The 68,326-nt window shown below is 40.5% G+C and overlaps 5 protein-coding genes across 5 annotated transcripts; all 5 read right to left on the bottom strand.

Annotated features, from left to right (window-relative positions):
• Positions 1-12,402: 12,402 nt before the first annotated feature.
• Positions 12,403-13,431, bottom strand: LOC129553995 (olfactory receptor 51I2-like). The gene has a single exon (XM_055422657.2). It carries the CDS (start codon positions 13,429-13,431, stop codon positions 12,403-12,405), a length of 1,029 nt encoding a protein of 342 aa, XP_055278632.2.
• Positions 13,432-25,674: 12,243 nt separating this feature from the next.
• Positions 25,675-26,637, bottom strand: LOC129553994 (olfactory receptor 51I2-like). The gene has a single exon (XM_055422656.2). The coding sequence runs from the start codon at positions 26,635-26,637 to the stop codon at positions 25,675-25,677; it is 963 nt and encodes a 320-aa protein (XP_055278631.2).
• A 9,061-nt stretch (positions 26,638-35,698) lies between these two features.
• LOC129553993 (olfactory receptor 51I2-like) lies at positions 35,699-41,884 on the bottom strand. Its single transcript, XM_055422655.2, has 2 exons — positions 41,794-41,884; positions 35,699-36,705 (listed from the first exon to the last, which is right to left on the bottom strand). The coding sequence occupies exons 1-2, from the start codon at positions 41,882-41,884 to the stop codon at positions 35,699-35,701; spliced, it is 1,098 nt and encodes a 365-aa protein (XP_055278630.2).
• Positions 41,885-51,687: 9,803 nt separating this feature from the next.
• Positions 51,688-53,074, bottom strand: LOC129553990 (olfactory receptor 51E2). Its single transcript, XM_055422653.2, has one exon. It carries the CDS (start codon positions 52,955-52,957, stop codon positions 51,995-51,997), a length of 963 nt encoding a protein of 320 aa, XP_055278628.1. The 5' UTR covers positions 52,958-53,074; the 3' UTR covers positions 51,688-51,994.
• Positions 53,075-59,954: 6,880 nt separating this feature from the next.
• On the bottom strand, positions 59,955-60,899 carry LOC129553992 (olfactory receptor OR51C1-like). Its single transcript, XM_055422654.2, has one exon. The coding sequence runs from the start codon at positions 60,897-60,899 to the stop codon at positions 59,955-59,957; it is 945 nt and encodes a 314-aa protein (XP_055278629.2).
• Between the last annotated feature and the right edge of the window lie 7,427 nt (positions 60,900-68,326).

The raw sequence follows: 68,326 nt of genomic DNA, 5'->3' as shown, positions 1-68,326 counted from the left end.
AGCCAGGCTTCAGCAATATGTGAACCGTGAACTTCCAGATGTTCAAGCAGGTTTTAGAAAAGGCAGAGGCACCAGAGATCAAATTGTCAACATCCGCTGGATAATGGAGAAAGCAAGAGAGTTCCAGAAAAACATCTATTTCTGCTTCATTGACTATGCCAGAGCCTTTGACTGTGTGGATCACTATGTAAAGCACTCTCTAAATGCTCATCATCGTCATCCCTTTGCCCTGATTATTATTGTTATTCCATTGATAGTGTATTTTGCATATGTGCTTTCACACAGCACATTATTTTTTATCTTGTTGATAGACAAGAGAAACATTTTCGCTAAGGTAAAAAGAAAGAAATTCTTAAGTCCATGAAAGGAGGAGAAAACTACAGCTTTCACCTGACTCAGCTATTAGAACTTGAGATCTTTTTGTATTTGGAGGGTCTGAGTACAATCCAGGACTTGATTGTCTTCTAATCAACACCCGGTAATGATAAATTCCTAGGCTGAATGTCATATTACTTACTCAGAAAGTTAAATGAAGAGATGCTTGATTCTCACCAGGTCAACTAAGAGCACTTTAGTTTTTGGGATCTATCTCTGCCTTGCCCAGAGAATATCCATTGCTTTACAGGAATCATTCCTTCACTGCATTCATTGAACATTCCCTACCACTGTTTCCACTTTTCCCCATCTATTTGCCATGAAGTGATGGGACCAGATGCCATGATCTTCATTTTTTTTTTTTTTAGAATCTAAAAAGCCACACAAATGAATTTATTTTACAAAACAGATAACAAACTCGCAGGCATAGAAAACAAATTATGGCTACCAAAGGGGAAAGGGGGAAGGAATAAATTAGGAGTATCATGTTAACAGATACTCAGCACTACACAAAAATAGATAAGGATTTACTCTATAGCTTAGGGAACAATATTCAACATGATAATCTATAATGGAAAAGAATCTGGAAAAAAAAATATACAACTGAATCTTCGTTTTTTGAATGTTGAGTTGTAAGCCAGCTTTTACACTCTCCTCTTTCACCTTCATCAAGAGGCTCATTAGTTCCTCTTAACTTTCTGCCATTAAAGTAGTATCATCTGCATATCTGAGGTTGTTGATATTTCTCCCAGCAATCTTGATTCCAGCTTGTGCTTGTGCTTCATAGAGCCTGACATTTCACATGATGTACTCTGCATATAAGTTAAATAAGCAGGGTGACAGTATACAGCCTTGATGTACACCTTTCCCAATGTTGATCCAGTCCATTGTTCCATGTCTAGTTCTAACTGTTGCTTCTTGACCTGCATGCAGGTTTCTCAGGAGGCAGGTAAGATGGTCTGGTATTCCCATCTTTTGAAGAATTTTCTACAGTTTGTTGTGATCCATACAGTTAAAGGCTTTAGTGTGGTCAATGAAGAAGAAGTGGATGTTTTTTTGGAATTCTCTTGCTTTTTCTATAATCCAATGGATGTTGGCAATTTGATCTCTGGTTCCTCTGCCTTTTCCAAAACCAGCTTGAACACCTGGAAGTTCACGGTTCATGTATTGTTGAAGCCTGACTTGGAGAATTTTGAGTATGACTTTACTAGCGTGTGAGATGAGTACAATTGTGCGGTAGTTTGAGCATTCTTTGGCATTGCTTTTCTTTGGGATTGGAATGAAAATGGACCTTTTCCAGTCCTGTGGCCATTGTTGAAGTTTCCAATTTTTTTGGCATATTGAGTGCAGCACTTTCACAGCATCATCTTTTTTTAAATGTATTTATTTTAATTGGAGGTTAATTACTTTACATTATTGTATTGGTTTTGCCATACATTGACAAGGATTTGAAATAGCTCAACTCAAATTCATAGTAACTTGATATTTTTATGGATTATACTCCATACAAAGTTATTGTAAAATAAGGCTATATTCCCTGTGCTGTACACCATACCCTTAAAACTTACTTTATACCTAGTAGTTTGTACCTCTTAATCCCCTTCACCTATTTTGCCCCTTTCCCCAGCTCTCTTCCCTCTTATAACTTTTAAGGAATTATAATAACAACAATAAGGCAATGTTTAAAAAAGAAGGGAGAGGCTTGGTGAGTTTCCCTAGGCTATGCTGGAAATGAGCCTAATTTTCAAATTCAAGCCTATTTGGCTTACACACTTTCAGGGGTCTTACACCACCTGTATTGACTATGGGCTGTGCTAGATATGGAACATTTTGTTAAGTGTGGGGCTGGCAGGATTAGATTATTAAGAAAACCTTGTTCTCTTCTGATATTCCATAGTGACAAGATTTGAGGTTCTGCAGTTGAAGCCCCTTCCTGTTTCTTTAAAAATCTTCTTTTTAATTCATTCTGTGACCCTTTGGCTCCTTCTTATAAAGAAATAAAATTTTCTGTTTATTGTGTTAATTATCTCTTGGCTACTGCTTTTCTTTTTCCTAATCCAAGACACATTTCCTCAAGAATCTCATTCATTCTCAGTGTTTTGATAATTTCACAAATTTCTGTTTTTTCCCCCAAGAGTAATCAATGAATGAACAACAAAATAATAATTGAATGAATACACCCTAAATTTTAAAATCCAATTCCCCTCCACTGTGGGGCTTCTCTGATAGCTCATTTGGGAAAGAATCTGCCTGCAATACAGGAAACCCCAGTTTGATTCCTGGGTTGGGAAGATCCCCTGGAGAAGGAACAGGCTACCCACTCCAGTATTCTGACCTGGAGAATTCCATGGTCTGTATAATCCATGGGGTCATAAAGAGTCGGACATGGCTGAGCAACTTTCACTTTCACTTTACCCTCCACTGCAACCCTTAACATAGCACCTCCTAGGTGCATATGTTCACAACTTAAAGTATAAATTTTGTATATATTAAAAACCAGTGGCACCTTCAGATTAATACAATTACTATTTATTATTTTCCAATTTTATTTAGGTTTACTTAGGATGAACCCAGGAAATACCCTCTGTCATTAGAACCATAAATAATGACATGATAACAGAAGGTGAATTCTGGGCTGTTCATTTAACTTGTGGGAATCTGAAGATTAATTTTACGTCAGATTAGTGTCTCCAATCTCTTTCTTCCATTCTGCATTAATTGATCTATTATTGAGTTATTCACAAATCCCTTATCTTAGAACTTGCCTTTGTCCACAGTTCATAGGTAGATCCCATGCAGTTGTGGGTATTGTGTGAGCTATTACTCTTAGCTGCAGTGGAAGGATCCAAATAGTAATTTAAGCTGAAATTTAGAGCACAGGGAGTAAAATGATAGGATACCAGTTAAGATTAGTTGCCAAACCCATGAGCAATTCCAATGCAATCACAAGAATTTCTCCCTTGCATCCAGATCATGACCTTTCTATCACCTTTTGTGAATATTACAGTGTCATGAGGAGCCTGATAGTAGAAAAGGATTCTCTGTAGTGAAACAAAAGAAAAGCTTTATTTTCTGTTCTTTTACTAAAATGCCTATTTTAGTAGCCAAGTTCTATCAACATGTTTCTTGCTTCCCATGAGGTTCGGAAGCGTTATAATAAATCACTTTAACCTGGAAACAGACCAGGTTTGTTCTTCTATTATTATCTCCAGGACCCTAAAGAGTCAAAGATATTATGAATCACAGTTTTCCTCCCGTAAGGAATTTAAGCACTTCCCCTTTAGCATTCTAGGTTTCTGTTATACACTTGTGACTGGGTATGTCTGGGAATGTCAAATTGTCTACAAAAAAAAGGCTGAATCCACCATACTTTCTTTCAGTTCAGTTCAGTTCAGTTCAGTCGCTCAGTTGTGTCCGACTCTTTGCGACCCCATGAATCACAGCATGCCAGGCCTCCCTGTCCATCACCACCTCCCGGAGTTCACTCAAACTCATGTCCACAGAGTCGGTGATGCCATCCAGCCATCTCATTCTCTGACATCCCCTTCTCCTCCCGCCCCCAACCTTTCCTAGCATCAGAGTCTTTTCCAGTGAGTCAACTCGTCACATGTGGTGGCCAAAGTATTGCAGTTTCAGCTTTAGCACCACTCCTTCCAATGAACACCCAGGATTGATCTCCTTTAGAATGGACTGGTTGGATCTCCTTGCAGTCCAAGGGACTCTCAAGAGTCTTCTCCAACACCACAGTTCAAAAGCATCAATTCTTCTGTGATCAGCTTTCTTCACAGTCCAACTCTCACATCCATACATGACCACGGGAAAAACCATAGCCTTGACTAGACGGACCTTGGTTGGCAAAGTAATGTCTCTGCTTTTTAATATACTATCAAGGTTGGTCATAACTTTTGACCTCAAAACCAAATGCTTTTCTTTTTTAAAAATTTTGTAAAAAAAAAAAGAAAACCATGGTTATTATGTGACACGAGGGAGGTGCTATCTAATGCTATGGTATAATCATTTTGTAATAGATGAGTCTTTTATAAAAGGCTCTTCTTACTCAGAAAAATGGAAACAAAAATCTCATAGTGAGAGTATAGACACCTAGAAAATGTTCAGATCACCCATAGGATGGGTGGGATTTCCCTTATACTGACGCCTTACTTAGAGAAACAAAAGTATACTCATCCGCTTGGACACAGAACCTGGGTTTCTGAATAGTTATGAATTAGGAAATCTTTGTGTTCAGAAAGTAGTTCTTTACTTCTCCCCTACCTAGGGGTATGGACCTGCCATTTATGGAAGGTCCTTTTCTTCCTCTCCTGCCATCTACTCATCCTCTAACTCACTGGCTTCTCAAGAAAGGAACTGACAGAGAGGGATCTCAGACTCTCTAACTAGGTCCTCATCCTTCTAAATAGTGTAGAAAGGGTTCTATCTGGTCCCCAAGTTACTCACACTGCTTGTTGTTGCAGTCTTCTCTACTGCTCCACATTCTGAAGGAGCCTAGAAAAACTCTGCAATTAAGATCCTACTTTATACCACTGTTTGGGTGCCTTAGTGAGTCACTGCTCCCCAGGGATGGCCCTGCCACAGGCGACAGAGGATAGTCTCTGCTTAGTCTTTCCTGGGGAATTGACAACATGCAGGATATATGTGATTGGATGAAAACTTATAAAAAAAGATTTATTTGACCAATTGAATTGTGGAGAAGAGGGCTAGAATCATCATCTTTTCTAAGTTGATCCAACTGTTAAGATGGCTGTCATTAAAAAATAGCTTTGGTGAGGATGTGGAGAAATTAGAACCCTTGGACACTGTTGGTGATACTGTAAACTGGTGCAGCTGCTATGAAAAACAGTATGGAGTTTACTCAAAAATTAAATTTGGAACTACTATTTCATCCAGTAGTTCTACTTCTGATTATATACTCAAAAGACCTGACATCAGCATCGAAAAGATATCTGCAATATCACCTTCGGTTCAGTTCAGTTCAGTTGCTCAGTCGTGTCTGACTCTTTGTGACCCCATGTATCACAGCACACCAGGCCTCCCTGTCCATCACCAACTCCTGGAGTTCACTCAAACTCATGTCCATCGAGTCGGTGATGCCATCCAGCCATCTCATTATCTGTCGTCCCCTTTTCCTCCTGCCCCAAATCTTTCCCAGCATCAGAGTCTTTTCCAGTGAGTCAACTCATCGCATGAGGTGGCCAAAGTATTGCAGTTTCAGCTTTATCATCAGTCCTTCCAATGAACACCCAGGACTGATCTCCTTTAGAATGGACTGGTTGGATCTCCTTGCAGTCCAAGGGACTCGCAAGAGTCTTCTCCAGCACCGCAGTTCAAAAGAATCAGTTCTTTGGTGATCAGCTTTCTTCACAGTCCAACTCTCACATCCATACATGACCACGGGAAAAACCATAGCCTTGACTAGACGGACCTTTGTTGGCAAAGTAATGTCTCTGCTTTTTAATATACTATCTAGGTTGGTCATAACTTTCCTTCCAAGGAGTAAGACAATATTTATGTTTCCAGATGTCAACCTCTAAATCCTGCTTAAATTTACCCACTCCCCAATTTTTTGCCAGTATAGCTGCCAGTGAAGGAAGTGCCTACCAGAGTGGTCTCTGGGATGACTTTGGAACGAAGGTATTTCTATCCCAGAGACACAGAATTTTAAAAGGTGAGGCAGAGAGAGTGATGTGTAACTAAAATTTAGAGGCTCTAATATTATAATCTTAGGCAATAGCAAATGGTCAGAGGAAGGCCATTCTTGAGCAAGGAGGTACACTTTTGGAGCAACAAGGATGTCCATCGGATCCACAGCTGTGGAGAGCTGTGACTCTAGCTTTCATGGCTTGAGATGTGATGTAAATTTAAAAAGTAGTTGTTGAATAAATACATGAATAAACTTCAGTGCATTTATTTAGGAGTTATGATTCATAAATAGGTTTAATCAAGCAGTATTCCTGAAGCCACCTTTGGGCTAACCTCTTTTCTGGATAATGAAGACATTCAATGTGAATCAGGTTTCACTATTGCCTTCTGGAAACTGTCAGTACAAAGCATGGTTTCAACAGCAAGTGGTAAGAGTTCTAAGAGAGGTGTGTATAGGCTACAAAAGGAGTAGCAGAGAGAAGATCACAGACCCAGAGGACAGGAACTTTTATCTCTGTCAGAAGGAGAAGAGTCTTCTAATTAAGACAGTGAGAGTAGGAGTGGGGGACTCTAGCAGTAAAGAAGCTGGAGGTCCTCTCCCCAGGGATGTGCAGCTCTGGGCCAGGCCTCTGCTGCCTACATCTCAAGGTAAACTAGGGGAGGAGTACGAGACCCTGAATCCAGAGATCTCCATTTCTGAAGAGACCCCGTAGGCCCTATACTATTGATACATTTTCTCACTGTGTTCATTCATCCACCCACTAAAGCATTATGCATTGAGTGGTAAGCTTTTTTTTTATCCATAATTATGATGCAGTGTGTTAGGTATTACAACTGAAGGAAACATTGGGTGCTCAGGGATCAATGTTGAACTCTCTGATTTGGCTTTGGGTGTGTGGGAGTTCATGAAGTCCCGATTACAGTTTTGAGTAAAATCATATTCTAGTCAAGAGGAAGTATAATTATTTTGCTGCCTCTGAATTCTAATTCAGTATCCCTAACATGCATACCCAAGTTCAGTCTTAGGATCTCCTCAGTATCTAATAATTATCTAAGAGGCTGTCCTATCTTGAAATATAGGACCATGGCCATGAAGGTCTCTCTGTCTCTCTCTTTTTATATATATATATATATATATATATACACACACACACACATATGTATATATATGACATGCTCCACTCACACTTTTTCTTTTTTTTAAATTTATTTTATTTTTTAATTTATTTTTTAAAATTTTTATTTTTTAAATTTTAATTAGAGGCTAATTACTTTACAATATTGTATTGGTTTTGCCATATATTGACATGAATTGGTCATGGGTGTACATGTGTTCCCCATCCTGAACCCCCCTCCCACCTCCCTCCCCATCCCATCACTCTGGATCATCCCAGTACACCAGCCCTGAGCATCCTGTATCATGCATCGAACCTGGACAGGCGATTCGTTACACATATGACAATATACATGTTTCAATGCCATTCTCCCAAATCATCCCACCCTCCCCCTGTCCCAGAGTCCAAAAGACTGTTCTATACACCTGTGTCTCTTTTGCTGTCTCACATACAGGGTTCTGATACTTGTATTCTAATCACCTAGATTAGCAACATTCTTAATACTGTTTTCTCTCTCTCTTTCCTGCCTTCACTCTCTATACATGCATTCACATACATTTATTTTGATAACTCATTTGAAAATAAATTATAGCTATTATAACCCTTCTTAATAAATATTAAGCATGCTACTGCTGCTGCTAAGTCACATCAGTCGTGTCCGACTCTGTGTGACCCCATAGACGGAAGCCCACCAGGCTCCCCTGTCCCTGAGATTCTCCAGGCAAGAACACTGGAGTGGGTTGCCATTTCCTTCTCCAATGTGTAAAAGTGAAAAGTGAAAGTGAAGTCGCTCAGTCGCGTCCGACCCTTAGCGACCCCACGGACTGCAGCCTATCAGGCTCCTCCATCCATGGGATTTTCTAGGCAAGAGTACTGGAATGGCTTGCCATTGCCTTCTCCGATTAAGCATGCACTTCCTAAAAATAGATTTTCCTACCTAATCACAAAACTATTTTTAAACCTAGGCAAATCATACCAGCCTAATACTATTTTGATCACTCACCTAGAGCCAGACATCCTGGAATGCGAAGTCAAGTGGGCCTTATGAAGCATCACTATGAACAAAGCTAGTGGAGGTGATGGAATTCCAGTTGAGCTATTTCAAATCCTAAAAGATGATGCTGTGAAAGTGCTGCACTCAATATGCCAGCAAATTTGGAAAGCTCAGCAGTGGCCACAGGACTGGGAAAGGTCAGTTTTCATTCCAATCCCAAAGAAAGGCAATGCCAAAGAATGTTCAAACTACCGCACAATTACACTCATCTCACATGCTAGTAAAGTAACACTCAAAATTCTCCAAGCTAGCCTTCAACAGTATGTGAACCGTGAACTTCCAGATGTTCAAGCTGGATTTAGCAAAGGTAGAGAAACCAGAGATCAAATTGCCAACATCCGTTGGAGCACTGAAAAAGCAAAAGAGTTCCAGAAAAACATCTATTTCTGCTTTACTGACTATGCCAAAACCTTTGACTGTGTGGATCACAACAAACTGTGGAAAATTCTGAAAGAGATGGGAATACCAGACCGCCTGACCTGCCTCTTGAGAAACCTGGATGCAGTTCAAGAAGCAACAGTTAGAACTGGACAAAGAACAACAGACTGGTTCCAAAATGGGAAAGGAGTATGTCAAGGCTGAATATTGTCACACTGCTTAACTTCTATGCAGAGTACATCATGAGAAACACTGGGCTGGATGAAGCACAAGCTGGAATCAAGATTGCCAGGAGAAATATCAATGACCTCAGATACGCAGATGACACCACCCTTATGGCAGAAAGCTAAGAAAAACTAAAGAGCCTCTTGATGAAAGTTAAAGGAGAGTGAAAAAGTTGGCTTAAAACTTCACATTCAGAAAACTAAGATCATGGCGCTGGTCCCATCACCTCATGGCAAATAGATGGGGAAACAATAGAAACAGTGACAGACTATTTTTTGGGGCTCCAAAATCACTGCAGATGTTGACTGCCGCCATGAAATTAAAAGATACTTGCTCCTTGGAAGAAAAGTTATGACCAACTTAGACAGCATATTAAAAAGCAGAGACATTACTTTGCCAGCAAAGATCCGTCTAGTCAAAGCTATGTTTTTTTTCAGTAGTCATGTATGGATGTGGATGTGAGAGTTGGACTATAAAGACAGCTGAGTGCTGAAGAACTGATGCTTTTGAACTGTGGTGTTGGAGAAGACTCTTGAGAGTCCCTTGGTCAGCAAGGAGATTCAGTCAGTCCATCCTAAAGGAAATCAGTCCTGATTATTCATTGGAAATTGAAGCTCCAATACTTTGGCCACCTGATGTGAAGAACTGACTCATTTGAAAAGACCCTGATGCTGGGAAAGATTGAAGGCAGGAGGGAAAGGGGACGACAGAGGGTGAGATGGTTGGATGGTATCACTGCCTCTAAGGACATGAGTTTGCATAAACTCCAGGAGTTGGTGATGGACAGGGAGGCTTGGCGTGCTGCTGTAGTCCATGGGGTCGCAAAGAGTCAGACATGACTGAGCGACGGAACTGAACTGAACTGAATACTATTATCTATATACAATACATATTTGAATTCCATGATTGTCCTAATAATGGTTAATTAATGCTAGCATTTGGTTTTTATGTCCCTTTGATCTCTTTTAATTTAGATTAAGTCCCTGACATAACTTTTATAGCACTGTATTTTGAAAACTATCCCAGGCTACTAGTTGTGTGTGTGTGTGTGTATGTATGTTAGTGTAGGTATGCGTGTGTGTGGTGTGTTTTCCATATTTATTGTTTCCCTGGTTATTCCTCAGAGTTAGATTCAGGTTGAGCATTTTTGATAGGGGTTTTACATATGTGATTTTGTGTCCTTATTCATGTCAGAAGGCAATAAGATCAGGTTACATCTTATTGGTTAACCTAAATTTGATTATTTGCTTAAGATATTATTGCCAGTCTCTTTATTGTTGAAACAGATTTATCCTTTTTTATTTAGTAAGTAAGTTGTGCAATGTACTTTGAAACTGTGTGAATATTGTATCTGAACATCCTTTAAGCATTTGTTTATTATTTAAAATACATTAAAAACTGCAAAGAGATTATCTTATAAATCAAGACTTTTGCATTTATTTCATGACATTCTTCTATAAAAAGAGTTTTCTTCTTTTCTCCCTCTTCATTTTGAATATCACTGGGGACTCACACTTTTCTTAAAGAATTCTATTTGCTATAATTAATTGCTGTTAAAATTATTTTTAATGTTCCAATTGACTTACATTTGGCCACTGGTAGCCTTTTTGAATGAGTTTCTGTTTTTTTTTTTTTTTTTTTAATGCTTCTATTGTCTTTGGGCTGCGAAGAAAGCTGATCACCGAAGAATTGATGCTTTTGAACTGTGGTGTTGGAGAAGACTCTTGAGAGTCCCTTGGACTGCAAGGAGATCCAACCAGTCCATTCTAAAGGAGATCTGTCCTGGGTGTTCATTGGAAGGACTGATGCTAAAGCTGAAACTCCAATACTTTGACCACCTCATGAGAAGAGTTGACTCACTGGAAAAGACTCTGATGCTGGGAGGGATTGGGGGCAGGAGGAGAAGGGGATGACAGAGAATGCAATGGCTGGATGGCATCACTGACTCAATGCACATGAGTTTGAGTGAACTCCGGGAGTTGGTGATGGACAGGGAGGCTTGGCATGCTGTGATTCATGGGATTGCAAAGAGTCAGACACGACCTTGTGATGGAACTGAACTGAACTGATTGTCTTTGTGTGTTTTTTTTTTTTATTGCTTCAGGCATAACCATTCCATCTCACTTTGTGTTCTCCCTGCTTCATACCTGGATACCTGGAATTAGCCACTACTTCAAGAATCCTAGGTTTTATGTAGTGGTGAATGGTATTTAGAAGTAAATAGACACTAGTCTTGCTCACTGATACTGGTATCATTGCTTCCAGGTACTCTCAGAACACAGAGAAGAGAAATGTGGAAATGAAATTAAATAAAAAAATTACATCTATTTAAAAAAAGTTATTGACTTAGCTTTAGTTCACATTCTTTTTTTCTAGACTGTTAACTTCTTAAATGTTTTCCTTGCATTCTTTTTCTCCTCCACTTTCACCTTCCTAATTCGTGATACACAGTAAAGCCTCTACAACTTTTTACATTGCTGTAGCCTTTCCAAGGCTGACTTTTAAACAAAGAATGAAGACCAAATGGTCCAATTAGATCTGAAAGGTTAAAGAGGTCTCACCACTGCCTGTCATTTCCAGCTCATCTCCCGTTCTTCTCCCTCCAACACCTAACACATTATGCTGAACCACATCTAACTACTCACTTTTTCACATCAACCAGATAACTCCATGCCTCAGTTTTATCATTTTTTATATTCTTTTCCATTTACTAGGTATGACCTCCCATTGCCTACAATTTCTGCCTGACAAGCTCCTACTCATCTTTCAGCCTCCTTCTTCCCTGACTCCTATCTCATTGCTTCCTGTCAAGGCAGAAAATCCACTTCTAGGCTCCTATAGTACATTGTGTGAACCTCTCACAGCCTATTACACATAATTATAATTGTGTGTTTAGAAGTTGCTATCTTTCAAAGTAAGGAAGAGACTACATATGGTTCATTTAAATATTTCTTAAAACAAACACAGATTCTAGCATAGATAAACACTAAATTAAAATGAATTTAATGAGTGGAGTAAACAATTAGAACCAAGGAAGTCCCTGGTGGTCCAGTGGTTAGGACTTGGCACTCTCACTGCTGGAGCTCCAGGTTTCATCCGTGCTTGGGGAACTAAGATCCTGCAAGCGATGCAGCACAGTGAAAAATAACAAATAAATAAATAAACAAATAAATGAAATGTGAACCACAAAGGAATCAGGACTGCTTTTCACCCATATGTATAAGCTGAAACTCCAGTACTTTGGTGAAGAGTTGACTCACTGGAAAAGACCGATGCTGGGAAGGATTGGGGGCGGGAGGAGAAGGGGACGACAGAGAATGAGATGTATGGATGGCATCACCGACTCGATGCACATGAGTTTGAGTGAACTCCGGGAGTTGGTGATGGACAGGAGGCCTGGTGTGCTGTGATTCATGGGGTCGCAGAGTTGGTCACAACTGAGTGACTGAACTGAACTGAACTGAATGAGGGTGATTTGCTTGTTATTCTCTTGATAATGTTTCTGGGTCAGGGCTCAGAAAAATGGGCTTTCTGGACATAGGCTATAACTGTTTGATTGTGTTTTTCCTCTGATTCTGAGGTTATTTCTTAACTTCATCAGCCTTTCCTCTTCTCCCTCAGCACCCTGAGCATGGCTTCCCTGATGGGCTTGGACTTGACACTGTAGATGATGGGGTTGAGCACAGGGGGCACCACCAGGTACACGTAGGCAACAAGGGCATGTACCATGGGGGGAAGGTGTCTCCCAAAACGGTGGATCATGGACACACCTATGACTGGGATGAAGAAAACCAGAACAGCTAAAATATGAGAAACACAAGTGTTGAGGGCCCGGATACGCTCCCTCGGAGAGGCCAGACCCATCACTGTATGAAGAATAAGGGTATAGGACAGCACAATAAGCAAAGAGTCTATTCCCACTGTGGACAGAACCACATACAGCCCATAAATGATATTGACAGTAATGTCAGCACAGGCTTGTTTCATGACATCTGCATGGAAACAGAATGAGTGGGACAGGAGGATCTTGCCAGGGCAAGAGTTCAGTCTCTTTAGTAAGAAGGGCCCTGGGAAGAGGGACACAGTGGCGCGAGCCACAATGGCCAGCCCAATCCTGATGATGACATTGTTTGTGAGGACAGAGGCATAGCGCAGGGGGTTGGAGATGGCCACAAGGCGATCAAATGACATGGCCAGGAGCACCGAGGACTCCACCATGGAGAAGGAGTGGAGAAAGAATAACTGGACCAGACAGGCATTGAAGCCGATGAGCCGGTTGTCCAACCAGAGCACAGCCAGCGTGGTGGGCATTGTGGACAAGGTGAGGCCCACGTCGGTGAGGGCCAGCATGGACAGGAAGTAGTACATGGGCTGGTGCAGGCTGGGGGTCCTCCTCACAGCCAAGAGGATCAGGCAGTTTCCAGTGAGGGCCGCAGTGTACATGAAGGAGAAGGGGATGGAGATCCAGCCATGAACAGTCTCTAGGCCTGGGATGCCAATCATCAGGAAAGCAGGTGGCTGGAAGAAGGAGATGTTGGCAAAGGACCAGAAAGCAAGCATCTTGGGAAGGCAGTTGAGGTCTCCAGAAATTTGTGACCTTTTCAATCTGGGCAGACACAAAGACATTTACCATACACCTATCATTAGGAAGATATTTGTTTATACTGTGTAGGCTCTTTCATTAATTATTTTCCATTTCTCAGCTTTTACTTTGTATTATTAACTGTTCCAAGAATGTATATACAACAACCTATATGTCATGAAAACAAATATACCATTTAGGAGATAGTATAACTTCCCTATGATTACCAGAAAATGAATGAAATAGATTTAAGATTTAGTTCTTAATAAATGTAAATTTTATACTATTTCCACCCTTACTTCCAGTGTTTTCTTTGAATAAAGTGATGTGTGTTAGCCCTCTTGAATATATAAAGGACATTGTAAATGCTCATGATCATTCCTTTTTGCAGAATTTTAAAAGATTCACATAGTTATCACATGTGCTCTCATAATTACTTTGTTCATAGATCGAGAAGGGAAATATTTTATCTAAAGTGAAAAAAGAAATTTTGAAGTCCAACAAAGGAAGAGAAAGCTGCAACTTCTTCCTGAATTATTAAAACTATTAGAACTTGGGATCTTCTTGTGTTTGGAGGGTCTGAGTACAAACCGTAGGACGTTGTCTTCTAATCAAGACACATAATGATTAATACCTAGGCTGTTAAGTGCTAGGAAAGTTTTGGTAAATGAAGAGACACTTGATTCTCACCGGGTCACTGAGAACACTTAGATATTTGGGGTCTGTCTCTGCCTTGCCCAGAGAATATCTGCCTGGGTCTTTAAATGCCCCTGCAATCCAGGCTACACATTGCTTTGTAGGAATCATTTTCTCACTCCATTCACTAAGCGTTCTCCATAATGTTTAGAATACCAGCTAAATCTTTTGTTCAGCCTCTTAGCACACTCATCGAGGGGACTTGATTTGTCCTCAAACGACCTCCCTGTAATCTCTCAGCACTGATCTCAGCCTTAGCTGGGAGGGCCACATCCTCTTGCAGGAGGATGAGACCTTAAGGTTCTCTTCTCCAAGTTAGAATTTCCACAGAAGCCAATCAAAGATATGAATGAAAGACATAAATTTAGGCTCATTGAGGATTCAGTAGGATCTGTCCTAGAAATGTCAGTTTAGTTTCTGATTTTGGGGAAATAAATTTTCTTTTTGTTTGAAACTAACACAACATTTTATATTTAAAAATTTTTTTATCTTAAAATTAAAAAAAAGAAAAAAAATCTAAAAAAATTTTTATAGCATTCTTCCTTTCTTATTTTATTTTATTTATTTATTTTTTTAATTGAAGGATAATTTCTTTACAGAATTTTGTTGTTTTCTGTCAAACCTCAACATGAATCAGCCATAGGTATACATATATCCCCTCCCTTTTAACTTCCCTCCCATCTCCCTCCCCATCCCTCCCCTCTAGGTTGATTTTGGGGAAATACATTTTCTAATTTATCAGTTATTGGATACCTCTTGTCTTCCAGATATTAGACGTTCTACCCTCTCGTATATTAGTAAATAATACCACTCAGTCTCAAAAAATGATGGAAGTATTACTGTATATTTAAACAAATAATAAAAGTGACAATAATTAAAAAAAATAAAACTGGAGGGAGAGGCTTAAAGAGTTTCTCTAGGCTGTGCCAGAAATGAATCCAAATTAAAATTCAGGTCTATTTGGCTTACACACTTTAAACAATCTTAAACCTCCTGTATTGGCTGTACTAGATACTGGATATTTGTTAAGTGTGGGGCTGACAGGATCAGATTATTAAGAAGAGCTTGTTCTCTGCTGATGTTCCATGGTGATAAGATTGAGGTTCTGGAAATGAAACCCTTTCCTGTTTCTCCAAAAATCTTCTGCCGTTTCTCTGTGACTGTTTCAGTTCAGTTCAGTTGCTAAGATGTGTCTGACTCTTTGCGGTCCCATAGACTGCAGCACACCAGGCCTCCCTGTCCATCAAAAATTCCCGGAGCTTGGTCAAACTCATGTCCATCAAGTCAGTGATGCCATCCAACCATCTCATCCTCTGTCGTCCCCTTCTCCTCCCAATTTCAATCTTTCCCAGAATCAGGGTCTTTTCAAATGAGTCAGTTCTTCACATCAGGTGGCCAAAGTATTGGAGCTTCAATTTCCAATGAATATTCAGGACTGATTTCCTTTAGGATGGACTGACTGGATCTCCTTGCTGACCAAGGGACTCTCAAGAGTCTTCTTCAACACCATAGTTTAAAAGCACCAATTCTTCAGTGCTCAGCTTTCTTTATAGTCCAACTCTCACATCCATACATAACTCCCGCAGGAACCCTACTTTTGACTTGATGAACCTTTGTCAGAAAAACAATGTCTCTGCTTTTTAATATGCAATCTAGGTTGGTCAAAGCCTTTCTTCTATGGAGCAAGTGTCTTAATTTCATGGCGACAGTCACCATCTGCAGTGATTTTGGAGCCCCCAAAATAAAGTCTGTCACTATTACCATTGTTTCCTCATATATTTGTCATGAAGTGATAGGACTGGATGCCATGATCTTAGTTTTTTGAATGTTGAGTTTCAAGTCAACTTTTTCACTCTCCTCTTTCACCTTCATCAAGAGGCTTTTGAGTTTCTCTTTGCTGCCTGTCATAAGTGTGGTGTCATCTGCATACCTGAGGTTAGTGATATTTCTCCTGGCAATCTTGATTCCAGCTTGTGCTTCTTCCAGCCCAGCGTTCCTCATGATGTACTCTTCATATAAGTTAAATAAGCAGGGTGACAATATACAGCTTTGATGTATTCCTTTCCTATTTGGAACCAGTTTGTTGTTCCATGTCCAGTTCTAACTGTTGCTTCCTGACCTGCATACAGATTTCTCAGGAGGCAGGTAAGGTGGTCCGGTATTTCCATCTCTTTCAGAATTTTCCAGTTTGTTGTGATCCACAGTTAAATGCTTTGGGGTAATCAATAAAACAAATACATATTTTTCTGGAAATATCTTGCTTTTTCTTTTTTTCTAAATTTATTTATTCATACATTGTCATGCTTTTTCTATGATCTAATGGATGTTGGCAATTTGATCCCTAATTCCTCTGCCTTTTCTAAATGCAGCTTGAATATCTTAAAGTTCTTGGTTCACACACTGTTGATGGCTAGCTTGGAGAATTTTGAGCATTATTTTGCTAGCGTGTGAGATGAGTGCAATTGTGTGGGAGTTTGAACATTCTCTGGCATTACCTTTCTTTGGGATTGGAATGAAAACTGATGTTTCCCAGTCCTGTGGTCACTGCTGAGTTTTCCAAATTTGCTGGCATATTGAGTGCAGCACTTTCACAGCATCATCTTTTAGGATTTGAAATAGCTCAACTGGAATTCTATTACCTCCACTAGCTTTGTTCGTAGTGAGGCTTCCTAAGGCCCACTTGACTTCACATTCTAGAATGTCTGGCTCTAGGTGAGAGATCACACCATCGTGGTTGTTTGGGTCATTAAGATCTTTTTTGTATAGTTCTTCTGTGTATTCTTGCCACCTCTTCTTAATATCTTCTGCTTCTGTTAGGTCCATACCATTTCTGTCCTTTATTCTGCCCATCTTTGCATGAAATGTTCCCTTGGTATCTCTAATTTTCTTGAAGAGTCTAGTTTTTCCCCTTCTCTTGTTTTCCCCTATTTCTTTGCATTGATCACTGAGGAAGGCTTTCTTATCTCTCCTTGCTGTTCTTTGGAACTCTGCATTCAAATGGGTGTATCTTTCCTTTTCTCCTTTGCCTTTCACATCTTTTCTTTTCTCAGCTATTAGTAAGGCCTCTTCAGACAATTATTTTGCATTTTTTGCATTTCTTTTTCTTGGGGATGGTTTTGATCACTGCCTTCTGTAGAGTGTCATGAACCTCTGTCCATTGTTCTTCAGGCACTCTATCTATCAGATCTAATCCCTTGAATCTATTTGTCACTTCCACTGTATAATCATAAGTGATTTGATTTAGGTCATACTTGAATGGTCTAGTGGTTTTCCCTACTTTCTTCAGTTTAAGTTTGAATTTTGCAATAAGGAGTTTTATGATCTGAGCGATGATCTGAGTCCATGATCTAAGTTCATGATCCTGGTGTTGTTTTTGCTGACTGTATAGAGGTTCTCTATCTTTGGCTGCAAAGCATATAATCATTCTGATTTTGGTATTGACCATCTGGTAATGTCCATGTGTAGAGTCATCTCTTGTGTTGTTGGAAGAGGCTGTTTTCTATGACCAATGTGTTCTCTTGGCAAAACTCTGTTAGCCTTTGCTCTAGCAGGGCAAAGGCTGTAACCCTTTACATCCTTCTTATAAAGTCATTTGCCTTTTATTGTGCTAATTATCTCCTTGGTTTTGCTTTTCTGTTCACTAATCCCAGGCATTAATGAAAGTGAAAAAGGAGAGTGAAAAGGTTGGCTTGAAGCTCAATATTCAGAAAACAAAGATCATGGCATCTGGCCCCATCACTTCATGGGAAATGGATGGAAAAACAGTGGAAACAGTGTCAGACTTTATTTTTTTGGGCTCCGAAATCACTGCAGATGCTGATTGCAGCCATGAAATTAAAAGACGCTTGCTCCTTGGAAGGAAAGTTATGACCAACCTTGATAGTATATTAAAAAGCAGAGACATTACTTTGCCAACCAAGGTCTGTCTAGTCAAGGCAATCGTTTTTCCCGTGGTCATGTATGGATGTGAGAGTTGGACTGTGAAGAAAGCTGATCGCCGAAGAATCGATGCTTTTGAACTGTGGTGTTGGAGAAGACTCTTGAGAGTCCCTTATACTGCAGGGAGATCCAACCAGTCCATTCTAAAGGAGATCAATCCTGGATGTTCATTGGAGGGACTGATGCTGAAGCTGAAGCTGCAATACTTTGGCCACCTCATGCGACGAGTTGACTCACTGGAAAAGACTCTGATGCTGGGAAAGGTTGGGGGTGGGAGGAGAAGGGGACGACGGAGAATGAGATGGCTGGATGGCATCACCGACTCTGTGGACATGAGTTTGAGTGTACTCCGGGAGTTGGTGATGGACAGGGAGGCCTGGTGTGCTGTGATTCATGGGGTCGCGGAGAGTCGGACACGACTGAGCGACTGAAATGAACTGAACTGAACTGAACTGAATCCCAGGCATATTTCTTCAGCTCTTATTCCATCTCACTGTTTGGATTTTAATGATTTCATAAATTTCTATCCTCTTTTTTTTCAGGGATAATCAATAAATTAACAAGAAAATGAATAATTGAATGAAGACAGTAATTTTATTACGCAGTTCTTCTTCACTCAGTCCATTAACATAACATCTCAAAGGTCCATATGTTCACAACTTAAGCTATATACTTTGTATATAGTAAAGACCAGTGGTTTCTTCAGATTAATACAATTAATAGTTATTATTAACTAATTTCATTTGGATTTACTTAGGATCAATCCAGGAGATACTCTTTGTCATTGGCAGCACAAATCAAAATAGAATGTGTCAGCTCTCTATTTAATTGGAAGGAATCTGAGGATTAATTTTGGAGAAGGAAATGGCAACCCACTCCAGTATTCTTCCCTAGAGAATCCTGTGGACAGAGGAGCCTGGTGGGCTGCTGTCCATGAGGTCGTGTAGAGTCAGACATGACTGAAGTGACTTAGCATGCATGCATGCGTTGGAGAAGGAGATGGCAACCCATTCTCCCTGGAGAATCTCAGGGACGGAGGAACCTGGTGGGCTGCCGTCTATGGGGTCCCACAGAGTTGGACATGACTGAAGTGACTTAACAGCAGCAGCAGCAGAGGATTAATTTTATCTGGGATTAATATCACAGTTCTCTTTCTTTCATCCTGCATTGATTCATCTATTATTGAATTATTCTCAAATCCCTTGTCTTGAATTTGCTTTTTTCCACAGTTGATATGTAGGTCCTATGCAACTGTGGTTATCTGTGTGATCTATTACTCTTGGCTGTGGTAGCAGGATCCAAATGGTAACTTAAGCTGAACATTACAAGAAGTTTAGAGCTTAAGGGGTTAAAATTATAGTATACCCCTTAAGGAAAATTGCCAAAAATTATGAGCAACTCTTACACAACCAAGCCAATTTCTCCCTTACATCCAGATAATGACCTTTTTACCTGTTTTTTGTGTATATTAGTGTTATAAGGAAATAATATTGGAAAAGATTCTCTGTGGCTTAAAAAAAAAAGGGGAAGGCTTTTTTTCCCCACTCTTATTTTACTAAAATGCCTATTTTAGTAACCAAGTTGGATTGATATGGTTTGTGCTTCCCATGTGGTTCAGAATTTTAAAATAAATCACTTTAACCTGGAATCAGACCAGGTTTGGTCTTCTATTATTATCTCCAGGACACTAAAAGGTCAAAGATATTTTAAATTATAGCTCTCCCCTGAGGAATTCCATCCTTTCCACTTTAGCACTCTAGGATTCTGTTATCTTCTGACTCCGTGGGACTGGGAAAGTCTAATAGCCTAGAAGCAAAAGGTTCTACTTTCTTTACTTGAACTTTACTGGGAAAGTCTAAAGCCTAGAAGCAAAAGGTTCTACTTTCTTTACTTGAACTCAAAATCAAGTGCTTACAGATGATCAAGAGACACATGAAAAGATGCTTAACATCACTAATTATTAGAGAAATGCAGATAAAAACTACAGTGAAGCATCACCTCACACTGGTCAGAATGGCCATCTTCAAAAACATCTACAAACAATAAATGCTAGATAGGATGTGGAGAAAATGGAAATCTCCCACACTTGATGAGAATGTATGTTAATACAGCCACTATGGAGACCAGTATGAATATTCCTTAAAAACCTGAAAATAGAACTAACCTATGACTCAGCAATACCACTACTGGGTATAAACCCAGAGAAAACCATTATTCAAAAAGACACATGCAGTCCAATATTCATTGCAGCACTATTTACAATAGCCAGGACATGGAATCAACCTAAATGTCCATTGATAGATGAATGGATAAAGAAGATGTGGTACATACATATGATGGAATATTTCTCAGTCATAAAAAGAAGTGAAACTGGGTCATTTGTAGATATGTGGATGGACCTAAAGTTTGCCATACAGAGTGAAGTATGAAAGTGAAAAACAAATATCATATGTTAATGCATATATGTGGAATCTAGAAAAATGGTACAGATGAACCTATTTTCAGGGCAGGAATAGAGATCCAGATATAGAGTATGGATATGTGGACTTGGGGAGAGTATATCTACAGTACAGCACAGGGAGCTCCGCTCAGTGCTCTGTGGTGACCCAAATGGGTTGAATGAGGGGATGGGGGTGGGAGGTATAAAATCGAGGGCAAACATAAAACAGATTCACTTTGTTGTACAGTAGAAATCAACACAATATTGTAAAACAACTATACACCGCCCCCCCCAAAAAAAGTCAAGTGCTTTTCTTTTTCCTACTAGAAAAAGAGAGAAATAAACATGATAATTATGTGACATGATGGAGGTGCTATCTAATGCTATGGTGTAACAATTTTGCATTATTTAAGCCAAGTGGTCTTCTAAGAGTTTCTTCTTACTCAGAAAACATGGGAAAGACAAATCTCATGGAGAGAATTGAGACAGCAAGCAAATATTCAGATCACCCACAGGATGCTCTCTGAGGTGGAATATTTAGATACCCTTATATTGATTCCTTACCTAGAGAAATAAAAAGGTACTAATCTGCTTGGACACAGAGTCTGGGTTTCTGCATAATTATCTGAATTAGACAGTCTCTATGCTGCAGGAAAGTAGTCTCTTTCACTTCTTTTCCCCTACCTGGGTTGGGGGCGGAGGGGAGCGGGGAGGGTACGGGTGTGGATCTGGCATTTATGGGAAGGCTGGCCTCCTCCCTTTCCTTCCTGCTCTTGACATGCGCTCATTCTCCATCTCAAGGGCTCTTCCACAGGAAAGCAGTTGATCGAGAAGACATCTCAGATTCTCTCACCAGGCCCCCCTCCTACTAAATATCATGTGTATGAAGGGTTGTATCTGGGCCCCAAGTTACTCACCCTGCTTGTTGTTGCAGCCTTCTCTACTCTTCCTCATTCTGAAGGAGCCCAGAAAATCTCTGCATCTAAGACCCTATGTTATACCTGGTGCTTTGAGCTGCTGCTCCCCTGGGACATCCTGGCGACAGGCCACAGAGGATAATCTCAGCTTAATCTTTCCTGGGCAATGGAAAATGTGCAAAATATGTATTTTTGGTTGGAAAGTTATTTTATTGAGCACCTGATTTGTGAAGGAGAGGGCTAGAATCATCCTCTCTAGGCTCATCCCTGCTACCATATCTGTAGGAGATTTTACTTGGCACTTCAAATTTTTTTTTTTTTTTTAACTATGTCTTTTAGTATGTGGAGTCACACAGAATACTTCCTGGTCCCTCCAAGCGACCCTTATGGACACTCAGGTGAGTTGTGTTTATTTCTCTGCACTCTCTTCTAGGTTCCTAGGGTTGTTCTTGCAGGTTAAACAGACCCACTTCTCTGTTTTTCCTGGAATTTTGTGAAAGCACCATCATGTTTCATAGCAACTATGGATAAAGTAACCTGGGAGGACAGATGGGGAATAAATGGCTTAAGACACAGAGAGATGAATGGGGGAAGACATGGGAGCTCATCCGTGTCTCTGGACTTGTGTTTTAGAGATGCAGCATGCCTTCCTACCCAGGACATTGTCCTTGCCATCTTGTTCAATCCCCAGGGGTTTCCTTTACTTCTATTAAAGTGAAAACATACTGAAAGCATGAAGAGGCCCCAGAGCCAACATGCAGAAGCATCTGTGTGTGTGTGTGTGTGTATGTGTTACAGCTTTATTGAGGTATAATTAATGTACAGAAGACTAAATTTCTCTAATGTATATAATTTGATCCATTCGAACATACCTATATACCCTTAAAATCATTCCTTACAATCAAGATGACAGACATCCCTCACCTCCAAATGTTTCCTTATTGCAAATGGCTGGATTTTATTTTTAAAGGCTAAGTAATATGCTGGGAGGGATTGGGGGCAGGAGGAGAAGGCGACGACAGAGGATGAGTTGGCTGGATGACATCAGCGACTCGATGGACATGAGTTTGAGTGAACTACGGGAGTTGGTGATGGACAGGGAGACCTGGCGTGCTGTGATTCATGAGGTCGCTAAGAGTTGGACACAACTGAGTGACTGAACTGAACTGAACTGAATAATCCACTTTATGTGTATACCACATTTTCTTTATCCATTCATCTGTTGATGAACATTTGGGTTGTTTCACTATCTTAGCTATTGTGAATAACGCTGAAATGAATATAGGAGTTCTAGATATGTAAGGAATGTATTCCCAACTTAATATAGGACATATATGACAAGCCCATAACTTACATTATACTCAATAGTAAAAAACTGAAACATTTTCCTCATGAATGGGAATCAGAAACAAGGGAAGTATGCTAATTTTTTCCACTTCTATTCAATATAGTGCTAAAATCCAAGCCAAAGTAGTGACTTAAGGAAAGGAAGTAAAGAGATCCAACTGGAAAATAAGAAATAAAATTATCTCTGTTTGCAGGCTACACAATCTTATGTATTCAAAATCCCCAAAGCTCTTTAAGCAAACAGTTTACAATACATTCAAGAAAGTTTCAGGGTACAAAATTAGTACACAAAATCACTTTTGTTTTTAATACACTAACAATCAAGTATCCAAAATGGACAATAAGAAAAAATAATCTGTTTTATAATAGAATAGAAGAAAATGAAATACTTAGGAATACACTTAACTAAAGAGGTGACAGACTTGTACTCTGAAAACTATAAATCACTGAAGAAGACAAAAAATAAATGAAAGTACACTTTATGTTCATGGATGGGAAGAGGTAACATTGTCAAAGTGTGCATTTTACCCCAGATGATCTGCAAAGTCAATGGAAGCTATATAAAAAGCTCAATGACACCTTTTACAGAAATAGAAAAATGTCCTAAAATTCATATGGAATCATAAAAGACCCCCAATAGTTAAAACAAACTTGAATTAGAAGAACAAAGCTGGAGGCATCACACACTTCCTGGTTTCAAAATATATTACAAATCTATAGCAATTTAAAACAGTATGGTACTGGTATAAGCTTCCCTTCTGGCTTAGCTGGTAAATATGCATGTAATGTGGGAGACCTGGGTTCAATCCCTGGGTTGGGAAGATCCCCTGGAGGAGGGAAAGGGTACCTACTTCAATATTATGGCCTATAATTCCATGAACTGTAGTCCTTGGGTTCACAAAGAGTCGGACACGACTGAATAAATTTCACTTTCACTGGTATAAAACCTATCTTTGGCAACAGAGATCCAAACTCATCCATATATGCTCAACTACTTTTTAATGAGAGCCCCAAGAATATACAATGAGGAAGGACATTCTCTTTGACAAGTGATGCTGGGAAAATTGGATATCCTTGTGCAAATGAATAAAATTGAACCAAATCTCACATCGTATACAAAAGTTAACTCAAAATGGATTAAATATTTGACCATAATAAACTATAAGACTAGCAGAAGAAAACTTGGGGGAAACCTTCATGTAACTGGACTTGGCAATGACCTATGAAGTATGAAACCAAAATCCCAAGCAACAAAAGCAAAATTAGACAAGTGGGGATACATCAAACTAAAAAGTTATTGCTCAGGAAAGGAAACACTATTAACAGAGGGAAAAGGCAATCCTTGGAAAAGAGAAAATATTTGCAAACTACATATCTGATAAAGGATTCATATTAGCAATATATAAGGGACTCCTGTAACTCAAGAACAAAAATATAACCTGATTAAAAACTGGGCGAAGGAACTGAATAGCCATTTCTTTGAAGAAACACTAATAGGTATGCAAAAAGCATCTAAACTTGCTACTTTTTAGGAAAAAGCCAATCAAAACCACAAAGAGATGTTGCCTCACAACTATCACTAAAAAAATAAGATAACAAGTGTTGTTGAGGATGTGGAGAATATGGAACCTTCTGCATCATTGGTGATAATGTAAACTGGTGCAGCTACTAAAAAAATAGTACAGAGCTTCCTTAAAAAATTAAATATGGAGCTATTATATCATCTAACTATCACAGAGGTTAAAGCGTCTGCCTCCAATGCGGGAGACCCGGGTTCGATCCCTTGGTGGGAAGATCCCCTGGAGAAGGAAACGGTAACCCACTCCAGTATTCTTGCCTGGAGAATCCCATGGACGGAGAAGCCTGGTAGGCTACAGTCCACGGGGTCGCAAAGAGTCGGACACGACTGAGCGACGGGATGGAACGGAACGGATCACTTCTGAATATATGCCCACCAAAATGGACACCAGGATGTAAAAGATATGTGCAGTAGCAAAATAAGAGAATATTTGTGTCAAAACATGGGATTCTAAACCCTGCTTAAATTTACCTGCTCCCTGATTTTCTGCCAGTGCAGATGCCAATGCAGAAAGTGCCTTCCTCAGTGGTCTCTTTGTGATGACTTTGGAGTGAAGGTTTTCCTAACCCAGGGACATGGAATTTTAAGAGATGAGGAAGAAGTGAATGATGTGTAATTAAAAGCTAGAGTCTCTGACATTAGAATCTCCGGTGATAGTCAAAGGTCAGAGAAAGGCCATTCTCAAGCAAGGAGGTACACTTTTGGAGCAAGGAATGTCCGTTGGATCCATAGCTCTGAAGAGCTATACTACACTTTCATTGCCTCCAGCACACACACACACACACACACACACACACACACACACACACACATTATGCTGAGCCACATCTGACCGCTCACCTTTCCTCAAGCAACCAGAAAACTCCACATCTCAGTTTATTCACTTTTACAATCTTTTCCAGTGATAATATATATGACCTCCCCTTGCCTTCCTGACAACTGACTCACCCTTTAGCTTCCTACCTTGACTCCTTTCTCATTTTCTCCCGGCAAGGGAGCAAACCTTCTTCTATATTCCTATAACTGTTCATGTGAAACTTTCACAGCCTTATTATACTTACTGTAATTGTGTATTTAGAGCTTCTATCTTTCAATGGAGGGAAGAGACTCCCTATGGTTCATTTAATATTATTCCTTATAACAACTACAGAGTCTTGCACAAGTAAATTCTGAATGAAAAAGCTGAGGCTTATGAGTGAAGTAAAGAATCAGGACTGTTTTTCACCCATGAGTCTGAGGATATGCATTTGCTTGTCATTCTCTTGATAATGTCTCTGGGTCAGGGCTCAGAAAAATGGGCTTTCCAGACATGGGTTATGACAGTTTGACTGTGCTTTCCCTCAGTTTTTGAGGTTATTTCTTGACTTCATCAGCCTTTCCTCTTCTCCCTCAGCACCCTGAGCATGGCTTCCCTGATGGGCTTGGACTTGACACTGTAGATAATGGGGTTGAGCACAGGGGGCACCACCAGGTACACGTAGGCAACAAGGGCATGTACCATGGGGGGAAAGTGCCTCCCAAAACGGTGGATCATGGACACACCTATGACTGGGATGAAGAAAACCAGAACAGCTAAAATATGAGAAACACAAGTGTTGAGAGCCCGGATGCGCTCCCTGGGGGAGGCCAGACCCATCACTGTATGAAGAATGAGGGTATAGGACAGCACAATAAGCAAGGAATCTATTCCCATTGTGGACAGAACCACATACAGCCCATAAATGATATTGACAGTAATGTCAGCACAGGCTCGTTTCATGACATCTGCATGGAAACAGAATGAGTGGGACAGGAGGATCTTGCCGGGGCAAAAGTTCAGTCTCTTTAGTAAGAAGGGCAATGGGAAGAGGGACACAGTAGCACGGGCCACAATGGCCTGCCCAATGCTGATGATGACATTGTTTGTGAGGACAGAGGCATAGCGCAGGGGGTTGGAGATGGCCACAAGGCGATCAAATGACATGGCCAGGAGCACCGAGGACTCCACCACGGAGAAGAAGTGGAGGAAGAACATCTGGACCAGACAGGCATTGAAGCCGATGAGCCGGTGGTCCAACCAGAGCACAGCCAGCGTGGTGGGCATTGTGGACAAGGTGAGGCCCACGTCGGTGAGGGCCAGCATGGACAGGAAGTAGTACATGGGCTGGTGCAGGCTGGGGGTCCTCCTCACAGCCAAGAGGATCAGGCAGTTTCCAGTGAGGGCCGCAGTGTACATGGAGGAGAAGGGGATGGAGATCCAGCCATGAATAGTCTCCAGGCCTGGGATGCCCGTCATCAAGAAAGCAAGTGGCTGGAAGAAGGAGATGTTGTCAAAGGACCAGGAAGGGAACATCCTTAGGGGCCAGATGAGGGCTCCAGAAATTTGTGACTTTTTCAATCTGGACAGACACAGAGATACCGAACCGACACCTGTCAATAGTAAGATAATTATGCTGTGTAGCTAAGAGTCGGACACGACTGAGCGACTTCACTTTCATTTTTCACTTTCCACTTTCATGCACTGGAGAAGGAAATGGCAACCCACTCCAGTGTTCTTGCCTGGAGAATCCCAGAGACGGGGGAGCCTGGTGGGCTGCCGTCTATGGGGTCTCACAGAGTCGGACACGACTGAAGCGATTTAGCAGCAGCAGCAGTCATTTTCACTACTTATTTTTCATTTCTCAGCTTTTACTTTATATTATTAACTGTTCTAGGAATGTACATACATTAGCCAATGTGTCATCAAAGCAAACGTGGCATGTAGGAGATAGTGTAAATTTTCTATGGTTACCAGAAAATAAATGACTGAAATGGATTTAGTTTTTACTAAATGTAAATTTTATGCAATTTATACCCTTCCATCCAATGTTTTCTTTAAATAAATTGATGTGTGTTAGCACTCTTTAATATATACAGCACATTAAAAGTGCTCATGATCATTGTCATCCTCCTCCCTGTGTACTGGTTGTTATTCAATTGAGAAAGAATTTTGTTATATTTTAAATGACGTTATATTTTAGGTGATTAAGCCTTTCCCTTAGGGGATCTTCCCAACCCAGGGATTGAACCAGGTCTCCTGCATTGCAGGTGATTTCTTTACCAACTGGACAAAAGGGAAGCCCAAGAGTACTGGAGTGGGTAGCCTATTCCTTCTCCAGGGGATCTTCCTGACTGAGGAGTCGAACAAGGGTCTCCTCCATTGCAGGTGGATTCTTTACCAACTGAGCCATCAGGGAGCCCGATTGCACATAGTTATCACATGTTCTCTCATAATTACTTTGCTGATAGAGAAGTGAAATATTTTATCTAAAGTGAAAAGAGAAGTCCAACAAAGGAAGAGAAAACTGCAGCGTTTTTCTGAACTATTAAAACTTGAGATTTTCTTGTGTTTGGAGTGTCTGAGTACAAATCCTAGGACATTGTCTTCTAATCAAGATCCAGGAATGATACATACCTAGGTTGAAAAGAAACTTTGGTAAATGAAGAGACACTTGATTCTCACCAGGCCCCTGAGAACATTTAGGAATTTGGGGTCCAGCTCTGCCTTGCTCAGACAACATCTGCAAAGGCATTGGGTGCCCTTGCAATTCAGGCTACAAGTTGCTAAACAGAAATTATTTGCTCACTCCATTGGTTAAACATTTGCCGTAGTTTTTTTTTTTTTTAATTTTTAAAAAAATTTATTTATTTTAATTGGAAGCTAATTACTTTACATTATTGTATTGGTTTTGCTGTAGTTTTTAGAATATCAGCTAAACTTTTTGTCCAGCCTCTTAACACACTCATCTAGAAGACTTGATTTGTCCTCGAATGGCCTCCCTGTAATCTCTGATCATTGACCTCAGCCCTAGCTGGGAGGGCCACAGCTGCAGGAGGACAAGAACTAAGGTTCTCTTCTCCAAGTTAGAATTTCCACAGAAGCCAACTGAAGACATAAATCAGAGACAAATTTAGGTTCTTTAAGGGTTCAGTGGAAACTGTTCAAGTAGTGTCACAAAGTTTTAGCATCTGATCTTGAGCTGGTGGCTCACCAGTAAAGAATCCACCCGCGGTGCAGGGGACATGTGCAAGAGACATGGGTTCTATCCCTGGGTTGGGAAGATACCCTGGAGAAGGAAATGGCAACCTATTCCAGTATTTTTTCCTTGAATATCCCGCAGGCAGAAGAGCCTGGTGGACTACAGTCCATGGGGCTGCAAAAGAGTTTAAACATGACTGAGTGACTCAACAACAACAAAATAACGCTGAGCAAATTAACTTCCTAATTTAACAATTATTGAAGCTCTTATGTTCTAGATATTAGACCCCCAACATTCTTGTTTGTGAATAGTATCTCTCTGTTTCAAAAAAAAAAAAAGACATAAAGTGTTACTGTATCTTTTTAACAAATAATAAAAATTATAGGGACTTTGATGGTGATCCAGTGGTTAAGACTTTACCTTCCACAGAGGATGAAGATTCTATCCCTGCTTGGGAGCGAAAATCCCTCATGCTTCGTGGCCAAAGAAGCAATACATAAAACAGAAACAATATTGCAACAAATTTAATAAAGACTTTAAAAATGGTACACACCAAACAAACAAACATTAAACTGGAAGGAAGAGGCTTAGAGAATGTGTCTAGGTTGTGCCAGGAAAGAGACCAAATTCAAATTCAAGTCTATTTGGCTTATGTGCTTTCAACAGTCTTACACCTCCTGTATTGGCCATGGGCTGTACTAGATACTGGAAGTTTGTTAAGTGTGGGGCTGGCAGGATCAAATTATCAAAAAGAGATTGTTCTCTTCTGATGTTCCATGTTAATAAGACTGAAGATTCTCCAAATGAAGCCCCTTACTGTTTCTCTAAAAATCTTAATTCTCACTGTTACCTTGTGTGTCCTTCTTATAAAGCCATTTGCCTTTTATTGTGCTAATTTTCTCCTTGCTCCTGCTTTTCTTTTCACTAGTCCCAGGCATATTTCTTCAGCTCTCATTCCATCTTACTGCTCTGATTTTGATGATTTCATAAATTTCTATCCTCTTTTTTTCAGGGATAATCAGTTAATGAACAAGAAAATGAATAATTGAATGAAAATACCTTAATTTCATTTTCTAGTCCCCCTCTTCTCAATCCTTAACATAGCATCTCATAGGTCCATATGTTCACAACTTAAACTATATACTTTGTATAAAGATCAGTGGTTTCTTCAGTTAATATTATTATTCAATTTTATTTGGATTTGCTTCGAATCAACCCAGGAGATACTCTTTGTCATTGGCAGCATAAATCAAAATAGAATGTGTCAGCACTCCATTTAATTTGAAGGAATCTGAGGATTAATTTTATCTGGGATTAATGTCACAGTTCTCTTTCTTTCATCCTGCATTAATTCATCTATTATTGAATTAGTCTCAATCCCTATCTTAGAACTTGGCTTTTTCCATAGTTGATATGTAGGTCCCATGCAACTGTAGGCATTTATGTGATCTATTACTCTTGGCTGTGGTAGCAGGATCCAAATGGAAACTTAAGCTGAACATTATAAGAAGTTCAGAGCTTAAAGGGTTAAAATTATAGTATACCACCTAAGGCATATTGCCAAAATTATGAGCAACTCTTGTACAACCAAGCCAATTTCTCCTTTATATCCAGATAATGACCTTTCTACCTTTCTTTTGTTAATATATATTACAGTGTTATGAGGAGTCTAATATTGATGCTTTTGAACTGTGGTGTTGGAGAAGACTCTTGAGAGTCCCTTGGACAGCAAGGAGATCCAACCAGTCCATTCTAAAGGAAATCATTCCCAACTATTCATTGGAAGAACTGATGCTGAAGCTGAAACTCCAAAGAACTAACTCATTTGAAAAGACCCTGAGAATCCCATGGGCAGAGGAACCTGGTAGACTAAAGTTCACAGGGTTGCAAAAAGTAGGATATGACTGAGCGACTTCACTTCACTTCACTTTTTCTGATGCTGGAAAAGATTGAAGGCAGGAAGAGAAGGGGATAACAGAAGATGAGATGGTTGGATGGCATCAGTGGACATGAGTTTGAGGAAACTCTGGGAGTTGGTGATGGACAGGGAAGCCTGGTGTGCTGCAGTCCATGGGGTCACAAAGAGTTGACACAACTGAGCGACTGAACTGAACATTGGGAAAGACTCTTTGTGTTGAATGAAAGGAAAGGCTTTTATTCTCCCTATTCTTTTACTAAAATGCCTATTTTAGTAACCAGGTTGGATTGATATGTTTCTTGCTTCCCATGTAGCTCAGAATTTTGTAATAAATCACTTTAACCTGGAATCAGATCAGGTTTGGTCTTCTATTATTATCTCCAGCACACTAAAGGGTCGAAGATATTTTAAATTATAGCTCTTCCCTGAGGAATTCCATCCTTTCCACTTTAGCACTCTAAGATTGTGTTTTCTTGTGACTCTGTGTGTCTTGGAAAGTCAAACAGGTGAGAAGCAAAAGGCTGAATCCAACATACACTCTTCACGTGACCTCAAAGCCAAGTTGTTTTCTTTTTTTTATACAAGAAAGAAAGAAAGAAATCTTATAATTATGTGACATGATGGAGGTGGTATCTAATACTATGCTGTAGTAATTTTGCAATATTTAAGCCAAGTTCTTTTCTAAAAGGCTCTTCTTACTAAGAAAGATGGAAAGGACAATCTCATAGTGAGAGTGCAGAAACCAAGCAAACATTAAGATCACCCACAGGATGCTCTCTGGAGTGGGATCTTAAGATAGCCTTACATTGATGCCTTTCTTAGGGAAATAAAAAAGTATTAATCTGCTTGGACACAGAGTCTGGGTTTCTGCATAATTATCTGAATTAGACAATATCTGTGCTTCAGGAAAGTAGCCTTTTCACTTCCTCTCTCTTATTTGGTGATGCAGACCTAGCATTCATGAAGGCCTGGAATCCTTTTCATCCTGCTTCTGGCATCTACTCATCCTCCATCCCACTGGTTCCTGCACATGACAGCAGCTGACGGAGAGAGAATTTCAGACTCACTAACAAGGTCCCCACCCTTCTTAATAGTGTAAAAAGGGTACTGACCTAAGTTACTCACCCTGCCTGTCATTGCAGCCTTCTCTATTGCCCGTCATTCTGAGGAGCCCAGAGAAACTCAGCAACTTAGAGGCTACTTTATACCACTGACTGGGTGCCTTAGTGAGTTGCTGCTCCCCAGGGACATCCTGGCCACAGACCACAGAGGGTAGTTTAGTCTTCCCTGGGACATGGACAATGTGCAAAACATGTGTTTGGTTGGAAATTGTGGATCTGAGCAACTTTGAAACTATGGAACACGACGGGGCTTTCACAAAATCACGGGAAAAACCGACACAAAAGTGGATCTGCTTAACATGCAAGAACAACCCTAGGGACCAAAGAGAGAGTGGAGAGAAGCAGACACACCTCTGTGGAGGAGAGTGCTAGGATCATCAACCTTTCTAGGTTCATCCATTCCACTACATTTGTAGGAAATTCTACTGGAACTTCAAACTTTTTTTCACTGTGCCTTCCAATGATATCAGATCTATTATCTGGAGTCACACAGAACACTTCCTGGTCCCTCCAAGTGAGCCTTGCAGACACTCAGGTGAGTTGTGTCTCTTTCTCTGCACTCTCTCCTTGGTTCCTAGGGTTGTTCTTGCAGGTTAAGCAGACTCACTTCAGTTTCTGTTTTCCTTTGTGAAAGCCCCATCATAGTCTGTAGCAACTATGGATCAAGTAACCTGTGAAGACAGTTGAGGAATGAATGGCCTCATACACAGAGAGATGACTGGGGGTAGACATGGGAGCTCATCATGTCTCTGGACCTATGTTTTAGAGATGCAGCATGCCTTCCTACCCAGGACACTATCCTTGCCATCTTGTTCTATCCCCAGGGGCTTCCTTTACTTCTAATAGAGTGAAAACAATACTGAAGTCATGAAGAGGCCCCAGAGCCAACATGCAGAAACATCTGTGTGTGTGTGTCTGTGTTAGTGTGTGTGTGCATAATAGCTTTATTGAGGTATAACTGATGTACAAAAAAGTGAATTCCTTTAATGTATACAATTTGATTCATTTGGACATATCTATACATCCATAAAATCATTCATCACAATTAAGGTGACAGGCATATCCATCACCTCCAAATATTTCCTTGTTGCAGATGGCAGTATTCTCTTCTTTTTAAAGGGTAAGTAATATTCTACTTTATGTGTATATCACATTTTCTTTATCCATTCATCTGTTGATGAATATTTGGGTTGTTTTACTATCTTGGCTATTGTGAATAATGCTGAATTGAATATGGTAGTTGTAGACTTGTAAGGAATGTATATGAACATAATAAAGAATATGTATGACAAGCCCATAACTAACCTTATACTTAAGAGTGAAAAATTGAAAGATTTTTCTCAGAAACAAGGATCAGGAACAAGGGAAGGATACTTACTTTTTCCAATTCTATTCAACATAGTACTAAAAGTCCTTGCCAAAGCGTGAGATAAGAAAAAGGAACAAAGTGATTCAAATTGGGAAAGAAGTAAAATTTTCTCTGTTTGCTGACAATATGATCTTATGTATTTCGGTTCAGTTCAGTTCAGTTGCTCAGTCGTGTCCAACTCTCCGCGACCCCATGAATCACAGCACACCAGGCCTCCCTGTCCATCACCAACTCCTGGAGTTCACTCAAACTCATGTCCATCGAGTCAGTGATGCCATCCAGCCATCTCATTCTCTGTCGTCTCCTTTCCCTCCCGCCCCCAATCCTTCCCAGCATCAGAGTCTTTTCCAGGGTGTCAACTCTTTGCATGAGGTGGCCAAAGTATTGGGGTTTCAGCTTTATCATCAGTCCTTCCAATGAACACCCAGGACTGATCTCCTTTAGAATGGACTGGTTGAATCTCCTTGCAGTCCAAGGGACTCTCGAGAGTCTTCTCCAACACCACACTTTGGAACCCTCAAATTCCATAAAAAGCTATTAGAACAAATTCACTAAAGTGCAGGATACAAAGAACACAGAAAATTCTGTTTTGTTTTTGTAACACTAAAAATGAACTATCCAAAATGGAAATTTTGAAAATAATCCCTTTTATAGTAGCATCAAAGAAAATAAAATGCTTAGGAATAAACTTAACCAAGGAGGTGAAATACTGGTACGTAGAAAACTGTTAATAACTGAAGAAAGAATTAAAGAGGACACAAATAAATAAAATTACATTGCGTATTAATGGATTGGAAGACTCATTATTGTCAAAGTGTGCCTATTACCCCCAGTGATCTGCAAAGGCAATGAAATTTATATAAAAATCTCAAGGATGTTCTTTACAGATGTGGCAACAATCTTAAACTTCATATGGAATCATAAAAACCCACAAAGGTCAAAGCAATCTTAAACTAGAACAACAGAGCTGGAGGTATCACATACTTTCTGATTTCAAAATGTATTACAAATCTAAAGATTATGTATTGTAATCTAAATTGTATTACAATTCAAAACAGTATGGTACTGGTATAAAAAATAGAGATCCAAACCCACTCATATAGAGTCAACTGATTTTTAATGTGGATCCCAAAAATAGACCGTAGGGAAAGGACCAGTCTCTTTGACAAGTGGTATTGCGAAAACTGGATGCCTGCATGCGAAAGAGTAAAACTGGACCTGATCTCACATCACATGCAAAAATTAACTGAAAATAGATTAACTATTTGAACCTAATACCTGGAAGTATAAAACACCTAGAAAAAAACTTAGGGAAAAGCTTCATGTAATTGAACTTGGCAATGACTTATCGAATACGAAACTAAAATCCAAAGCAACAAAACAAAATTAGACACGTGGGGATATATCAAACTAAAAAGTTAATGCATGGAAAAGGAGAAACAATCAATGGAGTGAAAAGAAAACTTATGGAAAGAAGAAAATATTTGCAAACTGCATACCTGATAAAGGACTGATGTAAAATATACATAAGGCACTCCTGTCACTCAAAGAAAAAAAGAAAAGAAATGAAATAGCCTGATGAAAAAAAATGTGCAAAGGAATTGAACAGACACATCTCCAAAGATATACAAATAGGGATATGAAAAGGTTCTCAATCTGGCTAATTATTAGAAAAAAATGAATCAAAACCAAAATGAGCTATCACCTCACAGCTATCATTAAAAAAAGACAACAAGCATTGGTGAGTATGTGGAGCAGTCGAAACCCTGCACATTGTTGGTGATAGTGTACTTTCCTGGAGCCAGTATGAAAAATAGTATGGGGGTTCCTTAAAAAATTAAATATGGATCTACTGTATCATCTAGCATTATGACTTCTGAGTATATAGCTCCCAAATTGATATCAGGATCTAAAACATATGTGCAGTAGCATCTTAAGAGAACATTTATGTTTTTAAACATTGGCCTCTAAATCCTGCTTAAATTTACTGACTTTGATTTTCTGCGAATGCAGCTGCCAGTGAAGAAAATGCCTACCTGAGTGGCTTCTTTGGGATGACTTTAGAATGAAGGTATTTCTGTCCCAGGCACATGGAATTTTAAGAGGTGAGGCAGAGAGAGTGATGTGGAACTAAACTAGAGGCTCTAGTATTATGATCTCAGGGATGTCCGTTGGATCCATAGGTGTGAAGAGCTGTAACTACAGCTTTCCTTGCCTCCAACACACACACATTATGCTGAGGTACATCTGACCACTTACTTCCCACAAGCAACCAGAGAACTCCACACTTGTTTTGCCATTCTTTTCCATTCTTCTCTGCTTGCCTGGGGCTTCTCCAATGGCTCAGTGGGTAAAGAATCTGCCTGTGCCAGAGTCACAGGAGATGTGGGTTTGATTCCTGGGTCAGGAAGATCCCCTGGAGAAGGACATGGCAACCTACTCCAGTATTCTTGCCTGGGAAATCCCATGAATGGAGGAATCTGGTGGGCTACAGTCCATGGGGTCGCAAAGAGTGGGACACAACTGAGCAACTGAGCACTCCTTGCCTACCTTTTCTGCATGACAAGCTCTTACTCACTTTTCAGCCTCCTTCTTCCCTGACTCCTTTCTCATTTTTTTGCTGTCAAAGCAGTAAGCCCTCTTCTAGGTTCCTATAGCTCTTTATTTGGACCTCTCATAGTCTTGTTACACTTATTATAATTGTGTGTTTAGAAACTTCTGTTCTTCAGTGGAGGGAAGAGACTGTGTATGGTTCATTTAGTGTTATCTCATAACAACCACAGACTCTTGCACAAGTAACTCTGAATAAAAAAGTTGAGGTTAATGAGTGAAGTAAAGAATCAGGGCTGATTCTGAGGATATGCATTTGCTTGTCATTCTCTTGATAATGTCTCTGGGTCAGGGATCAGTATATGGGCTTTCTGGACATAGGTTATAACTGTTTGACTGTGTTTTCCCTCAGATTCTGAGGTTATTTCTTGTTTTCATCAGCCTTTCCTCAACTCCCTCAGCACTCTGAGCATGGCCTCCCTGATGGGCTTGGACTTGACACTGTAGATGATGGGGTTGAGCACAGGGGGCACCACCAGGTACACGTAGGCAACAAGGGCACATACCATGGGGGGAAGGTGTCTCCCAAAACGGTGGATCATAGACACACCTATGACTGGGATGTAGAAAACCAGAACAGCTAAAATATGAGAAACACAAGTGTTGAGGGCCCGGATACGCTCCCTCGGAGAGGCCAGACCCATCACTGTATGAAGAATAAGGGTATAGGACAGCACAATAAGCAAGGAGTCAAAACCCACTGTGGACAGAACCACATACAGCCCATAAATGATATTGACAGTGATGTCAGCACAGGCTCGTTTCATGACATCTGCATGGAAACAGAATGAGTGGGACAGGAGGATCTTGCCGGGGCAAAAGTTCAGTCTCTTTAGTAAGAAGGGCAATGGGAAGAGGGACACAGTAGCACGGGCCACAATGGCCTGCCCAATGCTGATGATGACATTGTTTGTGAGGACAGAGGCATAGCGCAGGGGGTTGGAGATGGCCACAAGGCGATCAAATGACATGGCCAGGAGCACCGAGGACTCCACCACGGAGAAGAAGTGGAGGAAGAACATCTGGACCAGACAGGCATTGAAGCCGATGAGCCGGTGGTCCAACCAGAGCACAGCCAGCGTGGTGGGCATTGTGGACAAGGTGAGGCCCACGTCGGTGAGGGCCAGTATGGACAGGAAGTAGTACATGGGCTGGTGCAGGCTGGGGGTCCTCCTCACAGTCAAGAGGATCAGGCAGTTTCCAGTGAGGGCCGCAGTGTACATGGAGGAGAAGGGGATGGAGATCCAGCCATGAATAGTCTCCAGGCCTGGGATGCCAGTCATCAAGAAAGCAGGTGGCTGGAAAAAGGAGATGTTGGCAAAGGACCAGGAAAAGGACATCCTTAGTTTACAGATGAGATCTCCAGCAAAATGGGACCTTTTAAATCTGGACAGAAGGATAAGACAAGATAAAAACATGGGAAAAATGCAGTTCTGATATTAGGTAACATGAGTTCACAGACAATAGCATATATGAAATGTAAAGGAGATTGAAAATATATTCCATCCAAAAGCAAGCAAGAGATAATATAATTTAAATATATTGATATATTTAAATATTGAATATCTAAATATATTGATATATAATATATTTAACTATAAATATTTTTATAGTATCATTTTTGAAATGACATACTATGAAATACTGATCTCTTCACTTATTGAAGAATGTGGTACTTTCTTTAAAAATACGTGAGATGATCATAAAGAGTCCAATTTAAAAAACCCTAGTTTAAACAAGAAGCAATGGCTTCATAGAAATAAATTGCAAATATACTGTGTAAACTTAAAGGGTTGATAACCTGGGCTTACTCTCATTTTTTTCCTGGGATTTTCCTTTAAATCTCAATACAAAAAGTATAAACAAGTAAATAAGCAAACAAAAACTCTTTAAAGGTAGGCCAATAAAAGAATATAAGAGGAATAGTTGCACAAGTATCTTTTAGCAGAGTAGAAAATTCCACCAAAAGTATGTCTGAGAGCTACAAGGGGCTTTATTCTGAACCCTGGGGTCTACAGTTATGTCGTATCTAGTCAACATCATCAACTCACCCTAAAGGTAGGACTGATTTTTTTTTTTTAATTCCTTTATTTCTTAGCTGGGTGACAAGCATTGTTTCTCTGGAGTAGAAGATTGCATAATTTGGTAGAAACTTATTAAAGAAAACATAGAGACATTGTTGACAGTGTCAGTTCTGGAGCCCTCCATCCAATCTCTTTCAGACATTGTGAGCAAATATCAAAACCTGACGGAATTCACTCCATTCAAAGCCAAGTAACAAACAGATAAGTTCCATCACAGAACTTGCACACACATTTTGTAAAAATTAAAAGGGTTAAAACAACTTCAGATCAGTTCAGTTCAGTTGCTCAGTTCAGTTCAGTCGCTCAGTCATGTCCGACTCTTTGCAACCCCATGAATCACAGCACACCAGGCCTCCCTGTCCATCACCAACTCCCGGAATTCACTCAAACTCATGTCCATCAAGTCGGGGATGCCATCCAGCCATCTCATTCTCTGTCTGCCCCTTCTCCTCCTGCCCCCAATTCCTCCCAGCATCAGAGTCTTTTCCAATGAGTCAACATTTCGCATGAGGTGGCCAAAGGATTGGAGTTTCAGCTTTAGCATCAGTCCTTCCAGTGAACACCCAGGATTGATCACCTTTAGAATGGACTGGTTGGATCTTCCTGCACTCCAAGGGACTCTCAAGAGTCTTCTCCAGCACCACAGTTCAAAAGCATCAATTCTTCAGTGATCAGCCCTCTTCACAGTCCAACTCTCACGTCCATACATGACCACGGGAAAAACCATAGCCTTAACTAGCTGGACCTTTGTTGACAAAGTAATGTCTCTGCTTTTTAATATGCTGTCTAGGTTGACCATAACTTTCCTTCCAAGGAGTAAGCGTCTTTTAATTTCATGGCTGCAATCAGCATCTGCAGTGATTTTGGAGCCCCCCAAAATAAAATTTCCTACTGTTTCCACTGTTTCACCATCTATTTCCCATGAAGAGATGGGACCAGATGCCATGATCTTAGTTTTCTGAATGTTGAGCTTTAAGTCACCATTTTCACTCTCTTCTTTCACTTTCATCAAGAGGCTCTTTAGTTCCTCTTCACTTTCTGCCAAAAGGGTGGTGTCATATGCATATCTGAGGTTATGGATATTTCTCCCAGCAATCTTGATTCCTGCTTGTGCTTCGTCCAGCCCAGCATTCCTCATGATGTACTCTGAATATAAGTTAAATAAGCAGGGTGACAATATACAGCCTTGACGTACTCATTTTCCTATTTGGAACCAGTCTGTTTTTCCATGTCCAATTCTAACTGTTGCTCCCGGACCTGCATATAGGTTTCTCAACAGTCAGGTCAGGTGGTCAGGTATTCCCATCTCTTTCAGAATTTTCCACAGTGTATTGTGATCCACATAGTCAAAGGCTTTGGCATAGTCAATAAAGCAGAAATAGGTGTTTTTCTGGAACTCTCTTGCTTTTTCCATGATCCAGGGATGTTGGCAATTTGATCTCTGGTGCCTCTGCCTTTTCTAAAACCAGCTTGAACATCTGGAAGTTCACAGTTCACATATTGCTGAAGCCTGGCTTGGAGAATTTTGAGCATTATTTTACTAGCGTGTGAGATGAGTGTAATTGTGTGGTAGTTTGAGCATTCTTTGGCATTACCTTTCTTTGGGATTGGAATGAAAACTGACCTTTTCCAGTCCTGTGGCCACTGCTGAGTTTTCCAAATTTGCTGGCATATTGAATGCAGCACTTTCACAGCATCATCTTTCAGGATTTGAAATAGCTCAACTGGAATTCCATCACCTCCACTAGCTTTGTTTGTAGTGATGCTTTCTAAGGCCCACTTGACTTCACATTCCAAGACTTCTGGCTGTAGGTGAGTGATCACACCATTGTGATTATCTTGGTTGTGAAGATCTTTTTTTGTACAGTTCTTCTGTGTATTCTGGCCACATCCTCTTAATGTCTTCTGCTTCTGTTAGGTCCATACCATTTCTGTCCTTTATCGAGCCCATCTTTGCATGAAATGTTCCCTTGGTATCTCTAATTTTCTTATAGAGATCTCTAGTCTTTCCTGTTCTGTTGTTTTCCTCTATTTCTTTGCATTGATGGCTGAGGAAGGCTTTCTTATCTCTCCTTGCTATTCTTTGGAACTCTGCATTCAGATGCTTATATCTTTCCTTTTCTCCTTTGTTTTTTGCTTCACTTCTTTTCACAGCTATTTGTAAGGCCTCCTCAGACAGCCATTTTGCTTTTGCATTTCTTTTCCATGGGGATAGTCTTGATTCCTGTTCCTGTTCAATGTCACGAACCTCCGTCCATAGTTCATCAGGCACTCTATCTATCAGATCTAGTCCCTTAAATCTATTCCTCACTTCCACTGTATAATCATAAGGGATTTGATTTAGGTCATATCTGAATGGTCTAGTAGTTTTCCCTACTTTCTTCAATTTAAGCCTGAATTTGGCAATAAGGAGTTCATGATCTGAGCCACAGTCAGCTCCTGGTCTTGTTTTTGCTGGCTGTACAGAGCTTCTCCATCTTTGGCTGCAAAGGATATAATCAATCTGATTTCAGTGTTGACCATTGGTGATGTCCATGTGTAGAGTCTTCTCTTGTGTTTTTGGAAGAGGGTGTTTGCTATGACCAGTACGTTCTCTTGACAAAACTCGATTAGCTTTTGTCCTGCTTCATTCCATACTCCAAGGCCAAATTTGTCTGTTACTCCAGGTGTTTCTTGACTTCCTACTTTTGCATTCTTGTCCCCTATAATGAAAAGGACATCTTTTTTGGGTGTTAGTTCTAAAAGGTCTTGTAGGTCTTCATAGAACCATTTGACTTTAGCTTCTTTAGCATTACTGGTTGGGGCATAGGCTTGGATTACTGTAATATTGAATGGTTTACCTTGGAAATGAACAGAGATCATTCTGTCGTTTTTGAGATTGCATCCAAGTACTGCATTTCAGACTCTTTTGTTGACCATGATGGCTACTCCATTTCTTCTAAGGATTCCTGCCCACAGTAGTAGATATAATGGTCATCTGAGTTAAATTCACCCATTCCAGTCCATTTTAGTTCACTGATTCCTAGAATGTCGACGTTCACTCTTGCCATCTCCTGTTTGACCATTTCCAATTTGCCTTGATTCATGGACCTAACATTCCAGGTTCTTATGCAATATTGCTCTTTACAGCATCGGACCTTGCTTCTATCACCAGTCACATCCACAACTAGGTATTGTTTTTGCTTTGGCTCCATCCCTTCATTCTTTCTGGAGTTATTTCTCCACTGATCTCCAGTAGCATATTGGGCACCTACTGACCTGTGGAGTTCCTCACTCAGTAGCCTATCATTCTGCCTTTCCGTACTGTTCATGGGGTTCTCAAGGCAAGAATACTGAAGTGGTTTACCATTCCCTTCTCCAGTGGACCACATTCTGTCAGACCTCTTCACCATGACCTGCCCGTCTTGGGTGGCCCCACTCGGCATGGCTTAGTTTCATTGAGTTAGACAAGGCTGTGGCCCGTGTGATCAGATTGACTAGTTTTCTGTGATTATGATTTCAGTGTGTCTGCTTTCTGATGCCCTCTCACAATACTTGCCATCTTACTTGGGTTTCTCTTACCTTGGTTTTAGGGTATTTTTCAAGGCTGCTCCAGCAAAGCGCAGCTGTTGCTCCTTACTTTGGACGAGGGGTATCTCCTCACGGCTGCCCCTTGAACGTGGAGTAGCTCCTCTCGTCCCTCCTGTGCCCGCGCATCCACCGCTACTCGGACGTGGGGTTGCTCCTCGTGGCCGCTGCCCTGAACTTGGGTGTGGGGTAGCTCCTCTTGGCTCAGTTGTTCAGTCGTGGGCAACTCTTTGTGACCCCATGGACTGCAACATGCCAGGTCTCCCTGTCCATCACCAACTCCCAAAGTTTACCCAAACTCATGTCCATTGAGTCAGTGATGCCATCCAACTATCTCATCCTCAGTTGCCCCCTTCTCTTTGAGATAAGGAATTATTCAAGAGAGAGAAGAAAATTCTGTATAAATATTTTCCAAGGAAAGAAATTAAAGAAATCATGAACCAAATTAATTTTTTGATATTGTGATATAAAAATAGGTCAGTGATAAATTATGGAAAATGAATGCCAGATGTGATGAGAACTTGACAATTTCCCTCATTTACTTCCTTTCTGCAGAGGTTATGAGGGACACCTCTCCCTGGAAGTGTGGTCTGGGGTTCCAGTTCTTCTCTAAGCTATAAATTCCCTAATCCTCAGAAAGGTAGCCCTCTTCAGACTCTCTTCTCAAGAAGGCACGACAGTTTCCTGTTGTCCAGGAATGGTTATTTCTCTTTTTTCTGCCTGACTTCCAGACCTTTCCCACTGTTATCTCCATCTGAGGCAGAGGCATGAGTGGTCACTCATCCTGGAAGTGGAGAAGAAGGTATGTTGAGAGACCAGGTTACTTGGTTGCTTGTTGTCTCCAGCTGCTCTGCCACTCCACATCCTGCAAGAGCCGAGGACGTCTTTGAGATGCTTTAGCTGCAGCGCCATCTCCAGGGAAGGCCAGGCCTGAGCCGCAGAGGAGCCCCTCCACTCAGGTCCCTGAGGACTGAACAATTTGTGGCTAGCTCTTGGAATGGGGAAGTGGTTGGAGCAATTAAACAATAATGGAGGAAAGGAGACAGACTCATAGGTTCTACAATACCCCAGCAAGTTTAAATTATCTTCACAGACTATCCACTTCAATTGCATTTGAAATCCTTCAAAGACAGTATTCCTCAAGCCAGCCCCTTCTTGGCCAAATTCCAAGACGAATCCTGCAGGAACAACCCATTTTTGTGGAGGGTGGAGTGATGTGTTGGGGGCCTAGTAGTGTTGGCCTCCCCCAGCCAGAGGGATCAGGGAAGGCTTCCTAGAGGAAGTGAAGAGAGCTCAGACTTCTAAAAGACCCTGTTCTGAACTCTCAGCTCTCATTCTGGGACAGATTCCAAGACTTTAGGCTTGTAGCTCCAGACTGCAGCTGGCACAGATTCTGCCCACACGCTTAGCCTGGGGCTGACCTATTGAATCTAGGTCAAAAGGAGGAATCTTAGTAGAAACAGTATGAACTACAGAGCCATTCAAAACTCAGTTCAAATCCTTCTCCATTTCTTGCTGTTTCTTCCCACATACAAGTTCTGTGTCCCTTCTTTCTCCCTTTCTTGAGAGTTCTACTCTAAAATAGCTGTGACCTTAGCTTTTTCCTAAATCAATTTGGACTAATGTCACTCACTTGGAGCTGCTTTCTATGAACACATTTGGCTTTTCTCCTCTTTGATTTTGGCTGCACTCTCCCAGCCAACGGCTTCCCAGGTGGCACTAATGGTAAAGAACTCAGGATGGTAAAGAACTCAGCAGCAGGAGATGTAAGAGATTCGGGTTCGAGTCCTGGGTTGAGAAGATCCCTCGGAGGAAGGCATGGTAACCCACTCCAGTATTCTTGCCTGGAGAATCCCCATGGACAGAAGAGCCTGGCCGGCTACAGTACCTAGGGTCACACAGAGTCAGACACGACTGAATCGACTTAGCACAGCACTCCCAGCTGAACTGGGCCCAGTCTATCTCCCTTTCTCCTCCACAGGTGATAAATAAGCTTAGGAAAAATTACTCAACTTCCAAATCTTATATCAAAATAAATTCATGTTCATTTACCTGAGCTGAGACTTTAGCAGTACTCCATAATTTTCCTTTTGGTTTTTAAATTGTCACCATTCTTCTCAAGCTCTTTGTCCAATCTGCCATCTTCCTCTCAGTAGCTCATATGTTACTGCTCCCAGCTTCACAATGAGAAACAAAGGCCATCCAATGTGCCCTCTCTGAGTCCTGCCTAGTCCATCTGCTCTCTTTCCTGCTTCCACTCCTGCATCTACACCATACTAGAGGGACCATTCTAAGGCATGTGTGTTTCATATCAACCCCATCTCCAAGCTTTTAACCACTTCTTTGTTGGCTGTCCATCACTTACAACAACAGCAAGAAATCTTGGAATGGCAAAGCGGAAACTGAGACACTGTATTTTTTAAAACTCTTTTTCAGACAGTTGTAGATTCATATACAGAGATACCATATATCCTTCACTCAATTCTCCCAAAGTTAACATCTTGTGAAACAACAGGACAATACCAAAATAAGAATATTAGCATTGCTACAGTTGTGATACTAAACATTTCCATCACCACAAGGCTCCCTCATTTTCTTTTTTCTTCTTTTATGTCTACTCCCACTCCCCTGTTACTCACCTGCTTTTTCATCCTTGTCAATCACTACTGTGTCACTTATTTCTATAATTTTGTCAATGCAAGATTGCTTTAAAGATGAAATGGTATAGTATATAATTTTTTGGGACTGTGTCTTTCCCATTCAGCATGACTATCTGGAGATTTATCTTGCTTATTCCATGTATTAATAGCTTGTGCCTTTTTTAAATTGAAGTAAAATTGGGTTATAATATTGTGTTAGTTTCAGGAATCTGAAACTATATGCATCTCTGTCTGTTTTTCATCTTCAATTTCTTTTATCAGTTTAATAGTTTTCCCAGTTCAAGTCTGTTACTTCCTTAGCTGGATTTATTCCTAGGTTTTTTTTTATTCTTTCTGATGTCATGGTGAGTGGGATTATTGCCTTAATTTCTATTGGGACTCAGAGCATGGGGATTTTTCCTACAGCCCTCTACCTCTCCCATATGCAAACCCTACTGGTCTTCAAAGTCAGATGCTCTGGGGGTTCATCTTTCTGATGCAAGACCCCTGAATCGGAGAGCCTGATGTAGGGTTTGGGTCCTTTGTGCCTTGGAGAGAATCTCTGCTATTGTGATTATCCTCCTATTTGTGTGTTGCCTTCCCAGGGTTGTGAATTTTGACTACATTGTGTCTCTGCACCTCCTACCCATTCACTGTGATTTCTTCTTTGTATCTTTAGTTATAGAAAACTGTCTCATATATAGTTGCTCTGTATGTGCTTTGTATGTATGCATGTGAAACTCGTTCAATCTTGTCCGACTCTTTGCGACTCCATAGACAGTAGTCCGCCAGGCTCCTCTGTCCGTAGAATTCTCCAGGCCATAATACTGGAGTGGGTAACTGTTCCCTTCTTCAGGGGATTTTTCCAACTCAGGGATCGAAACCAGGTCTCCTGCATTGCAGGCAGATTCTTTACCATCTGACCCACCTCTGTAAACAGTTGTAATTTTGATGTACCCATGGGAGGAAGTGTGCTCAGGGTCTTCCTAATTCACCTTCTCCAACAGTTTATTCTTTTTAAATGCTTAGCAATATTGTAGGGTATGGCTATTACCACTGCTTTTTTTTTTTTAACAATTCACCTGTTGAAGAACATGATGTCTTGTTTCCTGTTTGGGTTATTATTTAAAGTTACTACAAACATTTGTGTACAAGCTTTTGGTACACATATTTCTTCATTTCTCTGAGATCAATACCAGAGTGCAGATGCTCTGTCATACGTTTGTTGCATGTTCAGTTTTTAGAAACTACCAAAATGTTTTCCAGAGTGACCAGCTAAGCCTTTTCACATTTCCTCAGCAGTGCATTGCATTAAGCATCCAGTTTCCCAACATCCTTGCTAGCATTTGATGTTTTCACATTTGTTAAAAAAAAAAAAAAAGCTAGCTATTCTTATATATTGATATCTCACCATGGTTTTAATTTTCATTTTTTACTGGGCTAGTAATTTTGAACATCTCATGTATTTATTTGCATCTATGTATCTTTTTCCATAAAATGTCACTTTATGGTTTTTGCCTATCTTTAGATTTTTTTCCTAATTTTCGAAGTCCTTTTTATATTCTAGATATTAGGCCTCTGTTGGATATGTAATTGGCACACATATTCTCACACTCTGTATGTTGTCTTTCTATCCTTTAAACTGAGTCTTTGATACAGCTGCAATTTTTAATTTCAGTGAAGCTTAATTTATCAATTTTCCCTAAATGAATCATGTTTTTGGTGTCAAGACTAGAAAAATCTTTGCTCTAAATACTGAAGATTTTCTCTTACACTTTCCTAAGAGTTTTATAGTTTTCTACTTACATCTAAAAAAATTTTACATTCAGGTCAGTGATTGACTTTGAGTTAATTAATGTATGTATTGAGGTATACTTAACAAATAAAGTTGTAATATACTTAAAAGGTAAAATGTGGTGATTATATATACATATATATTGTGAAAGAATTGGATCCCCACCATTCAGTTAATTAACAAAAATCGATCACCTCAAATAGTTTGTTTTTTTTGCTGAGAACACTGAAGTTGTACTCTCTTAGCACATTTCAGTTATACAAGATAATATTATTAACTATAGTCATCACATTACACGCTAGGTCCTTAGAACTCACTTATCTTATAACTAAGAGTTTATATTTTTTTCATCAACATTTTCCTATTCACTGCCCCCAGCTCCCAGCCTCTGACAAAAACCACGCTCTTCTGTTTGAGTTTGATGTTTTTTTCTTCTTGATTTCACATATAAGTGAGAATATGAACTATTTGTCTATCTCTGTCTGGCATGTTTCACTTAGAATAATGCCCTTCAATTTTATCTATCCTGTAACAAATGTCAGAGTTTCCTTCTTTTAAAAGGCTGAATAATATCCATATATATATATGTATATCACATTTTCTCTATCCATTCATCCACTGATAGATGCTTAGGCTGTTTCCATACATTGGCTATTGTGAATGATGCTGATATGAGAGTGCAGATATCTCTTTGAGGTAATGATTGCTTATGGTGTTTTTATATTTAATTTCTTGACTAAGTTCCATACTGTTTTTCCTAATGCCTGTACCAATTCACAGTCCCACTAACTGTGCACATATGTTCCTTTTTCTCTGCATCCTTGCCAACACTTGTTATCTCTTTCCTTTCGGATAATATCTGACATACACTATAACATCCACTATTGTTTATTTTGGTATTCTCTTCATTTTTTACAGGGCCTAGAATGTTGTAACTTATGCTTGAATAAAGTTAAATGATATTTCAACATGGACATTGGGCATGAATTCCGGCACCAGCTGGAAGAATTGGTGGTGATCATCTTTGGAAAGAATCTGAGCTATGTGATGCTGGTAATCTCTGGTCATAAATATGTATTGAAAGTAAATCTTTTCTTCTAATAATAATTTTTAAAGCCTGGGGAAATCACTATCTCTCAAAATAAACTTATGTGGTGTTCTTATTTCTTGTCAGTCCAGGGTTCGGTAAATGATGTGCTGCACGGAGGTGGGGGGTAAATGTAATTATTGGGGGGATGAGAGTTGCCTTGCTTACAGAGCAACCTCAGACACTGTGGCTCTCATGGGGAACTGGGTACCTAAACTGGTGCCCTCCAGTGTTCAGGCCAACATAAACATGGCTGGGAACAGGGCAAAGCTTTTATGGTCCTTGGTCCCCAGAGACCCTTGTTCACTGGGAAAGAGACTCTCACTACAGCGAGTGCTTGCCTGAGACCCAGAGGCCTCTCACGGCAGGGGCTGCCTGGGACCACCTCTCTCAGTTGACTCAGCTCCCCAGGCACCCAGAGGCCTCCTTCTTGAAGTCCTTCCAGGCCACTGGGAAACAAAAGGCAAACACTCTCCCAGGACCCTGATCTGTGTGAACAAGGAATAAGTAATGGCAGTAACCCGTTTTTAGTTTGCCACCTTCTAGAATGCAATCGCATTTTTTCTGGTACAGTTTTGAAAACTATGGCCTTTCTGTTGATCTTTCTCCTCTAGTGCATATAATCAAGTCATTTCAATCCAAATTGAATCCTATTTCAGTTCCACTTCCCCAACCCACTACACTCCCTTCCTTCATCTCATTTTCCAATCTTCGTCCTGTTGGTGTGTGCATGTGAGTTGGAGGGGTGGGGGAGGAAGAAAGTCCAGGTCTTAAACTCCAAGCTCCTAGGCTAATGTGATCTAATCAGTGTTTTAAAACAATCTGTGTGTCTTGCTTGCCACAGGCAGAAACCCACATTCCTATCTCCTCATTATCCCTGTAAGGCAGGGATTATTATCTATCTCCTCAATGATAATAATAATAATGAATATTTATTGAGTTCATACTATGTATTAAACACTGTGCTAAGCATTGTGCATGGATAATTGCACATAATCCTCACAAACGCAATGAGGGGTTCCGTTCTGTTCCGTCGCTCAGTCCTCTCCGACTCTTTGCAACCCCGTGGACTGTAGCCTACCAGGCTTCTCCGTCCATGGGATTCTCCAGGCAAGAATACTGGAGTGGGTTACTGTTTCCTTCTCCAGGGGATCTTCCCAACCTAGGGATCGAACCCGGGTCTCCCGCATTGGAGGCAGATGCTTTAACCTCTGAGCCAGCACTGAGGGGTAGACACTATTATTGCCCTTAGTAAACTAAAGAGGAAAACAAGCCTCAGAGAGTGAATTGACTTGATGATCAGAATGGTTTACTCTCTCTGCTGGACTGGGCTTTCTTTCAGAGAGCCCATGCATATCTACCAGTTGGAAATTCCCCCATCTTTGAGAGAAGGTTTGATTTTTGGAGAGAGCTATAATTGGTAGAATCAGGGAGTAGGAGGTCAAGTTGATAAATACAGTGTTTGGGCAAACAGTAGGTGTGGCCTCAGGGAAGGGGGCTGGTTTTCTAATGTGGGTCAGAAAGCAGTTCCCAAGGAGTCCCTGGAGAGATTCAGCCTTGCAGGACCTTTAGAATTGTTCCTGGCTTCCTAATGTTCGGGCTTCACTTGTGGCTCAGGTGGTAAAGAATCCGCCTGCAATGAGGGAGACCTGGGTTCAATCCCTGGGTTGGGAAGATCCCCTGGAGAAGGGAAAGGAAGGGTACCCACTCCAGTGTTCTGGCCTAGTCCATGGAGTCACAAAGAGTCAGACGCGACTGAGCGACTTTCACTTTCTTAATGTTCAGAGCACATCATATAACTTCTCTGGTGGTCCAGTGGTTAAGACTTTGAGCTTCTACTGCAGGGAGAGGGGGTGGGGAGGGAGGGGGTTTGAGCCCTGGACAGGGAAATAAGATCTCACATGCCACCCAGGGCAGCCAAAAATTAAAAAAAAAAGAAAGAAGATTGGAAATGGGATTTAGATATTTTAGATGCTACATAATTCAATCACCATGTTTACAGACTTCAAAGAGATAATGTGATTTAGACAAGGTCACAAGGCTTAGTAACACAACTGGAGTTCTGAGCTCCTAAATCTCATCCCAGGGCTCTGCACTCCTCTCAGTATTTTGATCAAATATGTTCTCCTTTGGGATACTTAAACAACAGCAACAAAACTTAATATGCTTTCTTTAACCTAGATGCAATAATTTCAACATGTTCTTGCTATAAAATTGATGGTGCTGTTTTACATTTTTAAAATAATTATCATAGTAAAGCGTACATAAAATTTACCATCCTAACAAACATTTTTAGGTGTGCAATTCAGTGGGATTAAGTATATCCACATTGTTGTGCAACCATCATCGCTATCCATTTCTAGAACTTTTTCATCATTCCAAACTGAAATTCTGTTACCCATTAAACAATAACTCTCATTCTTCCCTGCCCCCAGCCCCTGGCAACCTCTACTTTCTATTTTGATGAATTCTGCTTTCTAGTTCAATGAATTTTTGGTACCTTATATAATTGGAATCCTACAATATTTGTCCTTTTGTGTCTAGCTTATTTCACTTAACATCATATTCTCAAGATTCATTCATGTTGTAGAATGTATCATATTTTGTTCTTTTTTATGGCTGAATAATATTCTGCTGTATGTATACAACCAGTATTCTTTATCCATTCATGTATTGAACACCTGGGTTGTTTCCACATTTTGGCTATTGGGAATAGTGTTGCTATGAATACAAGTCTTCGGGCTACTTTTTTTTTTAAAGTTAAAATCCTGGGGCAGAGGGAGATGTAGGGGAGACAGAAATGGAATATGAGTAAATTGGACAGCAGTGAACAGTGAGAGATTTGGGAGCGAGAGATGGCACACTTTATTAAGTTGTTAATCTGGTTATTCTCTTAGGTGTATGGAAGAAGTCAGGAGGGTATGATTTGAGGTAGAGCAATGCACAGGAAAATAGAAGAGAATGGAAGTTGTGGGAAGAGACAGAGTCAATTTCATCAAATGCGGCTCCTGACCTCATTATTTGGGGTGAGGCCTGATACTCGAATTTCCAGTTTTACAGAGCGTGAGCACTCTTTTGTTTTTTAAAAGGAGTCATCCATTTCTTCCATTCTCTCCCTCTCAGACCTGGTCTATGTGCACTGATGAACTGCAAGACTTTGGAGGCTCTTTTACAGCCTCTGGGCAGGTGATCAGAATTGGAGGCTCACAGATACATCATATGCTAGGAGGACCCTTTTCCAGGAGAAAGGCTGAGAGTCTGAGGTTCTCTCCTTCTGAGCAAGAGCCTACAGGCTGAAGTCTCCCCCATGGTTTATCCACCCTAGTTACCGACAAAAGATTTGTTCAGTGAAGCTGCTGAGGGAACACATAGGCCCAGTGATTCTCTTCAGATTTTAGCATCTCATCAGACCCGCTCAACGATACAATGGGAATAGTCCATTTCGAGAAGATGCATTTAGCTTTCTGCATTGGTGAGAAAGAAGACCAGGGAACCTCTCACATAGGATTCTATGAATGTGAAAGCAGTAGGTATAACACTTAGCAAAATTTGAAATAGAATTTACAATGTCTCATACCTAAGTTAAAACTCAGACCTTGGATATGTTTGACAGATACAGAAAACACTTAAAAAAAAGGAGACATGATAGAGAAGATGTTAGGGATAAACAGACAAAAATATTCTCCCTTACTAAAGAAAGAAGCAGGCTGTAGAACATGAAGGTTGGCTGTAAAACATGAAGAGTAACCTAGATTTGTTGCTCACAACAAAGGCAGGGTTATCTCTCAACACAAATAGTCATTTATCTCATAAGGCACACGGCAGAAGGAAAACGGGATTTATACAGCCTGAGGAAACAAATATCAGATGTTAAACAGGAAGCAATGCAGCATGGACATTAAATAACTGTATTTGGTTACGAAATTTAATTTGGAATCATGGCATGGCACCCACAAAACTGTTTGCCTTAGTTTTCTCAATGTAAACCTTATTTCTCGCACTGGTAATGGAGGACAAAAATAGTCCCTATGCCATAAAGTTGGTGTGAAGATAAGATAAAACCTATAAAGCACTTAGATTTCTGGAACATTGCAACCGCTCAAGATATATTCATTGGCATTATTATTTAAAGCTGAACTTCCCAGGTAATAAATAGGAAACAGTGAGTCTTTGACAAGATCTGGTGTACATAAATGATCAGCTTCATTTTTTCCATTTTAAAAGTTGTACATGCTAACTTGTACAAATTATAAAAGGTGTACAATATCGCCATAAAAAAGGAATTAGAAGATAGAAACAAAAGTAAGTCAATAGTAATTTGAGCACATTTCTTTGAAGGCATAGATTGTTTTAAAAGTTAGTTTCAATCATGTATCCTCCTTATTTTTCTTAACATTATATGCATGTTTCATTTTATAGCAGAGCCTTTAAAGGTCACATAATATTTCCTTAACATGGAATATTTCACATAATATTCCATTAACTGAAAAGACCATGTCTGAGTCACCAAGGAAGCCCATACTTGAATTTATTTTTCTTTATTTTTATAAATCAAACCTTGGATATCAAATACATGATTACTATAAATAATGGTATGACTGATATATCTTATGAGAAACTTGTTTTCTGCATTTAGGGATATTTTATTAGAATAAATTTTCAAAAGAGAGATTACAGCATTAACACTCGTAACTTTTAAAAAGCTCTTGCTGCATTTTGCCAGTTGCATCATCAGCTGTGATGCCAGAGCATATACGCTTCAACACAAACTCCTTTTTCATTGCAAATTTTCATTAATAAAAACTGCTAATTAAGCAAAAGTGTTCCTAATTATTGTGTTAATGTAGGTTTCTTGGACTAATAAAGCAATTTTTCCCTTGTTTAAAAGTCAAATTGTACTTTTGCCACTCTTCTTTACGTTCTTTTGCTGCTTATTTTCTAGTTTTATATAACCAGGATAGTAGTAGTAGTGGCAGTGTAGTACTGGTAGTCACTCAGTAATGTCTGACTCTTTGAGACCCCGGGGACTGTAGCCCACCAGACTCCTCTGTCCACAGAATTCTCCAGGCACATCAGTAGTATTGAATAGCATTTTTACCTGTGGAAAAGAATTATGCTGTGCTAAGTCGCTTCAGTCGTGTGACTCTTTGCAACCTTAGGGACTGTAGCCCACCAGGCTCCTCTCTCCACGGGATTCTCCAGGCAAGAATACTGGAGTGGGTTGTTACATCCTCTTCCTGCAGGTCTTCCCGACTCAGGGGTTGAACCCGTGTCTCTTACATCTCCTGCACTGGCGGATGGGTTCTTTACCACTCGTGCCCACCTGGGAAGCCCAGAGAATAATTATGGCAGCCTCAAAAATTTCACCCCAAGCAGAGGAAGTATTTAGAAGCCAAACCAGAGAAAATCACTGATGTGTTTATGGGCAACTGAGATCAAGCTAGCATTAGGAAATCATTGTATCAAACCATTAAAGGTAAGAATAAGTGCAGTGGTAAGGGTCACTTGCCTCCCACAGGCTGAAACTCCCTGTCATAGCTGATCTTAAACATAGCTAGCACTCGAGTTCTTATCTGTTTGGTCTTGGCACCATAAATGATGGGATTGATGACAGGAGGCAGAAGTAGGTAGACATCACCCATGAGAACATGCACAATGGGATGAAGGCTGTTCCCAAAGCGATGCACCACCGAGAGGCCGATGAGAGGCACATAGAAGGCCAGCACCACACCAATGTGCGACACACAGGTTCCAAAGGCCTTGGCCCGCTCCGACTTGGAAGGCAATTGTAGAACTGTCCGTATAATCAAAAAATAGGACAAAGAGATGAACAGGGCATCCACACCCATGACCAGCAGAATGGCAGTAAGACCATAGACCACATTGGGCAATGTGTCTGCATAGGCCAACTTCATTACATCCTGGTGCACGCAATAGGAATGTGAGAGCACGTTGGACTGGCAGAAGGCTAGCCGTTTGATGAGCAGAGGCAGTGGGATGAAGAAGAGGGATCCGCGGGCCACAGCCACCAGGCCAATCTGGGCTGTCACTGCGTTGTTGAGCACTGCGGCATGGCGCAGCGGGTGGCAGATTGCTATGTAACGGTCAAAGGCCATGGCCAGGAGGATGGTGGACTCGATGGCTGAGAGAGCGTGAATAAAGAACATCTGGGTCATACAGGCATCGAAGGTGATCTCCCGGGAGTCGAACCAGAAGAGGGCGAGGATCTTGGGCATGGTGGATGTGGACAAGGCCAGGTCGATGGCTGCCAGCATGCAGAGAAAGAGGTACATGGGAACGTGGAGGCTGCGCTCCATCCTTATGATGAAGACCACGATGCAGTTTCCAAACAATGCCACAGCATACATAGAAAGCAGGGGGAAGCCAATCCAGAATTGAGCTGCTTCTAGTCCTGGGATACCAATAAGTACAAAGGTGGCATGTGTGAAGTTGCAGGTACTCATAGCTGGCACTGAGAAGGTGAGGTCGCACTGGCAGCCTGCTAGCCTGCTAGGACAGGGAGCACAATCAGAGAGCCTGGCCCCAGAGACCTGGGGACTGAGTACACCTTAGCTCTCCTTCCCCTTCTCTCTTCTCTCACTCCTCCAAGTCATTTGGGTTCTTTCATAAAAAGACTGTCGGAAGCCTCCTGCCAAAGGGGAAAGTGACAGCTCAAATTCACTTATCAGTCACCACTCTCAAAGTCCATTTACATTTGTACAAGGGAACCTGGAGAGAACGATGCTCATCCCAAAAATCTGCGCTTCTCAAGTTCTCTGGGAATCATTTTTCTGTTCTATAAACATTTACTTATAAGACTTACCATATATCAAGGATATTTGCTAGATGCTGAAAATACGGAGACAAAAATGCATATTTTTGCCTTTCAGATGCTGTGACACATCATTTGCCTTTTGGATACCTTGCCTAGAGTAAAAGATAAGTAACGAAAATATTAGAATCTTGGGATATGTGTTAGGAAAAGATGTGCATTTGATGCATAGGATGGAAGAAATGTCATCAGAGGAAACTCTCTGAAACAAGATGGTCCTTCTGTTCAGTCTCGAAATATTGAGTAGAAATTAAAAAGACAGAAGGGAATAAAAGGTAGAGCAAACAGTGGGGATAGGGAAGTTTTTTATTTTGTTTTGGTTTTGCTTTGCTTACTTGCAGATTTTCAGGATTCCAAGTCCCCAGGTCTAAGGTCAGCAAGAGAGGAAAGATACAGCTATAATAAAAAAATAAAAGTAATAAAAACAAATAAGCAAAACCTACAAAATAAAAATTAAGGAAAAAAGGCCAAAGTCAATATCTTAAGGTAACAAGGAAACTTATCTGGGGTCATCGAATGAAAGGCAGTAGCTCCCACCAATGAATTCTCTGGAGATGAAGGTGCTGGTAGGATCCTAGCTGCCAGGCGTGGTCCCTGTGAAGGCTTTCTCTCTGTTCCTGGCTGATGGGTCCCTCTGCTTTTAAAAGTTGTCTCTAAGGCCACTCTCATTGCTACAAAGAGAGCTTGAGTTGAGTCTTGATACTCCTAGAGCTTTATCTTTCTTGGAACCTCTGGCCATGAGTTATTTCTATCAGGTGAGTCTCTGCTTTCTTAGGAAACTCAGTGTTGCTCTGCCTCATTCCGTGTTCTGACCTCATCAGACTCTTTCCTGAAAGTCTCCCTAAGTACTCTGCTTTATAGAGCTGCTGCTGCTGCTGCTGCTAAGTCACTTCAGTCGTGTCCGACTCTGTGTGACCCCATGACAGAAGCCCACCAGGCTCCCCCGTCCCTGGGATTCTCCAGGCAAGAACACTGGAGTGGGTTGCCATTTCCTTCTCCAATGTGTGAAAGTGAAAAGTGAAAGTGAAGTCGCTCTAATTGTCTCTAAAGAGCTAAAGGCTTGGCTTTTCAAAAGGGGTTCTGAATCTTTAGAATACACTCTGCAGGTGACTTCATCAGTGATATCGGGATTAAACTGTTCATCCTCCCCACTCCCCTGACCCTATCAGGATTCCTCTTCACTCCTAACCTGTGTCCTTTCTGCTGCTGAGACATACTCTTCTATTTGGCCTTAGTGGAGAGGGTTTGGAGAGGTATCTAAAACTGTAATATGATAAAATGAAAACTAAAAATTTTCACTTAGATTATCCTCATCTTGGATAAGCAAGGAAGAACAGATTCAGGTTCAAAGGTCAGAAAATCTCTCCTCTGATGACTGTTTGTTCTTCTCCATTCTCAGACATGTGCCAAGATATTACAGCTACCTTCCTTGATGAATATGAGATCCCAGCTTTGTCCCCCTCAGCTGCTGTCAGAGAATGAAAAGTGTTTTTCAGTGGCAGATGCTCACAAGCATGGAGGGTAGCAAGGGGAGCACAGTAATGCATTTCCCCTTTCTCAGTGCCTCTGATGACGGCATCTGCATGGGCAGGCAGAAGGGTCTCTGGTGGCCTCAGAGACAGATATCTCCCTGACTCTTCTCTCTGCAGGGCACCTTTTCTGCTTTGCCGGTAGCAGCCTAAGACTTGGGGCCATTGTTTCATTTCCCCAGTTACCTATCCCAGAAGACCTCATGCTTTCCTCCCAGGTGGTCTGGACTTCTGCCTAAAGGGACCTCAGCCAGACCCAGTTTCAGCTTCTTTTTGGGTCTGGATGTGGCTGTAACATCTATTCTCACTTGCCTTTCTGGGTGGCAGCGAATGCTCTGGAACACTTCTTCCTCACCCATGAAGATATGGGTGGGGTACAAGGGGTTCCCCTTACCCTGCCATGAGACAGTTTGTAGGGTCTTCAGGGTTCCTTAGGATGCCAGGGACCATGGGCTGCCTGACCCCATTGAGGATGCGCTCACTTGAATATGGTACAGTCCTGATGAGAGGCAGCTGAAGCTGACTCTCCCTTTCAGGCACAGATTTATTTATAACTGCCTAGGAATCCCTTGGGGATAGGCTATGGGACTACGGACTGAGGGCCTGGGGGCTGGGCAGGCAGGGAGCAATACCTCCATGGCCACTTGTATGTCAATCCCATGGGCTTCCCACTGTTTCAGTCTGGTGGGGGTGGATGGGCGAAGATTACCAGGGGACCACTGCCTCTGCCATCACTCCCACGCTTACACATACAGGGCTCTTGACAATCTTTATCTGACACTCCAAGTAACTCAAACTTTGGTTAGCCACTTTATTAGACACAGTTGCCAATGTATGCAGTTAGGTTCTTGAGCTCTAGGAGTTCATATCTTCTTTATTGAGACAGGCATACAAAAATGTAGTCCCATAATTCAAAATAAGGCCATGCACCTCTTGAACTTCTCTTTTCCCAGCCCCAGCTTTTCTTTCAGTTGATGAAATGGACTTTCAGGTGAGGAAGTCACTTTTCATTGCACCTGTGTCACAGATAAAGCGTACATATGACCTAAAGACTCTTTGTTCAGGTCATATGGTTCATGAGTTATAATATGGTCAGAGAACCAAGTATTCGGATTCTTTATTCATTCACATTCAACAAAGATTTATCAAGCCTGGCATGCTGCAGTTCATGGGGTCACAAAGAGTTGGACATGACCTAGCAACTGAACAATGACAGCAATGTAATAAGAAAAATAGATGCCACACATGCAAATCTCCAGCCTCATGGAGTATTCTGGTTAGGGGTACAGACAATAATTGGAGTTGCTATAAAAAATGAAAGAAGATGTTAGGTAGGCTTCAGGAGAAAAAATAAAAGGAAGAAGGAAATAAATACATCACAAGGGGATAGTAGAAATTTTACATGAAGCTATTGCACAACATTACGAAGACCACACAGAATGAAAGCATTTGAGGAGAAGCCTAAGAGAGTGAGAAATATATCCATGGAGGTATTTGAAGAAGACTGTTCCAGGAAGAAGGAAAAGAAACCACAAATAAAGTTCCTGAGACGAGAATGTATCTGGGGGTTTAGAACACGAAGAAGGCCACTGTGCTTAGCAGAGGGAACCAGGGCAAGAGTGGTAGGGAGATACAATCAGAGAAATAATGGGCAGTTGGATCATATAGGGCCTCACAGGACTCATGGAACATTTAAGGATTTTCATTAAGAAGTCCAAGTGAAATAGTGGCCATGTGTCTACCACTGCTCTGGCCTTTAGGAAAATCTCCAATTCATTGTGAGCTTCTCTTGGGTCAGAGATGACATTTCCTCTGCACCCCACCCCCATTTCCCTTAACGTCTACATTATGCACTCCCTAGGAATGGAAGCTTACAAGTTGCTTGGATGGTTGCACAGTGGGGCTTTTCACATGTTAGTGTTGGTCCTGTGGGAGGGTGCTGATGGGGGAGAAACATCTGCAGTAGTGAGAGATTTCTGGCTGGCTAGTTCTTAAAACTGAAGTTCCATCTCCTCCCATGTTTAGGACTCTGGGTACCCCCATCCATCTTCTCTAGCCCAAGCACCTCTTTGTCTCTCTCCCCTAACTCCCTGCCCTATCTTATGTCATGTGTGGAAACATCAAACAAAAATTGAGTCTGTGAACCCACATCAAGCGTGCATTTTCTCTTATTTCTAATTGTGACTGAGACATGGTTCCTTGATCTCAAGAAGTAAGCAGAGTCTTTTGTTTGGAGAACACTTACAGCAGAGTCTGAAAAAGGGTGCCGTGAAGAAGAGGCACACAATGATTCAGGAGAACTTGAAAAGGACACCAGACAGACTTGAGACATCATGAAAACATCTCTGAAGGAAAGCCACTTCTACTTGGTCAGAGGGAAGAGAGTGAGGGTGCTGTAAGTGGAGGAGCCTGTGCAAAGGCTTGAAAGTGAGACAGAGCAATCAAGGCTAAGGAAATGCAAGTTGTTTTTTGTGCCTGGAGCACTGGGTGGAGGTGAAGCAATGACTTTGAGCAGTAAATAGAATCAGGCCACACAGATTTTATGATTTTTTTTTTTTTTTCTATCTGGCAGGAAAAGAGCTTAAATGAAGCAAAGTCCTTATTCTCAAAGAACTTAACTTTTAATGGGGAAGCTAGAAAAGAAATAAACAGATATGTAATGCGATACAGATGGCGTGAAAGTGCTAGAAGTTAAAACAAGGTAGGTAAGGAAGAGAGTGAATGTAGGCAGGAACTGAGGAAGAGGTGGTGTTGTCATTATTATTTTTTGTGGTATAAAGGGCCCTGTAATAAGGGGGCACATGCGCAGAGACTGCCTGGTGACAGGCAGTAAATCACGCATCGGGAGGAAGAACATCCCAAGTAAGGAGATCTGCAAGTGCAAAGTATGAGGATGCAGCATGCTCGGTGTGTTTAGGGGAACGTTTGGAGGTTGGTGTGGGTGTAGTAGAGTGAGTATGGGGGAGAGTAGTAGGAGATGAAGTTGAGCTGATGAAGACAAGTCAGAGCACATAAATCCTTGTAAGTTATTACAATGACTCTAAATGTTTCTTGGGTAAGACAGGAGGCCTCTGGAACATGTTGCACAGAGGATGTGACATGATTTGTCTTGTGTATTAAGATAATCCTTTTAACTCCCATGGGGGAAATAGATTGTACTATAAAGCAAAATCAGATTCAAAGTGATGATGGCTTGGAACATGGTGGTAGCAGTAGAAGTAGCAGAAAGTAGGTGTACTCCAGATAGGAATACCTGGAATAAAGAGTCATCAGTGTTTGCTAAAGATTGGATGTAGAATGGGGGAGACAGACATGTGCCAGAAATAACTACAAGTCTTCTCTCAGCATCTTGAAAGGCAGAGTTTCTGGGTTATAGAAAACTGTGGTTGAGAATGTTTTTTCCTTGATGTGAATACCAGGGTATGGTTTTAGATATGATGAGTCTAAGATGATGTTTAGATATCCAAATGAAGATACTGATGCACAGGAAATTAGATATGAGTCTGGACTATATTATAATACTTATTTGGGATTTACAAGCCTATAGATGGTATGTAAAGACATGATGTTAAATTAGATGACCAGAAATGAAAATATAACAAAGAATAAGACAGATCTCAGAACAAAGTTCTGGGACATTTCAACATGCGATGATAACAAAGATGAAGATTAACTGTAATTGACTCTGAAAATACTATTGTCAAACATGCTGAGGATTTTGACATCATCCTAATTATAAAATAGCTGGTACTGTGAATAAATTCCCTGTAGCTATGAATGACTACTTCTACTTCCTTGTTGGATCTGATACCAACTATAGGGCCCACCATTACTGAGTGATTTCTGAGTGATACCAATGTATCACTGAAACATGCACATCAAATTTTTGAGAATTATTGGATATACCCAGGTTGGAAAAAATAATTAACTTGCTGGATTAAGCCATAAGCCAGAAATAAATGCTGCAAATTAAAACAATTCTAATAACACAACTTGTAATTCCTTTGCAATTCCTTTGTAATTCCTTTCCTTTGTAATTCTAGTCACTTTTCAGTTTCTGCTGGGGCAGAAAGTTGAGGGAGGTCAGAAAGAAATCCTGGAATATGCTTAGCTGGGAAAGAACATCAGGTAGAAATACATTTGTGAGGTTTGAGGATTTTGTTTTAGGCTTTTATTTGATTAATTGGTTGAAAAAATTCTAGAGAATACAGTTTTATTTTTTTTTTCTTTGTTTGGCTAAATTGTGTCCCCCCAGTACAAGTTAGTTAATTTATGTACGCTGCTGCTCAGATGGTCAGTCATGTCCCATTCTCTGCGACACCATGGACTGTAGCCTGCCAGGCTCCTCTGTCATGGAATTCTCCTCGCAAGAATACTGGAGTGGGATGCCATTTCCTTCTCTAGGGGATCCAATTCATGTATAATTATATAATAGATTGTATATACATGTTTATATTACATATAAATATAGTATAGATATATAAATACATATATGGTTTATAATACATACACCTTTAAAGTTAAGAGTAGGAGGACCCTAAAGGAAGTCAGTTTGCAGGTGGAAAGGAAGTATGGCTTCGTTACTTATTAGCTGTTTAAGCATGTTACTTAACATTTTTGTGCTTCAGTTTTTCTCATTAATAATAAAAGCGTCTATCTTATCATTTTGTTTTGAATATAAAAATGTATTACTATGTGTAAAAAACAGAACAATGACTGGTCAAAGGAAATAATAAATATTAGTTAAAATTATTATTACAGTTAGAAAATGTTACTCATTTCTCAAAAAGGAGTGGCTTTTTCATACTGTGTCATCTTACCTGCTGAGAAGTGGAGGAAGTAAAAAGAGACAGACTACTGGCAGGATAAGCAACTGTTTAGAATAAGCAGTCATTGGAGGAGAAATTCTAGACAGTAAAGCTGTTTGTTCCTCCTATCCTAATGTCTTGTCTCTTCATTTGTAAAATAAATGGGTCAGTCAAGCTGATTTTCTAAATATATTTCATCTTTGATTTTAAATATTTGCACATTTGGCATCAACGGTCACCAGATTCACTTTTCAATTGATAAAAAAACCTGACATAAACTGTTTATATGATTCTATGTGTCTTTGGAATGGAGAATTTTTATCACAGCTCTGCGTATCTGTTTTGTCTTCACACTGTAGATGATAGGGTTCATGACAGGGGGGATTAGCAGGTAGGTGTTAGCAATCATAGTATGTACATAGGCTGGGGCCCGTTTCCCAAATCTGTGAACAAAGGACAGACTGATCAATGGGATATAGAAAATGGCAACAGCCCCAATATGAGAGATACATGTGCTGAAGGCTTTCTTCCTCTCTTCTGGGGATGCAATGCTGAGGATAGTCTTAATGATCAAAACATAAGAAAGGGGGATGAGGATTGAGTCCACACCAACAGTAGAGATCATGGCAGTCAGCCCCACCACATTGTTGATCCTGGTATCTGTGCACGAGAGCTTCATCACATCAGGGTGGAAACAGTAGGAGTGGTGGAGCACGTGGCTGCGGCAATAGGACAGTCTCGTAAGAAGTGATACCATTGGTGTGAGTGTCAGCGTCCCCCTGATGACAATGGCCATTCCAATTTGAGTTATTCTGGAGTCTGTTAAAATGATGGCATACCTGAGGGGGTCAGAGATGGCCACAAAACGATCAAAAGCCATGGCCAACAACACTGATGATTCCATGACAGTGAAGAGTTTAATAAAGAACATTTGTGACAAGCAGGCATTAAAGCTGATCTCCCTGGCATTGAACCAGAAGATACCCAGCATGGTGAACAGAGTGGATACAGACAAGCCAAGGTCAGTGGTGGACAGCATGGAGAGGAAATAATACATGGGTTCATGGAGGCTGGGCTGAGTGACAATGGCAAAGAGAACCAGGCTGTTTCCTGAGAGAGCAGTTGCATAGAGAAAGCAGAAGGGAATGGAGATCCAGGTGTGGAAGGTTTCCAGCCCAGGAACACCAGTCAGCAGGAAAATGACGGAAGAGGATGTGGTATTTTGCAAGTTTGACATGATGAATTAAAAAGTACAGAATTCCAAGATGAAATTCTGGAATAACCAAAAAACTTACATTTAAACAGGCAATCCAATTACAAATAATTTTATTCGACCAAAAGCTAACCAGAGATGAAGATCTATATACCATGTAAATGTGAATGGCTGATATAAATTGATAAAATAATTGCAAAATTTCAACTGCTTTAAAATAAAAATACTTTTTTTTTTTTTTTTTGTATTTTCTCCTGCTCATGACTTTTCTTCCCTGGAGCATTTTGCTGGTAGCAAGGTTTATATTATGTGATCTTTTCCTCTAGCCAGAGATGGCAGAACTAAGAAAAGACACTTGACCCAAGGCTGGCTGATCATATTCCTTCTTCTTTGGAATATATTCTGTATAGTTGGCATCAGAGACAAATGATTGAGGCTCTGGAGGAGCAGTATTACATTGGTCAAGAGAAGAGAAAGCAGTGAAGCTTATAGATAATTTGGGAAGCCAGAAAATATTGAGAGATATTTATAATGAAAAATAACATGTATTAAGTGATAATAAATGACTTAGGTATCAGTGCAGTCATGTGCAGGGGACTATAGTATCTAGCCTTTCAAATGACCCTTGTCATTTGACTCTTGTCCAGACCCTTACAGCATCTGGAATCACATTAGAGAGATGGAGAGCTAGAACACAGACTTATTACCTACAGAGGCCTCTGGCCCCGACTTGATATAACATGCTGTCAGTTTCAAATATGTTTCTTCAATTTCTTTAAAGACTAGCTTCTCTCCATTAGCAAAGAACAGATTTTTCTCCGTTTTGTTAAGATATGCTTCTAAGGAGACACCTAATAGAATCTTACTGCTTTGCTTTGGAGGGGAACATAAAACTTTATTTTCCATTGAGTAAGCAATTGCTGCCTGGGTAAATAGGTCTGTATGAGTTGGAAGAAGGGGTTTGGGGAAAACAGAGATTAGTATTCCAAAGCTTTTAGAATGGCATATGTGAAAGAGGCTTGAGCCAGAATGAACTTGTAACCAATGTTAAGATCACTGTTCCTTAAGGGAACCTGAGTTTCCAGATCACACAGTTTTACTCAAAGTGCAAGGTCAAGAATTCTCTAAATAAATCTCTCAGTTTTAACAGGAAATTTTTAATTTGATTAATGGAAAATTCAAGGAAAAAAGTGTTAAGTTACATGAGTTGGTCAAATCAGTGAACTATGACTTCATATTCTCCAGTTTAGAAAAATGAGACTGTCCTCAGAGAACCAATCGAATTACTGTCAGAATATATTAACAAATCTCATAAGGGAAATGAGAATTAAAAAAAAGGGAATATTTATTTAAAAAGGACATTTTTTTCTGGATACTACTCCCATGGCACTGCCATGGATTTGATCATTTTATAGAAATGAAGTATCAGGATTCCCTAGTGGTCCAGGGGTAAAAAAAAAAAACAAAAAACAAAAAAAACTGCCTGCCAATGCAGGGGACACAGATTTGATTCCTTTTCTGAGAAGATCCCACACGTCTTGGGGCAAATAAAGTTATGTGCCTCAACTACTGAAGCCTGGATACTGAGAGCCAGTGCTCTGCAATAAGAGAAGCCACTGCAATGAGAAATGCCTGCCTCTGCTAGAGAGTAACCTCTGCTTGCTACAACTAGAGAAATCACACGCAGCAAGAAAGATCCAGAGCAGCCAAAAATAAATAAGCAATTAAAAAATACTTTAAAAAATGAAGTATCAATATATACTGTCTCACACAACTGGAATATATTTCACAATTAACTGTGAAAGTTTGAAAGATTAACAGGTTCTATTAGCACTTTTGAAATTAATTATAACTATACTGATGCTGCGGAGAAGGCAATGGCAAGCCACTCCAGGACTCTTGCCTAGAAAATCCCATGGACGGAGGAGCTTGGTAGGCTGCAGTCCATGGGGTCACTACGAGTCAGACATGACTGAGCGACTTCACTTTCACTTTTCCCTTTCATGCATAGGAGAAGGAAATGGCAACCCACTCCAGTGTTCTTGCCTGGAGAATCCCAGGGACGGGGAGCCTGGTGGGCTGCCGTCTATGGGGTCACACAGAGTCGGACACGACTGACGTGACTTAGCAGCAGCAGCAGCAGCAGCATACTGATGCTGGGAGGGATTGTGGGTAGGAGGAGATGGGGACGACAGAGAATGAGATGGCTGGATGGCATCACCAACTCTGTGGACATGAGTTTGAGTGAACGCTGGGAGTTGGTGATGGACAGGGAGGCCTGGCGTGCTGTGATTCATGGGGTCGCAAAGAGTCAGACACGACTGAGCGACTGAACTGAACTGAACTGAACTGAATAGTGATTTCTGAAAAATTTTTTTTTACAGCTTTTACATTTAATAAGTATGTATTGATCAGGAAGATAAACTAAAAATCTGTTAATGAATGATACTCATGATAATTTATAATAATGGGTTCACATCTCATTTTCCACAAGTACTTGACCTATTTCTTATCATTTTTCATAGGACCTGGGACTCAGTGTTTGAAGTTAACAACTTTCTTTTTCTTTTTTTTTACCAGCTTACTTTTATTTTATTTTTAAAATTATTATTATTTTTTTAGTTGTTTTATTTTTTATTTTTAAAAATTTATTTATTTTAATTGGAGGCTAGTTACTTTACAATATTATATTGGTTTTGCCATACATTGACATGAATCCACCCCAGGTGTACACACGTTCCCCTTCTTGAACACCCCTCCCACCTCCCTCCCTATCCCATCCCTCTGGTTCATTCCAGTGCACCAGCCCTGAGCATCTTGTATCACGTATTGAACCTGGACTGGCGATTCGTTTCACATATGATAATATACATGTTTCAACACCATTCTCCCAAATCATCCCACCCTCGCCCTCTCTCACAGAGTCCAAAAGACTGTTCTATACATCTGTGTCTCTTTTGCTGTCTCGTATACAACTTTCTGAAGGTTACTCGGAAGTAAAGAAATTATGAAAAAGGAATCACTTCAATTCTTTGTACAAAAGGTTTGGGGTATTTGCAAAAGGCTTACCAAGAAAAACAGTACTTGAAATAATTCCACATTTTGTGTATATCAAGACAAAGTATTCGAAGCCAGAATGAGCTTGTAATATTGCTCCTTTGTTCTTGCCTTATACTCTCAGAGACATTTCCTGAGCACCTACTCTGGGTACAGTGCTGTGTTAGAAGCTAAGATATAACAGAAACAAAACACCTCTTGTAGAGTTTATAATTAAGGGAGAGTCAATGTTGCTGCTTATAAATAATTTCAATATCCAGCGTATCATGATGAATAATAAAAATTGTTATGAGAATACAAAAGACCTCCATAGATGTCAACTGATTCTGCCTGTCACAATGATTTTCACATTGATTTGCAATGATTAAGTGTAGCTTTTGTCATTGAGCTCTACACAATTTTATGAGATCAGTTAAAAAAATAAATTGCTATATGAACAATTTCTCTTTCACCCTAAAGTCTTCATGATTCCCCTTATTTTATGATTCAATTTATTTGCTGTTTGTTTTCATTCTTGTCATTTTTTCCCCCTTCCCTTTCTTTCTCATGATCAGAAGAATGGTTCAGGTTGAACTGATCTGTGCTGAGCTTGGCAGAAGAGAACTTCCTTGAATACCTTCTTTTCCACTGGTCTAAACCAACACTTCCTGCACCCTCCCATCACCCATGCTGGGCTCAGACACAGGGGCTTCCTTATTCCTTTCAGAGCCAACAATTCCCTCTAAGCTCTTGATCATCTACCATAAACACCTCATTTGTTCCAGCGTCAAACTGGGTGCTCACCAGATTATGTCAGCACTAATGGTACAAAGCAAGCAAAATAATGGAGATTTGGTGCTTGAGAAAACCAGAGAGATGTCAGGACCTCATTACTGACAGGCAGAAAACATCATCTTTAATCAGAGACCAGTGACACTTATGAAAAAAAAGGAAAAATACCTTTTTGAAAAAGCTACTACATGCCAGGCACTGTGTACTAGGCATGTGCACATGACAGGGATCACAGACAAAGAAATACCACTAGTTGTAGAGCTCTTAAATTGAAGGAAGTAGGGAAAACCACTAGACCATTCAGGTACAATCTAAATCAAATCCCGTATGATTATACAGTGGAAGTGACAAATAGATTCAAGGGACTAGATCTCATAGAGTGCCTGAAGAACTATGGACAGAGGTTCATGACATTGTACAGGAGGCATTGGTCAAGACCATCCCCAAGAAAAAGAAATGCAAAAAGGTAAAATGATTGTCTGAGGAGGCCTTACAAATAGCTGAGAAAAGAAGAGAAGTGAAAGGTAAAGGAGAAAAGGAAAGATAAACCCATTTGAATGCAGAGTTCCAAAGAACAGCAAGGAGAGATAAGAAAGACTTCCTCAGCAACCAATGCAAAGAAATAGAGGAAAACAACAGAATGGGAAAGTCTTGAGATTTCAAGAAAATTAGAGATACCAAGGGAATATTTCATGCAAAGATGTGCTCAATAAAGGACAGAAATGGTATGGACCTAACAGAAGCAGAAGATATTACAAAGAGGTGGCAAGAATACACAGAAACTATACAAAAAAGATCTTCATGACCCAGATAATCATGATGGTGGGATCACCAACCTAGAGCCGGACATCCTGGAATGTGAAGTCAAGGGGGCCTTAGGAAGCATCACTACGAACAAAGCTAGTAGAGGTGATGAAATTCCAGTTGAGGTATTTAAAATCCTAAAAGATGATGCTGTGAAAGTGCTGCACTCAATATGCCAGCAAATTTGGAAAACTCAGCAGTGGCTGCAGGATTGGAAAAGTTCAGTTTTATTCCAATCCCAAAGACAGGCAATGCAAAGAATGCTCAAACTACTGCACAATTGCACTCACCTTGCACACTAATAAAGTAATGCTCAAAATTCTCCAAGCCAGGCTTCAACAGTATATGCGTGAACCATGGACTTCCAGATGTTCAAGCTGGTTTTAGAAAAGGCAGAGGAACCAGAGATCAAATTGCCAACATTCATTGGATCATTGAAAAACATCTATTTCTGCTTTACTGACTACGCCAAAGCCTTTGACTGTGTGGATCACAACAAACTGTGAAAAATTCTGAAAGGGATGGGAATACCAGACCACCTGACCTGCCTCTTGAGAAATTTGTATTCAAGTTAGGAAGTAACAGTTAGAACTGGATATGGAACAACAGACTGGTTCCAAATAGGGAAAGGAATATATCAAGGCTGTATATTGTCACCTTGCATATTTATCTTATATGCAGAGTACATCATGAGAAACACTGGGCTGGATGAAGCACAAGCTGGAATCAAGATTGCTGGGAGAAATATCAATAACCGCAGATATGCAGATGACACCACCCTTATGGCAGAAAGCAAAGAAGAACTAAAGAGCCTCTTGTTGACAGTGAAAGAGGATAGTGAAAAAGTTGGCGTAAAACTTAACATTCAGAAAACTAAGATCATGGCATCTGTTCCCATCACTTCATAGCAAGTTGATATGGAAGCAATGGAAATAGTGACAGACTTTATTTTTTGGGGCTCCAAAATCACTGCAGATGTTGACTGCAGCCATGAAATTAAAAGATTCTTTCTCCTTGGAAGAAAAGTTATGACCAACTAGGCATATTAAAAAGCAGAGACATTACTTTACCAACAAAGGTTCATCTAGTCAAAATGATGGTTTTTCTAGTAGTCATGTGTGGATGTGAGAGTTGGACCATAAAGAAATCTGAGCACTGAAGAATTGATGCTTTTGAATTGTAGAGTTGGAGAAGACTCTTGAGAATCCCTTGGAGTGCAAGGAGATCAAACCAGTCAATCCTAAAGGAAATCAGTCCTGAATATTCATTGGAAGGACAGATGCTAAAGCTGAACTTCTAATACTCTGGCCACCAGATGCAAAGAATGGGCCAATGGGAAAGACCCTGATTCTGGGAAAGATTGAAGGCAGGAGGAGAAGGGGATGACAGAGGATGAGATGGCTGGATGGCATCACAGTTATGGAGATGTGGAGATGAGTTTGAGCATGCTCCGGCAAGCATGGTGAGCTACAGTCCATATGAGCGTGAAGAGTTCAATAGGACTGAGTGACTGAATTGAACTGAACTGTAAAGTATGTGAAGGTAAGATGCTTCAAAGTGACAGATAAGACACAAATAATGTGGAGTGACAGATTCTGAATACAAGTATACAGGAATGTGTTTGTGTGCTAAGAAAAATTAGTTTCAAGAAATCTTAAGTGATGAGATAAATGTTTTTTTCCTTTTTTTTAAAATTTATTTTATTGGAGGCAAATTACCTTACATTAATATATTGGTTGGTTTTGCCATACATTGACACGAATCCGCCCCGGGTGTACATGTGTTCCCTTTCTTGAACCCCCCTCCCACCTCCCTCTTCCCCATATCCTCCCTCCAGGTCATCTCCGTGCACCAGCCCCAAGCATCCTGTATCATGCGTCGAACCTGGACTGGTCACATATGATAATATACATGCTACAATGCCGTTCTCCCCAATCATCCCACCTTCACCCTCTCCCACAGAGTCCCAAAGACTGTTCTATATACCTATGTCTCTTTTGCAGTCTCTTATACAGGGATAAGGTTACCATCTTTCTAAATTCCATATATATGCGTTAGTATACTGTATTGATGTTTTTCTTGCTGGCTTACTTCACTCTGTATAATAGGCTCCAATTTCATCCACCTCATTAAAATTGATTCAAATGCATTCTTTATGATGGCTGAAAAATACTCCATTGTGTATATGTACCAAAGCTTTCTTATCTATTCATCTGCAGATGGACATCTAAGTTGCTTCCATGTCCTGGCTATTATAAACAGTGCTGCAATGAACATTGGAGTACATGTGTCTCTTTCAATTCTGGTTTCCTCGGTGTGTATGCCCAGGAGTGCGATTGCTGGATCATATGGCAGTTCTGTTTCCAGTTTTTTGAGGAATCTCCACACTGTTCTGCAGATAAATTTTAACTGTGTAAAGTTTTGATGGTTTGGTGTGAGTTTAAGTGAAGTGAAGTTGCTCAGTCGTGTCCGACTCTTTGCGACCCCATGGACTACAGCCTTCCAGGCCCCTCAGTCCCTGGGGTTTTCCAGGCAAGAATACTGGAGTGGGTTGCCATTTCCTTCTCCAGGGGATCTTCCTGACCCAGGGATCGAACCCAGGTCTCCAGCATTGTAGGTGTGAGTTTACAAGGATGGAAATCAAAGATATGTTCTTAACATACATAACAAGGAAGCAGAGGCTGAATGATATAATACAATTTGTTGGAAGACTGCTGAGCCTTAAATGTGAAGCTGGGTGCTATAGGATATAAAGTAAGAGAAGGTGCGGGTATAGGACATGAATATCTTGAATTCCATGAAAGAGATTAGGAATTTGG

This window comes from Moschus berezovskii, chromosome 14 (assembly GCF_049115385.1).
Source record: "Moschus berezovskii isolate FMDL1 chromosome 14, NW_MosBer_1.0, whole genome shotgun sequence".
Classification (NCBI taxonomy): Eukaryota; Metazoa; Chordata; class Mammalia; order Artiodactyla; family Moschidae; genus Moschus; species Moschus berezovskii.
Note: the sequence above shows the minus strand (reverse complement) of the source record. Positions and strands in the feature narration are given on the sequence as shown.

Excerpts from the sequence above, each read along its gene's own strand:
- LOC129553995 (XM_055422657.2), bottom strand. The coding sequence starts at position 13,431 with ATGTCTTTGTGTCTGCCCAGATTGAAAAGGTCACAAATTTCTGGAGAC.
- LOC129553994 (XM_055422656.2), bottom strand. The coding sequence starts at position 26,637 with ATGTTCCCTTCCTGGTCCTTTGACAACATCTCCTTCTTCCAGCCACTT.
- LOC129553993 (XM_055422655.2), bottom strand. The coding sequence starts at position 41,884 with ATGGCGCTGCAGCTAAAGCATCTCAAAGACGTCCTCGGCTCTTGCAGG. Across the intron at positions 36,706-41,793 it reads AGACAACAAGCAACCAAGTA|TTAAAAGGTCCCATTTTGCT; the intron begins ACCTGGTCTCTC and ends TTCTGTCCAGAT.
- LOC129553990 (XM_055422653.2), bottom strand. The coding sequence starts at position 52,957 with ATGAGTACCTGCAACTTCACACATGCCACCTTTGTACTTATTGGTATC.
- LOC129553992 (XM_055422654.2), bottom strand. The coding sequence starts at position 60,899 with ATGTCAAACTTGCAAAATACCACATCCTCTTCCGTCATTTTCCTGCTG.